Genomic DNA, 71,477 nt, shown 5'->3' on the forward strand with positions numbered 1-71,477 from the left:
CTTTTGAGTGTAACTCTGCTGAGAAAGGAGAGGGAATAAAGCCATCTCCTGGGGGGAAGGGAGGGTGTTTCTGGAATGTGAAGTATTTTAAGCTCCTTCCTAGCTCATTTCTACAGACTCCTACCTCTATCTTTGTCTGAAAATAGCTGGGAGTTTATTCCTGGATTTTGGAGGACAATTTCTACAAATTAGGTTTGACTGGGAATAGTATACCTCAGGGACTCTGCACATAGACAATAAGGGGCAGCTGAGAAGCCACACTTAGTATAGAAAAGAAAGGCCGTCTTCTGTGTTAGACAATAAAAAGCTAAAGCGTGTGCTAATTCTTGCCTCTGTTGGCAGGGAGTATTGTGGGGGGAATGAGACAGGTTGAATTATCTTAGATGTGCTGAATTTGTCTAAAGGACTCCCAGGGTTAGGATATTCCAGAATATTCACTTTAGAAGGAGAAGGGGAGGATGGGGATGGCTTTGTTGATCTAGAAGGTGATAAGAGGGACTGAGAAAGAGGTTCTTTTCTAAGGAGAAGATAACCCGTTGGCAGATGATTGATGAGTGGGTGACTGGGCAGGGGTGAACGAGAGGTGTCTAAATGTGTCAGCTAAAGTTCCGTTGGGGTGTGAGCATTTCTACTTTAAGCCCAGTGGGCAGCCCTTGTTAATGTCTTTATTTGGAACTGTTGCCAAAGAGATCAACTGTCTTAACATTACCCATTCTTCGGACCAGGAAATGTAAATATGTTCTTAAAGTCTCTAATCAGGTGAGTTATTAAATAATTACACTCTGTGCCAGGGGCCTAGGAGGTGCCTAGGAAGTGTTGGATTGCCTTTCAACTTCTGGGAAACAGTATGGTTGAGTGGTCTCCCTCACCCAACAGATCTTAGTTCCAAGTCTGGCCCTGCATTTTCCAGCTACACCTTTGCTACCACCTTGGGCAAATTACTACCTTCTCCCAGCCCCAGTTTCCTCCTCTGTAAAACAGGTATAAATAATAGCACCCACTTCATTGAGTTGTGGTGAGCAATAGTAAGTGCTCAGTAAATGATTAGCGTTATTCAAACCATTTAGCAAGGCACACCTAGAATACAGATTAGTCATATTTAAAAAGTGACAGAAGAGAGTGGTAAAATAAAGAGCCTTCCCACAAGGAGTACTTAAAGTAATCTGGAGTGCACATATTGATGCCTCAAGAGGCAATAAGTCATCAGGGAAAGAGTAGCGAGGGTTTGGGGAGACTGAGCTAGGCAGAGGAGAAAAGGCAGGCACAGACCTGAGCTTCTGTCTGGTCCGTAGCATCCCATGACCCACAGCAGGCAGGAGCTGTGAGCCTGCGATGCTGTTGCACATATGGGCCCTCCATTTGTCCTCCTGGGTACTGACTGTGGTGTCTTCAAACTGAGCAGGAGTCAATGGACTCCATTTAGCCAGTTAAACCCTCAAATGCCTATTTTGTTCAGGCAGTGACTCTCAAACTTGAGTATGTGTTAAGAATCTACCCACCCCACCTGATGCAGTAGGTCAGAGCTGGGAATCTACACTGCTGACAAATAAGCAGGAAGGCGGAATCCTGAGGTCACACTTAGAAGAATATTGGAATAAAGAGTTGGAGCCAGATCCTATGGAGATTAAAAAAAAAAAAAATTACTGGAGGTGGTATAGATGGCATAATATAATGGTTTAAAAACAGGGATTTGGATCCCTAGTACCTGTGTGATGTTGGGCAAATCACTTAATATCCCCGAGTCCTATAAGTTTCCTTCTTCTCTGAAATGTATATAATAGTGAGAGCAATGATATATGAAGCTATGGTTCCTTGTGGAAGTTTATGAGCGTGCAAACACCGTCACAAAAGAAGGCAGCGTATGGCTCAGTCAAGGGCTACAAGTCTCAGAAGGGGAAGAGAGCACTTGGGAGTCATCAAGAAAGTTCTTGTTGGAGATACGGTGACTATAACTGGAACCAGAAGTCCCAGAAGCATTTGGCTAAGTGAAGAAGAGGAAGGTGTTCTAGGCCGAGGGACTAGTGTTGGGGAAGAGGGGATTGTGGGAAGGCTGTATGGAATCTGGGGAATGGGGAACAATCTGGTCTGATGTGCTGGTTGGGTGGTCTCATTCTTACAAAACAAGAGGGGTTGCACTGGATTTCTAAGAGGTTCCTTTCAATAGCAAACATTCTCTGTGATTCTTTGAAATAGGGAAGTCAGGGAAAGAAACCGATTGTGGTTTGAGATTTGAGGTGATGGGGTCATACAAAATAGAGCACCCAACAGGAAGTTGAGGATGTGATACTAAAGCTTTAGGAAGGGGTTTGAAATGAAGGTACAGGTTTGAGACTCATCAGAATATAAAGATGATGAGGGCCCAACATGCCAAGCCTTGAGAAAGAGAGGGGGCCAGAGACATAGGCCTTGAAAGAGCCATGAGATTAGGATTGGCAAGGAGCTCTTATGGCTCTGTATCTTCTTCCTTTTTGCACTTCCCCCACTCTGATTTTGCAGCCTTCAGGGATCTGCTGTGGGTGTGCAGGCCCTCTTAGGGAGCTGAGAAGACTGGAAGTGAGCCCCCTTTGAGAACATTCTGGTATGCTCTGGAGAAAGCCCAATAACTCAACCTTAGCTGGAACATAAACTATATGACATGGTGAGCTCTACTCTCTTGTGAGGGGAACCTTAATTGTTGTGAGCAATTCTGGCCTCCCAAATTTGAATCAGCCAATTGCTAATGGAAAGAGCAACCAAAGGAAAATATTGTGATTACTCAGGTACTGTACTGGGTTGTGTTTTGTCCCTCACCAAATACATGTCTATCCAGAACCTATGAATGTGACCTGAAATAGGGTATTTGCAGATGTCATCAAGTTAAGATGATGTCATACTGGATTAAGGTGGGCTCTAATCCAATGACTGGGGTCCTAGGGAGGGAAATTTTTGGAAGAGACACACACAGAGAAGATGGCCATAGGAAGACAGAGGAAGATTGGAGTCACACTGCCACAAACCAAGGAATGCCAGCAACCACTAGAACCTACAAGAGGCAAAGAGGGATTCTTCCCTAGAGGGAAGCTTGGGAGCATGGCCCTGCTAACCCCTTGATTTTGGGCTTTTGGGGTCCAGAACTGCTAGAGAATAAATTTCTGTTGGTTTAAGCCACACGGTTTGTGGTAATTTGTTATGGCAGCCCTAGGAACCTAAAACAGGCACCAAATTTATTGTGAAATAATCCTACAGGAAATATTTTTTATTTGGGATACCTAATTAGTATGGGGGTCAGGCTGCTAGGGCTCCTTGGGTTGAATAAAAAGCTAGTGTTTGTCTTCAACTCGACTTTCTTCTCTTACCTTGGAAACAGATGCTTCAGTCCTCCCATGGCATGTTCCTCCTTCTGTCCTATCACAACATCCCTAGCTTTCCATGTTGAACATTTGAACTTTCTGGATGCTTCACTTTGAATGGCTTCACCTTTAACCATCTCCCTATGCTTCTTCTTTTTTCTAAAAAAAAATGTTTTTTTTTTTTTCAACGTTTATTTATTTTTGGGACAGAGAGAGACAGAGCATGAACGGGGGAGGGGCAGAGAGAGAGGGAGACACAGAATCCGAAACAGGCTCCAGGCTCTGAGCCATCAGCCCAGAGCCCGACGCGGGGCTCGAACTCACGGACCGCGAGATCGTGACCTGGCTGAAGTCGGACGCTTAACCGACTGCGCCACCCAGGCGCCCCAGAAAAATGTTTTTAAGAAGGTATTTTTTTGTTTATTTTCATTTATTTTGAGAGAGTGAGAGTGAGCAAGGTAGAGGCAGAGAGAGAGAGGAAGAGACAGAATCCCAAGCAGGCTTCACATTGTCAGCATGGAACTTGATGCAGGGCTTGAACTCATGAACCGGGAGATCATACCCTGAGCCGAAGTCAAGAGTCAGATGCTTAACTGACTGAGCCACCAAGAGCCCCTCTAAAAATTTTTTTTCAAATATTTAAAATATACAAAGGGCAGGAAATAATATAATGAACACTATTGGGTCATCACTCCAATATCCCCTCTACCTCTCTGCATTACTCCCTTTCTCCTTTTTTGCCATGTTCCCATGCCTATCCCACCCCATGCTCTCAATTTCCTGAAGAAGGTGAGGCAGGTGCATAGGTTGCCCAGCCTGACTGTACATCGGTCCTACAGACACCGTACAACACGCACACACTAAGGATAATAATTAGGTGACTGGTTGTGGACTTTCAGAAGGGGAAGCAAAGAATTATTATCTTCCAAGTAATTTGAGCATCCCTAGTCTTAAATTTTAGTTGTGCTTTTCTGGACCGAACCTATCCCAGAAATTTTGCCTTTTCCAGCAGAAATTCTTTACCCCCAATAATCTGTAAGCAGCGGAGTATGTTGGAAATGGGCTTCTGCCTCCTCCACCTCTAGATATACACAGAGACCTTAAATGAAAGACCCTCTTACCTCTTGGGTTATCTTTCAGAATAGATCGAACTACTTCCCATCTGGCATCACAGAAGGCAAAGAGGGGGTCAGGGCTAATACCTGGGCATGACTACAAATAGCTTTCTTGACTCTCTTTTGTACCTTTTGTGCAAAGCTTCCCATTAGAGGATTTTCTATTATTTTTGTTGTTGTTTTTGTTGTTGTTTGTTTTTAGAAATTCTTCTTAACTCTTGGTCATAGACTTCAATTTCCTAATTTTCCCTTGAACTTAAACTCTCCAATTAGGATTTCAAGTTACAGCTATCCTGAAGGAACTATTCTTAATATAATTTAGAGTTCAGAAGATCATTAGGGAGACAAATAGAGGTACAAATGGAGTAGCCTAAAGATACTTACAGAATATGTTCCTATTCTCTTTTGGTAAGACTGGTAGAATAAAAATAAATAGAAATGGTATGGTTTTTTTTCACTTCTCCTGATTTGTTTTGAATCATGGGCTCCATTCTGATTTAGGAGTCTTTCCTGCTCACCACTTCAGTGATAATTCTCCCCATGGTCTATAGGATCCCTGTTCTCTTTGTTTCTATAGCAACAGTCCCGTGTTGCTTGGCTAGAAGCAATTTTCTGCTGCTGTGGTGAAGCCTCATTTTTTCATTCCTTTCTCCCCAGTTGCCTTGGTAACCAGCCTCTCCCTCTTTGGGTCTCTCAGTGGTAAATTCCACTCCTCTCTTTTTTCTCTCTCTCATAACAGTCACCTGGTCATGACTTGGACAGTGCTTTCCCATCTGTGAGTGAGCACTCTGTCATGGTCAGATTGTCATCATGAAATTAGCCTCTCTTTTGCTTTATTTGCATCGTTTCTCCTGCCTGCCGTCTTTCTAGGGGTTGTCATGGTAACTGTACCCTCTGAAAGTCTCCAGGCAAAGGCTCTACAGTTAACAACCATCATGTGAGAGTGTCTGCCAATCTATGGCCACACATCTCGATTTTAAAACCAGCCCCAGGCAGGTACCACAAATTGGAGAGAACAGGCTTTTGATCAAAGCAGACTGGACTGAGAAAAGGAGGTATAGGGGACCCTGGATTCTGATGTTCTCCAAACAATAAATGTGGCTACAGGGTTCAGGCTGGGCCCGCAAGAGTGCCCATTATGCCAGCAGTGATCCAAGTGATTGAGAAATGTATTGGCAGTTATTCCAGGCAGGCCTATCATATAATCTAAATTTCCAAGGGTAATTCCTCTGGCCCAAGGGATCCTGGTGATATGACCTGAGAGCTAGGTGGAGCCAAGTAATCTCAGGGAAAAAAAAGTTAACCCTTAAATTGGCTAACAAGGGGTTAGTAAAATACATATTTAGGTATTTTTACACAGTACTGAAAATTTCTCTGCCCTTAGGCTTCTGCTCTTACCTCTTTAGTGAGGCAGATGGGGTGTTACCATTAAAGTAACACCAAGTGTTCAGCAAATGGTGGTTGTTATGTGTTAGAGTATTGTGGCAGACACATTTTGGATATAACTTCATTTTATCCTTATGACAATCCTGAGAGGTAGTTAATGATAAGAAGACTGAGGCTAAGGGGCGTCTGGGTGGCTCAGTTGGTTAAGCATCTGACTCTTGGATTTTGGCCCGGGTCATGATCTCACGATTCGTGAGTCTGAGCCTTATGTCAGGCTCTGTGCTGACAGTGCAAAACCTGCTTTGGGATTCTCTCTCTCTGTCCCCCCCCCCTCCCCTGCTGATGCTGTTCTCGCTCTAAAAATAAATACATAAACAAACATTAAGGGGTACGTGGGCAGCTCAGTTGGTTAAGTGTCTGATCTCACAGTTCTGTGAGTTCGAGCCCCACATCAGGCTCTGTGCTGACAGTGTGGAGCCTGCTTGGGATTCTGACTCCCTCTCTTTCTGCCCCTCCCCTGCGCTCTCTCTCTGTCTCTCAAAAATAAATAAATAAACTTAAAAAAATAAATAAACATTAAACAAAAGAAAACTGAGGCTAAGAGGTAAAGTGAGGCCATGCAGCAGCTGGTAAGTAGCAGAGTTGGGATTTGAACCCAGCTCTATCATTTCAAAGCCCTTTCTTAAAGGTTGTGGTTCTTGAATTTCGGTCTTCTGGTCTCTGCTTTTTTTTTTTTTTTTTTTTTTAATGTTTATTCATTTTTGAGAGAGAGAGAGAGAGAAAGCAGGAGAGGGGCAGAGAGTGAGGGAGACGGAGAACCCGAAGCAGGCTCCAGGCTCAGCTCCCAGCTGTCAGCACAGACTGCCCCAACATGGGGCCCGATCCAATAAACTGTGAGATCCTGACCTGAGCTGAAGTCAGACACTGAATACCCAGGTGCCCCTGGTCTTCACTTTCATCTGAGGGTTCCTACTTTATCCTTTCTGCCTTCCTTATTCTTCCTGTTCATATTTTGTGGGTTGTTTACTTGCTTTTCTCTGTTCTCAATCCATCGTTCGCATCCTTTTGCTAAAGAGATGGAAGATTTTGTCCTTCCTTCTGTGTCTGGGTTTGTTTTGTGGGATAAAAACATTAGAGCAGCTGCCCTTGCCTAAGAACTAGGCAGATCTGATTCTGGAGAACACCACACTTCTAGTTCAGTGGCTCCAGCACTAGGTAGGCAAACCGTTCTCTTCTCCATTTAACAATGCCTGTTCTGCATCAGGCACTGTGCTAGGCACTGGAGATATTAGCAATGACCTAGACCTAGGCAGAATCTGTTCCTTGCCTTTATGGAACTAACAGCCTGGGGTGGAAGTCAGACAATACACAGGAGTCAGTATATAATTTTATACTGTAATTAGTGGTATGAAGAAAAGAACTAGCTGCTGTGAAAGGAAGAAATAACAGGGATAGATTTGAGACAGGATTGCCATCCCCCATTTAAGAGAGGAGAGAGTTAAAAAAATCTTTTTAATAAATTGATTACCAGTTGTTAAAACAACAAAGAGGGGAGAGGAGAGAGTTGAGGCGCTGGCACCAGCTAGTTGAGGGCAGTCAGGTCGAGAGCCTCTCAAGCTCAGAAGCCTTGGTCGCGCCGCTGCCACTCTCCACTCATCCTGACGGAGGCCTAGGTCTGCGCAGGCGCACTGACGGTTGCCATGGGGACAGCTGCTCCTGCACAAGCGCAGATAGCTTCAAGATGGCGGCGGTAGCGGCTGCACGAGCAGTTTCTGTGGGTTCCGGGCTACGGGGTCTGCAACGGACACTGCCTCTTGTAGTGATTCTTGGGGCGACCGGCACCGGCAAATCCACCCTGGCGTTGCAGCTAGGCCAGCGGCTCGGTGGCGAAATCGTCAGCGCTGACTCCATGCAGGTATGACAGTGCGGCTGTCCACGGGCCTGTGAAACCCAGAGGCCGCGTGCGGGCCTCTGGCGGAGTGGATACCCTGTCGCATGGGTGTAGTGGGTGAACCCTGAGGCTTGTGGGACCGACTGGGCAGGTGAAGGGAACCCATAATTACTAGGTGCCCACCCACCATGTGCCAGACGTAGTGCCAGGCGATCGATTGGCTTTCCTCATCTCATTTACTTCTCACGACGTTGCTGTTGGTAGATTCTGTTCTCTCCATTTGCGCGTGAGAAAATTCACCTAGGGAGATGGAACGGCTTTCTCTGTGTCACACAGCGAATAAGGGGAGGAGATAGCATTTGAACCTACAAGGTTGACAGGAGTCCAATAAATATCTTTTGAATGAAAATTATCGCAGAGCCTTTGCTACTTAGAGTATTCAGCGACACCGGTATAAGTTGGTTACCATCTATGAGTGCCTCCTGAGGGTATGGAACAGGATGGATATTCATCGAGACCTGGATTCTAGTTCCGGATCTGCCGTGGCCACGTGAGCTTAACGTATCTGTAAAGTGGGAAAAATGCCACCTGCCCTCAGGGCTGTGGTGCTTAATAGGTGAGACCATGAGTTTTATTTTTTATTATTAAAAAAAATTTTTTTTTTAACATTTATTTATTTTTGAGACAGAGACAGAGCATGAACAGGGGAGGGGCAGAGAGAGAGGAAGACACAGAATCGGAAGCAGGCTCCAGCCTCTGAGCCATCAGCCCAGAGCCCGACGCGGGGCTCGAACTCAGGGACCGCGAGATCGTGACCTGAGCTGAAGTCGGACGCCCAACCGACTGAGCCACCCAGGCGCCCCGAAATCATGAGTTTTAGAATGAAGAGCAGGGTCCTGAAGAAGGCCAGGGCCATGCACTTGGCAAATATTTGTGTAAGCTGAGGTTAGAGGTTTTTTTTAACCTACTCTGGCTGATGGGAGTCGGGAGGCTTTGTCCTCTTCCCTGAGTTAGAGGAAAAGCCCAGAAGGAGTGTGTACTACACACAGCACCTGGGTGCATTTGGCCTCGGGTTGAGAGTGGGTGATATTTGGGGTAAATCTGTGATGGAGGAATTACACACGCTATTTATTGAGGGTAATTTACAGTTAATGAGGTTTTGGAGTAAATGAGGTGCTTGAGTGTGAAATGGCCTGGCACTGAGTCTAGCCCCTACCTGATGGGTACTCAGCAAGGAAGGGCAGTCCTTCCCACTGCACCCCGTAACCCTCGGGGCATGGTTTCATTTGGAGGGACATGACCCATCAACACACATGAAATGATTAGTATAATTCAACAAATGTTTGTTTGCAACCTCTATGATGTGTCAGCTTCAAGAGACAGACTTTACCTCAAATCCCAGCCCTGTCTTTTCTAAGGTATGTGATTTCAGCCTGAACTCTTTGCGCCTTTGTTTCTTCTGTAAAATAGGAGGAAGAATATCAGTGCAACATAATTGTGATGATTAACATAATAAAGTGTGTAAAGCACTTAATAGTACGGCACAGAGTGCTAAAAACATGACAGGTGCTATTTTCCGCAAGGCCCTTTTGGAGAGAAAAACCATAATGCCTCTCCTCAGGGAGTTTTAGTCCAGCTAAACATGAAATAAAGCAGAAGTAGTGTTTGAACTGTGATACTAATGATGCTCTGCAAGGTGGATGGGGCAGGGAGGAGAGAGACTGCAAATGTTAGATTTTATGCTAAAGCATACAGTTTCTGAGAAGGGAGAAGAAGTCAACAAAGACTGGTGTGGTTAGTCATGGAAAGCTCTCTGAAAAGGGACTTGAAAGGTGAAGTTTGGATAGATAAGAAAGAAGAAAGGCATTATGTCAAAGGAGAGAACATGAAGGAAGATTTAGAAGGTGAAATGGGCATGTGTGTATGTAGGATGGTGAAAGGAGGCTGTTCGTTAGGTTTTGCGGATGTTGTGGAATGGGGGATGAGTAATATGATGAAGGAAGGCAGTGTGTAAGAAGCATTCATCTGTGAATAGTGTGCCTGATGAATTGGATTTGGGGGTGGGTGTTAGGAATGCAGGGGAAAAGAAAGATGTCATCATGTCAAAGTGAGTTGACCACTGATCGCTGAAAGAATAATGCACACCATGTGATTCAGGATTCAGGTTTGTGGGCCTGGGAGAGTATGGTGAGCAGGGCAGGAAGTCAGGAAGGTTTGGCATGGCACAGTGGGAGTGGCAACAGGACTTCCAAGGGGAAAGTCTGTTGGGGGGTGGAGAGTGTAACAGGTATGAGCCTTTTCAGGACTCTTGCACTGACTGCCTCTGCCTGGTGGAACTTCTTCGTCTGTTTAACCACGTGGCTTGCTTTCTGTCTTCAGTCACATCTTTACTCAGATGTCACCTTATGAGGCCTTCTCTGATCCTCCTATTTAAAATAACACACCACTGCTCCCTGTTCCCATCTTCCTCAAACACCACACGTAGCCCTGTCGAGAGTGTTCTCAGTAAGTCGTCTTAATTTTACATTTATTTAAAATAATTTTTTTTTAAAATTTTTTTTTTCAACGTTTATTTATTTTTGGGACAGAGAGAGACAGAGCATGAACGGGCGAGGGGCAGAGAGAGAGGGAGACACAGAATCGGAAACAGGCTCCAGGCTCTGAGCCATCAGCCCAGAGCCCGACGCGGGGCTCGAACTCACAGACCGCAAGATCGTGACCTGGCTGAAGTCGGACGCTTAACCGACTGCGCCACCCAGGCGCCCCTAAAATAATTTTTTTTAATGTTTGTTTATTTTTGAAAGAGAGAGAGAGACAGAATGCAAGCGGGGGAAGGGCAGAGAGAGAGGGAGACACAGAATCTGAAGCAGGTTCCAGCTCTCAGCACAGAGCTGGCTGGACGCGAGGCTCAAACTCAAAAACCGTGAGATATCATGACCTGAACCAAAGTCAGACGCTTAACTGACTGAGCCACCCAGGCGCCCCTTAATTTTACATTTATTTTTAAGTAAGTTAGTGGGTTCTGGCAATGAGTGTTGTATATAGCTCTTTAATAGTTATTACCCATTTCTCAGAAATCTTTCTCTACTCATAGCTGTGTGCCGTAAGGTTGAGGTTGCTAGAGGTTTTGTTGACTGTAAAACAGGTCATGTGTATGGGACAACGAGCCTCATATAGTGCTGATGATACGGTAGACCCTTAATATTTGATGAAGTATTTGTTGACTTGCCGTATTAAAATGGCACATCTTGATCCATTCAGATTTTTTGTGTGGTTATATAAGTAACTAGAGCATGGGAATTACATTTCTTTTGTCCTAGGGACACCACAAGGATTAATTAATGTATGAAAACACTTTGAAGATTATTGAGCCTCCTGAACTGGCTATAGGTTGTGTTTAGTTTTGATTGTACTGTGGATATTTGTATCATTTCCTCTTGATTCCCATTGGAGAACTTTGACCTTTGATTTTACTTTTCAGTCCAAATAATGATATAAAGTATCTCTGTCCCATTTATGGGGTTATATGCAGTTCTTCATTCTACCTTTGCTTACCATGCCCCTGTTACGTGTTTCACTTGTTTTTTTATCCAGTGGAGGGAGATGGTGCTTTTTAGTGACTTGAGGTTGACTCAGAATTTTTATAAGTGTGTGAACAAAAATGACATTTAAAGAAAGAATTGAAGTATAGTTGATACGCAATGGCACATTAGTTTCAGGTGTACAAAAGGACGTTCTTAATGTTGGATTACCAGCTCCTTGAAAGAGCATTTTCAATTTCAAATAAGTACACAGGCAGAATGATAATAACAACTTAAATTTGCATAGCAAATTTGTTTATAAAATACTTACATATGCTTTTTATTCTACCTTACCTCGTAAGGTAAATATCATTGTCATTTCACAGGTAAGACAACAGGCCTTGCAGTAAGGTCTGGCAGTAAGTAGCAAACCTGGAGTTGAACATAGGTGTTTACTTTCCACGTCTACTGCCTTATCCACACAAAGCCATCCCCTTTAGATGAGGCAGGAGCTGTGGTGTTCAGTCATTAGAGAGTATTTCTTAACTTGTACGCCACTCTTCTTTCACAGGAGTGTGCTACATTTTGATCAGGATATAAAATGTATTTGAGGATTCATATTGTGAATCATAGTGTGAATTCATAGTGATGTCTCTCAAATGGAGTGTTGAGCCGAGTGGTGGCCACATGAGGCATTGCCTATGGGGATAAAACTTGCTGCAACTAAGAGGTATAATTTAATGTCAATAATTTAATGATACTAAAGGCAAAGAATGTTTACTGAAACAAAGGAGAAACTTGGCCTTGTGGAGAGCCTAGTCGGAGCTGTAAACTTTGTTGTACAGCCACACAGACCAAAGGATGACCAAATGGAAAGTGTGATAATTAGAAAGTTCTTTCAGGCTTCCAAGTTGATCTTTTAAAAAACAAATATTTGCTTTTTAATAATCACTTTTGGAATGATGTCCAGAATTTCATATTTCACAAGTATACTAATAATTCAAAAAGGATTGTAAAACACTGTCTTAAATCTTAACTTGTCTAGCACCTCATACTTGTTTCGTTATCCTTTTGTTCTGCCTTAACTGTAGGGTGATCCCAAGGCAACCCCTGTTGGGGCATTTCCCATCCAGGGAAAGTGATTGTTTTTTTGTGAACATTGAGTAAGTATATCGAGGTAGCTTCTTCAAGGGAAAACCACAATGGAATGTTTAGGGTAGTATATCTAGGGTGATAATATTGTCCTGGAGCCCAACAGATAATGACTTGCTTCTGTAGCCATGTAGCATGTGAAGGTCCTGCCTGGCTTCTTGCTTCCCATTCTCATGCACTTGATTTGTTGAGTGGGAAGTCAGAAACACTCTCTGAGGGATTACTTGCTTAGGGACTCCTGCTGGGCTCTACTTTGGATTTCTGCCTGGCAGGTGTGATTATAGTGAGAAACAACATTTGTGCTTAATTTCCTGAGTTTTCCAAGTGCCGGTTTCACAAATCATAGAAACATAAATATTGTTAGTCAGCAGTAAGAGTCTAAATTTAAGGAGGGTCAGGTAATACAATCCCTGCTTTCCAGGATGGAAAAACTGAGGCACAGAAGATTAAAGAACACACTAGAGATCACGCTGCAAGACACTGGTACACCTGGGAATTGGATCTGGGTCTTCTAACTCCTCTGTAGTGTCTAATATATTGCAGGAAGATGATACTGAAGGTCTTCTTTTCAGACTGAGTCTTTTTCTTGGCATGTAAATTCAAGGTACAATGCATCGCCTTCAGTGACTGGATGAAACATTGTACTGAGAAACATGAAGGCACTTGCCAAAAGATGTACAATGACTGCCTGGAAATACAGACTACCAACTATATGCCACGAGTTAAATACACAAAGTGTTCTATTTGGGTTTATAGAGAGGAAGTATCCCTAATGCCTTAGTTCTTCAAGTCCTGTGGAGAAGCAGTAGTCATACATAGGAGCACTGTTCCCTTTATGTTTGTCTAAACCTACAAGAGCAGAAGCAAATGATTTTTGGCAGTCTGACTAGTGAGCAGCCTATGTGTCATCTAATAGATGTGGAGTCTGGGTTCTTTTTGTCTGCTTCGGGACATAATTTAGGAGCAGTATTTTTTTTTTTTTTTTTTAAACCAAAGGACTGTTTGTCTGATAGTGCTCAAGGGAGATCAGGGATGCATGGGAGAGGGATATGAAAGGAGAGAAGGGAGTGTGAATCACGGTGGCTTAGTAGGACACGATATAAAAGCCACAAAAACCTGTTAACCAGGAGAGATGGGGGCTGTCTGGAGGCTGCTTGCCACAACTGAACAGAGGCGATCTTTTAAGAAAAAAAAAAAAAAAAGACTGAGGCTGGGGGTGCCTGGGTGGCTCAGTTGGTTGAGCATCCGACTCTTGATTTCAGCTCCGGCCATGATCTCACAGTCTGTGGGATCAAACCCCATGTCGTGCTCTGTGCTGAGCCTGCTTGGGATTCTCTCTCCCTCTCCCTTTGCCCCTCCCCCACTTGTACGCTCCTTCTTGCTCTCAAAATAAATAAGCATTAAAAAAAAAAACAACTGAGCATGACAAGAAGCTAAGAAGGAAGTCTCAAAAGTTTTGCCTCCTCCCAAAAATCTGTCTGCGTCTCTAGATTCCTTGATTCACCTCCACTGTGACTGAATGTAGTTTTCCTTTGGCTAAAGTATTCAGCTTGGTGGGTTGTTCATATACTGTATGTTCACCTTTTTGCAGCGATGGGAAGAACTTTGGAATCAAACCTTCGATGTTTTGTAAGGAAAGAGAAGTCACTACTGGCCAAATGAGAAATCGTGGGAGGGCACAAATGGGACTTGCAGGTTCAGATTTGTGAGGGTGAGGTGCTGCCCTGAGGCTTCAGGGCCTGGGGCAGGGTGTTGAAATAGCTCTTCTTCAAAAGGAATGTAGTATGTTCTAGGGGTAAAAGTTACTTGGGGTATGTAAGAATTCACGTATGTGATTCGTATCTACTTGTATGTGTCTTAACTAAATTGGTTTTGGTTTCTTGTGTAGTTTGAATTCTTTAGATAAACTTGAATCAGACTGGGGTCCTCTTTGCCGCCTTGCTTACCTTTGGAGCCCTGGTTCGGAGCTACAGGTTCACCACTGCTGCTTCCTCATTGTGGCATCCAGAGTTCAGGCTCATACCACTACACCATGAACAGTCATAATAATAAGAGCAGCAATGTAGTAAGCAATAATAGTCTGTATGCCAGGTACTGTTCTAAAAGTTTGACATGTATTATCTCACTTAGTCTCATCACAGCCTTATCAGGTAGGCACTATCATTATCTCACCCATCCAGAAAATTCCTTTCTTGAACTCTGTCTCTGTGCTATTCTATATTTTTCCCCCACGTCTTCTTACTTATTTGTCCATTCATCCTGCATCCCATTCTTTTCCCCTGTACCCACTGTATACATTTTATCAGACAGAGGAGGAAGACTATTCCTGACAAAAGAACAGCATGAGCAAAGTAAAGGAAGAATAAAAGTGTATGGTATGTTTTCAAGGAATGACCAGGAATTATCTGGCATGGAGGATACTTGAGGAACAGTAGTAAGAGGTAAAACTAAAAATACAGGACCCTGTGAACAAGTTGCAGAGGCCCTTGAAAGGAATGCCAGGAGGCGTGGCGTTTTAAATTCGGAAGTGATAGCGAATCTGTTACATAGGGTAACTCTGATGGAGAGTGGGTTAGAGAGTGATAAACAGCTTAGGATTTGGTTGCATTAGCCTGGGTGAGAGGGGCTGGAGTTGGTCTGTGGCTGGGGAGAAGTAACCATTTCGACATTTTAGAGACAATCAATAGGATTTGGTTTTTGAAAAAAAAATCCAAATAACAGAAAAGTACAAAGGAAGTGTCACCATAGTCTTGGCATCAAAGGTTCAACATTTTAAAATGCTGGTGCACATCCTTTCAGACATTTGTGTATTTTTGCAAATGTGCTTATGTGTTTTTTTGTTTTTATTCCCAATTTTACTGTGGTAACATACACATAAAATTTACCACCTTAACCATTTTTTTTTTTTTTTTAAACTAAAAGAACCTCTACGGCCAACATTGATTGGGCTTTTGAACTCACGACCTGGAGATTAAAAGTCACATTCTCGGCCAACTGACCCAGCCAGATACCTTCATCTTAACCATTTTTAACTGTACAGCTTAATGGTATTAAGTACGTTCATAATGCTGTGTAACCATAATCACACCATCTATCTCCATAACTTTTTGTCTTGTAAAACTGAAACTCTGTACTCGTTAAACAATACCTCTCCGTTCCTCTTTCCTCCTAGCCCTTGGTAACCACCATTTCACGTTCTATGTCTATGATTTTGACTGCTCGTACATACCTCATGTAAATGGAATCATACAGTATTTGTCTCTTTTGTGACTGGCTTGTTTCATTTAGCATAATGTCCTGAAGGTTCCATTTATGTGTGTATGTTTCTACATAAATTGACTCATACATTTGCTATTCTTCTGTGTCCTGCTCTCCCCCCACTCTTAGCAGTATGTTATGGATAACTTTATGTGTTAATGTTACACAACTGTACATCAGTGGTCTCAATATGGGATCATTTTGCCCCCCAGGGGACATTTGCGATTTCTGGAAACATTTTTGGTTGTAACAACTGGGGAGGTTGGTCCCTGACATATATTGGGTAGAGACCAGGAATGCTGCCAAACATCCTACTTTGCATAAAACAGCTCCTCATAACAAAGATTTATTTGGCCCAAAATAGTAATATATTGTACTGAGGTTAAGAAACCCTGTTTACTTTATTGGTTGTTAAATTTTGAAGTAATTATAGATTTACACAAGAGTTTCAAAGATAGTAGAGAGAGTTCTTGTATACCCTTTACCTATCTTCTCCTAAAATTAACATCTTGCATCATCATGGTACATTTGCCAACACTAAGAAATTGACATTGGTACGGTACTGTTAACTGTAGACCTTACTTGGTTCTCACTAGTTATCTACTAATGTCCTTATTCTGTTTCAGGATCCCATCTAGGGTCCCACATTGCATTTAGTTTTCGTGTCTGTTTAGGTTCCTCCAATCTGTGACAGTTTCTCAGACTCTTCCAGTCTATGACTTCAAAACTGTTGAAGGGTACTTGTCAGCTATTTTGTAGAATGTTTCTTAATTTGGGTTTCTCATGATTACACTGGCATTACAGATTTGGGGAAAGCATACCCTTCTCATTACATCATATCAGGGTATGATGTCAACATGACTTATTTCTGGTGCTGTTAACGTTAACCTTGATTGTTTGGTTTGGGTTGCATCTGCCAGATTTTGCCACTGTGAAGCCCCATTTGTTAGAAATGACTTGCTAGGTCCGGCCCACATTGAAGGGGAGGGGATTTAAGCTCTACCTCCTGAAGGGAGGAATATCCAAGAATGTGTGGATGTATGTTAAAAGCACCACAATAATTAATAAATATTTTAGAGGAGATACTTTGAGACAATTCAGATGTCCTGTTTTTCCTTAAAGTTTCACTCACTAATTTAAGGATTTGTCAATGGATCATTCCTGCTGCAGTTACTATGATAATTTACTTCATCCCTTCTACTTTTATGAATTGTAATTTTTGTGGAATGATTTGTCCTTTTTCCTCACTTATTTACACCATTTACTTGTATAGTATGGATATTTATTTTATTCTTTGGGTTGTAATCCAATACAGTGTTGTTTTGTTGCTCAGATTATTCCAACTTTGGTTATTGAGCGCTCTTTCATATTGCCTCTGTGTCCTTTGGCATGCCTCCATGTTTGTTTAGTACTTCCTTTCTGGCACTGCAAGATGCTCCCAGCCTATGTTTGTCTTGCCCCAGCCCTAGAGTCAGCCATTTTCCCAAGGAGCCCTGATTCCTTTTATTGGTGAATGTTTTTCTTTTGTTTTGTTTGTTTTTTTGTGTGAATGGTATTTAGAAACCAAAATCTGGGGCTCCTGGGTGGTTCCGTTGGTTAGGCGTCCAACTTCGGCTCAGGTCATGATCTCACGGGTTCGTGAGTTCAAGCCTCTCGGTCAGGCTCTGTGCTGACAGCTCAGAGCCTGGAGTTTGCTTCAGATCCTGTGTGTGTGTATGTGTGTCTCTCTCTCTGCCCCTCTCCCACTGTCTCTCTCTCTCTCTCTTAAAAATAAACATTAAAAATTTTTTTTAATAAAAAAAAAAAATGAAACCAAAATCTGGATGCTGGGTGTGTTTGTTGCTATTGGGGCATCATTGTTTCTTGTCTCTTTGGTGGAAAAAGCTAGGAAACATGCTTATGTACACTAATCCTTGTATACACAAATATCTATGTTTATGTCTGTATCTATCTACATATATATGAAAATAAACATGTGTTTATACAAATATCTCTGACTCTACTCTGGCACCACAGGATCCATCCCAGTGTTCTCTATTTGTGTTCTCTTTCTCAGAGAGAAAGAAATTTGGCTTCTCATTGGCTATAATATATTTATTTATTTATGCAACCTGTAAAGTAGTTTCAGTAGTTACTTATGTAAGAAACAAACTTACCAATTAAAACATTTTTTTAATGTTTATTTATTTTTGAGAGAGAGAGACACAGCACGACTGGGGGAGGGGCAGAGAGAGAGGGAGACAGAATCTGAAGCAAGCTCCATGCTCGAGCTTTCAGGACAAAGTCCCACAGGACAGAGCCCCACAGGACAGAGCCCCACGCGGGGCTCGAACTCACAAACTGTGAGATCACGACCTGAGCCAAAGTCAGATGCCCAAACCGACTGAGCCACCTAGACGCCCCAACAATTTACCAATTAGGTATAATGTTTGTGTACAGTTCTTTTTGTTCATTTTAGCCTATAGTATCTAGTCATAATGTTATACACAGTTATTTAGGTAAGCTCCTTTTTTTCCCCCTCCACTGCCCTTCAGTGAGGTAATGCTGTGCATTTGTAACACAGGTAGATTCATTTATTGCAGTCTGCATTCTATCCTGGGTTCCCCAGAAGTTGTTTTTTTGTTTTGTTTTTTTAAATTGCATACAGTAAAGTGCATTCTTTGTTGAGTACAGTTTTATGGGTTTTGACATGCAGAGTCAGGTTTCCACCATCACAGTACCGTACTAAACAGTTCCATCACTCTAAAAATTTTCTTGTATGGCCTCTTTGTAGTCAGCTCTTCTACCTACCCCACCTTTCAACAACCACTGATCTGTTTTCCATCCCCTTGTTTTTTGCTTTTTCTGGAATGTAATGTACATGGAATCATACAATATGCAGCCTTTGGGGTCTGACTTTTTCACCTAGCAAAAAGTACCTTTTAAATCTCCCAAGTCCATTACTCTTTATTGCTAAGTGTCATTCCATTGTATGGATGTACCATAGTATGCCCATTCACCTAAGAGAGGACATCTGAATTTCCAGTTTTTAGCACTTATAAAGAAAGCTGTTATAAACATTCATGTGCCGATGGTTTAACTTTATAGGAAACCCTTAAAGGATTTTCCAAAATGGCTGTGCCATTTTGCATTCCTACCAGCAGTGAATGAGAATTTCTGTTCCTCTGTATCCTCCCCAGGATTTGGTATTGTCTTTTTTTTTTTTTTTTTTAATTTTAGCAATTCTAATAGGTATGTACTGGTATCTCAGGGTGGTCAATTTACATTTCCCTAAAGGCTAATGATGTTGAGCATCTTTTCATATGCTTATTTGCCATCTGTGTGTCTTTGAAGTGTTTGTCAGATTTTTTGGTGGATGTGTTTGTCTTATTCTTGACTTTTAAGAGTTCTTTATATATCCTGGGTACAAATTCTTTATTAGATTTGTTATTTGCCAGTATTTTCTCCTGCTCTGTGGCTTATTTGTTTTTCATTTTCTTCACAGTGTCTTTGACAGAACAAAAGTTTTAAATTTTCACAAAGTCCAATTTTTTTTTTCTTTTATGGATTGTGTCTTTGGTTTCCTACCCTAAAAACTCATTGGCAACCCCAAGGTCATGCAGATTTTCTTGCCATTTTTTAAAAAAGTTTTAAATGTTTGGGGCGCCTGGGTGGCGCAGTCGGTTAAGCGTCCGACTTCAGCCAGGTCACGATCTCGCGGTCCGTGAGTTCGAGCCCCGCGTCAGGCTCTGGGCTGATGGCTCAGAGCCTGGAGCCTGCTTCCGATTCTGTGTCTCCCTCTCTCTCTGCCCCTCCCCCGTTCATGCTCTGTCTCTCTCTGTCCCAAAAATAAATAAACGTTGAAAAAAAAAATTAAAAAAAAAAGTTTTAAATGTTTTATTTATTTTTGAGAGAGCGAGAGCTAGTGAAAGAGCGTGGGGAAGGGGCAGAGAGAGAGGGATACATAGAATCTGAAGCTGACTCCAGGCTCTGAGCTGTTAGCACAGAGCCGGACGCAGGACTTGAACTCACGAACCGCAAGATCATGGCCTGAGCCAAAGTCAGAAGCTTTACCAACTGAGCCACCCAGGCGCCCCTCACCATTTATTAAGAGAAGTATTATTTAAAGAAAAATTGTATAGTTTTGCATTTTACGTGTAGGTTTGTGAGCTGTTCTGAATAAATTTTTGTATAAGGTATGATATTATGGACATCCAGTTGTGCCAGCACTGATTTTGAAAGGCTGTCCTTTCTCCATTAAATTGCCTTTGTACTTCTGTCAAAAGCCAGTTTATATTTGTGCGGGTCTATTTCTGGGCTGTGTTCTGTTCCATTCATCTATGTGTCTCTTCTTTTGCCAATATTGCATTGTCTTGATTACAGTGGCTTTATAATAAGTCTTGAAATTGGATAGCGTAAGCCTTCCAACTTTCTACTTGGTTGTTTTTAATCTCCGGGTAGTCTATTTTTTTTTTAATTTATTTTTTTTATTTTGAGAGAGAGCACAAGCACAGGAGGGGCAGAGAGAGAGGGAGAGAGAGAATCTCAAGCAGGCTTCACGCTTTCAGCATGAAGCCCAATGCGGGGCTCGATCCCATAAACCATGAGATCATGACCTGAACCGAAATCAAGAGTCAGGTGCTTAAGCGACTGAGCCACCCAGGTACCCCATCTGTGTAAGTCTGTTTTATAGATGTATCATAATTAATGAGGTTTCTACTGAAGGACATTTAAAGGGTTGTTTTTTGCTATAATAAATGATGCTGAGATGAACGTCTTCACACATACATCTTTTTGGACTGTGTGATTCCTTTTTCAGGATAATTCCTAGAATGGGAATACTGGGTAAGACGTAAACATTACCTCTTTTTTCCTCCCAATTTTCTGAGGAGGTTATATTATTTTTCTCATTGAGGTAAAATTCATATGACGTCAGCCATTTTGAATTATTTTTTGTTTTTTAAAGTTTATTTATTTTGCAGGAGAGAGCACACACATGGGAGAGGGGCAGAGAGAGTGGGAGAAAAAGAATCTCAAGTAAGCTCTGCTTTGTCAGTGCAGAGCCAGATGTGGGGCTCGATCTCATGAACCGTGAAATCATGACCTGGGCCAAAATCAAGAGTCAGACGTTTAAACATCTGAACCACATAGGTGCCCAGCATCAGCCATTTTAAAGTGAATGATTCTGGGGCATCTGGCTGGCTCAGTCAGTAGAGCATGTGACTCTTGATCTCAGGGTTGTGAGTTCAAGCCCCATGTTGGGTGTATAGATTACTTAAAAAATCAAATCTTTAAAGTGAACGATTCAGTGTCATTTGGTATATTCACAGTGGTGTACAACCATACCCTCTGTCTAGTTCCAAAATATTTCCACCACCCCAAAAGAAAACCCCATACCCATTAATCAGTTACTTGCCCATTTTCCCTTCCCGCCCAGCTCCTGGCAAATACTTGTCTGCTTTCTGTCCCTATAGATTTTACCTATTCCGGATATTTCATATAAATGCAATCATATAATCTGTTAGCATGTATTGGTAATTTGTTCCTTTTTATGGTTGAATAATTTTCCTTTGTATGTATAGATCACAATTTGTCCCATCTATTGATGGGCATTAGTACCTTAGGCTATTATGAATAGTGCTACTGTGAACTTGTATGTATATGTACATGTATTTGTTTGATTATCTGTTCTTAGTTATTTTTGGGTAATACCTAGGAGTAGAATTGCTGGGTCACGGTAATTCTATGTCTACCTTTTTGAGGAATTGCCAAACTGTTTTACACAATGGCAATATTATTTTACATTCCCACCAGCAATGTGTAAGGGTATCAATTTCTCTACCTTGTCTCCAATACTTGTTATTTTTCCTTTTAAAAAATTATTTTTAACTTTTATTATTTTTTTTTTAGTTTTGTTTATTTTGAGACAGAGAGGGCACAAGCTGGGGAGAGGCAGAGAGAGAGAATCCTAAGCAGGCTTTGCATTCCATGCTGAGCTCAACATGGGGCTTAGTCTCATGACGGTGAAATCATGACCTAGCCCAAATCAGGAGTTGGACACTCAAACGATTGAGCCATCCAGGCACCCTTTTCCTTTTTAATAAAATTTTCCTTAAAAAAAAAAAAAATTATAGCATCCTAGTGGGTGTGAAAGTGGTATCACTTTAGAGTTTTGATTTACATTTTCTTAGTGGCCATTTGTGTAATATCTTTTTTGGAAAAAATATCTATTTAGGTCTTGTGTTCATTTTTTTTTTTTTAATGTTTATTTTTGAGATGAGAGAGACAGAGTATGAGTGGGGGAGGGGCAGAGAGAGAGGGAGACACAGAATCCCAAGCAGGCTCTAGGCTCTGAGCTGTCAGCACAGAGCCAGATGTGGGGCTTGAACCCACGAACCGTGAGATCGTGAGCTGAGCTGAAGTAGGACACTCAGCTGACTGAGCCACCCACGCGCCCCTTGTGTTCATTTTTAAATTGGGTTGGTTGTCTTTTTGTTGCTGGTTGGCACACATTACATTTTGATACATATTGCCAGACTTTTGGTTTGAAGAAAGTTTGTATCAGTGGTATGTGTATTTTTGTTCACCCTTGCAATTCTGTGTATTACCTATCTTTTCATTATTATAGTTTGGCAAACAAATGAATTTCATTTTGATTTCATTTCTTTGGTTAATTGTCTTTTCAAGGGTGCATTGGTCATTTGTGTATTGCTTGTTTTAATTCCTTGCTCATACCTGTTATGCCCACTTCTATATAATGGTTTTCATTTATGTGTTTATTGCTTTGTAAGAGTTTTTTGTGTATTGTAAGTTTGAATCTTTTACGCAGTCTCATGTATTGCAAGTATTTTTTTCAGTTGGTCATTTGTCTTTTGACTTGTATGATTTTTTTGGGGTCATAATAAATGTTTTAGGTTTGTATGTTCTCATACTTCTTGTGAGTACATGTTACTTTTAACATTCTTTTAGAAAGAGAATGTTATAGGGGCATCCGGCTAGCTCAGTCAGTAGAACATGGACTCTTGCTCTCTGGGTCATGAGTTCAAGTCCCACGTTGCGCATAGAGCCTACTTTATTATTTTTTCTTAAAGATTTAAAAACTTTTTAAAATATTTATTTTTGAGAGAGAGAGAGAGAGAGAGAGAGAGGCAGAGCGTGAGCCAGGGAGGGGCAGAGAGAGAGAGACACACACACAGAATCCGAAGCAGGCTCCAGACTCTGAGCTGTCAGCACAGAGCCCAGTACAGGGCTCCAACTCATGAACAGTGAGACCATGACCTGAGCTGAAGTCAGACGCTTAACTGATTGAGCCACCCAGGTGCCCCGAGTCTACTTTAAAAAAAAATGAGAATGTTATAATAGATTTATAATGTATTGAACTGTTGGAACTTACAGATGTGAACAAAAAGTATTGTTGATGCTCTGGTGTAAATGAAGGTATACTCAGGCCTCCTTGCCTTCAGCATGCCTGTTGCTCTTTGCTTGCAGTCCCCTACATGCATAATTACAGATGGAATATGGGATTCTGTGTTGTCCAGGTGGGTACTTTTGGTTAGCTACCCCACTACCCAGTTTCCTTATTTTCCTTTTTTTTTTTTTTTTGGTTTACATCTTGCTAGTGCCTAGCATCATAACTTGTAACGGTGGTTCTCACTCCCAGGTGCACATTGTAATCACCTGGGTAGCATTAAAAAACATTGATGCTCAGGCTTACAGTATTCAGAAAGTGTGTATTGATTAGAATTAGATTTAGATGGTTTGCCTAATAGGCAAATGTTTCCTAATTTATAGTCTGTCTTTACTCTGAGGTCTTCATTTAGCTTGTTTAGCCTAGCAGGCAGTTTTATTTACTGAGAAAACTGGGTTTTAGTCTCAGCTTTGCCACTAACTCGCTGTACTTATAACCTGGGACAAGATACTGCCCTCTCTGGGCTTTAGTTTCCTCTTTGGCTATATTAGTGAGAGGGGACTGATTAGATCAGATCAGGGTTGGGCAGACTTTTTCTGTTAAGGTCCAGTTAGTAAATATTTTAGGCTTTGTGGGCCATACAGTGTCTGTCAGTGTCTATTTTATTTATTTTTTATTTGTTTTGAGAGAAAGAGTGGGCATGCTTGTGTGTGGGAGGGGCAGAGAGAGAGAGAGAGAGAGAGAGGGAGGGAGGGGGGGAGGGAGAGAATCCCAAGCAGGCTTCGCACTGTCAGCACAGACCCTGAAGCCAGGCTTGATCCCCATGAATCCCAAGATCATGACCTGAGCTGAAATAGAGTTGGACACTTAACCAGCTGAGCCACACAGGCTCCCCTGTCTGTCATGGTGTCTAAAGCTCCTTTTAGCTCTGGTATTTTGTGGTTCTCTTCTTTCAAACCCTAGCCAGGAGTCTCACCTCGAAACACCAAGAAAAATCTTGTTTAATCACCACCAATTAAATATAGATAATGCCAAGCACTTCTATAGTGCTTATTACCATTTGCCTGCCATTATTCTAAATATTTCATCTATATTAACTCTAATCTCCAGAATAACATAGTGAGGACTGTAGGTACTATTATTATTATTATTCCCATTTCATAGATTAGGATACTTGAGTCAGGGAAAACTAAGATACTTAAATATCCTGCGAAATGAAGTTGGGTAGTGGAGTCAGAATTTGAACCCATGCTTCTGGCTCCATCATACACTGTTGGCTTTCCCTAACTTAGATACAGACCTCCAAATAATATATGCTCTATCTCAGGTATCTTAAAATAAAATCTCACTGAAACCGTCAAAAGTGGGCCAATCTGGAGGCTGTAAAATTGGCCACAAGAAGAGCTTTATTATTGATTTTATTTTCTCAAAAGAGCCCTTTTGTTTCTGTCCCAGCATTATGGTCACATGGCATCGTCTTTGTTTATATTTTCAGCTTTCTATCATATTTACTCTTCAAAACCTTGAAGGGGTTCAGTGTATGGAAGCTGTCTTCTCAGTTTCTGGAATTTAATTTCACCTTAGTAGGAATTCATTACTTCAGTCAAGCAAACAGACTAGAGTCAAATGGGAATAAAAACTCCTCATGAGAGGCAGCAGAAACAGCTTGTGTTATGGGCAGAGCATCTAGGCTTTAGTCGTGTCTCTATTGCCAGCCAATTATATATGCAGGGGAGCTCCCTGAGCCTCTGTATTCTCAAGTATAAAATTTCAGGTGATCGGACCGGGTAGATGATCTCGGAATTTCCTTACATCCATCCTTTGCCAGGGCTTGCAGGTGGACTTCTAAGCAGCCACTGCAGAGGCTCTCCGTTGCAGAGTTTCTCATACTTCAACTTTAAAGTATGTTAAAAGTATGTTAACTTTAAAGTATGCCAGTTTTGCATTCTCTTTTCTGATCTGTCTGCATTTATTTATCTATTTACTTATTTAAATGTTTATTTATTTATTGAGACGGATGAGTGGGGAAGGGCAGAGAGAGAGAGAGAGAGAGAAAGAGAGAGAGAGAGAGAGAGAGAGAGAGAGAGAGAATCCCAAGCAGGCTCTGCACTGTCAGCACGGAGCCCGATGTGGGGCTTGAAGTCATGAACCACGAGATCATGACCTGAGGCAAAGAAATCAAGACTCCGATGCTCAATCTACTGAGCCACCCAGGTGCCCCTGTCTGCATTTATTTAGATGTAAAAATTCATGTTTTACGTTCTTTTTACCAATTAGGAAGATCTGGTGCTTAAGAAGAATGCATAGTGTACTTATTATGTATGTACCTCTCAGTTTGAGAAGCATGGCCTTGTATTATGATTGTAGTTCCTTTTCCCTTAAATAGAGATAGCCTTGGGAGGACCAAAAGTCTCTGTCTGCACTACAAATTCCAAACCACTCCTCTCACTAGACTGAACACATCAGGTACAGGTTCTCCCACTTTCTGAGCATCTTAATCTGTCTGATTTAGTCAGCATGTCTGCAGTTGAACTTCTACCAAGCAAAGCTAAAAGGAGTAGTTGCCTGCCCTGTTCCTGCAGCTAATTCATTCTTTCTTAATAAAGTGTACATTTTTTAAGAAGTTATCCTTTTATTAAGAAAGAAAAGTTAAATAGGGTGCCTGGGTGGCTCAGTTGGTGGTTAAGCGTCTGACTTTTGATTTCAGCTCAGGTCTTGATCTCAGGGTTGTGAGTTCAAGCCCTACATTGGGCTCCGTGCTGGGTGTGAAGCCTACTAAGAAAGAGAGAAAGAGAGAGGGAGGGAGGGAAGGAAGTTAGGCAAGAGATTTGACCTTTTCTCTACTTTCCAACATCTCTTCATTTGAATAATCAAATTCAAAATCTTTAAAAAAATTTTTTTTTAAATGTTTTCTTTATTTTTGAGACAGAAAGAGACAGAGCATGAGCAGGGGAGGGGCAGAGAGAGAGCGAGACACAGAATCTGAAGCAGGCTCCAGGCTCTGAGCGGTCAGCACAGAGCCCAACACGGGGCTCGAACTCACAAACCGAGAGATCATGACCTAAGCTGAAGTCGGATGCTCAACCGACTGAGCCACCCAGGTGCCCCAAATTCAAATTCTTTTAATCAAAAAGGAAAATCAACTTTTGGTGATAGAGGCAGGAAAGCGATTGAAGGATTTCAGGATCTAATTTGGATTGGGAAGGAAATGAAGTTAAAAGGGGGAAGATAACTTATGAGGAAGAAACCAAACAAGGAGGGCAGCTTTTCATTTTGCTTATAAACAGCTATGTTGGGGCATCATAGCCAACATGAACTCAGACAGAGCTCCACAATCTGCCCAGTGTCCAGGATCTTGCTGATTAACACACTTATTAGGGCCACCCCACAGCATAAAAACCCTAAAGGGTTGGAGCCACGTTGCCTGGATTTTAAGTCCTAGCCCCACTACTTACTAGCTATGCAACCTCTCTGTGCTTCAGATTTTTTTTTTTATGTTTATTATTTATTTTGAGAGAGACAAAGATAACACAAGGGTGGGAGGGGCAGAGAGAGATGGAGAGAGAGAATCCCAAGCAGACTCCACGCTGTCAGCACAGAGCCTGATGAGGGGCTCAAACCCATGAAACCGTGATATCCTGACCTAAACCAAAACCACCCAGGGATTTTGGGGAGTTTCTCCATGGTGAAATTTCTTTGGACCAGGGTTTCTCAACTTCAGGACTGTTGACATTTTGGGTTGGGATAATTTTTTGCTGTGTGAGCTCTTATTTCCTTGTAGTATCCAGTTAAATACCTAGAACATTAAATGTTTGGTGGTTATGATATTTAAAGAAGATGGTACAGTCACACTTTAATGTCTCTTAGAAACTTTAAATCACGTATGTCTTTATAGTACAGTTATTTGTATCTCTGTTTCTGCTAGCCTGGACTCCTTGAGGACAGGGACCCTTTCTTAATCTTCTTTGCATGCCTAACATCTTGCAGATTACCTGGCACATAATAGACTCAGTAAATGTTTGCAGAGATAAGTCAGTTATGTTGATAATTGGCTAAGTAGGTTAAACCTGGGATTTTTCAGAATATTTCAGCTATCAGACCTCACAAAGAGGCCAGAGCCTCCTTAGTATTGACAGAATCTGATTTGTGCAGAGAGAAGCATTTTATCCAGTCATTTCTGTGTACACAGATCACAGGTGTCTTCTGGGAGAGTAGGAGATGGAACGGAGTGGCATACTGCCTTTAAAAGATAACACAAACCCTTTAAACTCTTCTTAGCACCCAGGGCTGCCTGTTCTATAGGCGAAGTCACACTGAAACTATAATTGAAGCTGGAAAATAGGTGGAATGTAAAGCAATCAGCTACAAACCTGACTTACCCTGGTAGAATGTTGTTTTGTGGGCAGGTAATAAGCCCAGTTGGGGCATTTGCAATATAAATATCTGTATGGACCAAATGTGACGTTTACAAAATTGATTGGTTTCTAAATTTGTTTAGATATTTATCCTTAGTGCATATGTGTAAAATGTTGCTGTGTTTTTGCTTTTTGGCTGGGTGGTATGATTTTAATTGATAAGCAATGTATGCCCTAAAATGCATCATTCATGGGGCACCTGGCTGGCTCAGTTGGTGGAGCATGTGACTCTTTATCTCAGGATTATGCGTTCAAGCCCCCTGTTGGGTGTAGAGATTACTTAAAAGTAAAATCTTAAATGCATAATTCGTAGGTGTACAAAAAGTGAAAATACCTGTGTAGGGGTGCCTGGGTGGCTCAGTCAGTTAAGCGTCAACTCTTGGTTTCAGCTCAGGTCACGATCTCACAGTTTGTGAGTTTGCTGCCTTGCTCCCTGTTGCCCCAGCTTGCTCTCTCTTTCTCTCTCTCTCTCTCAAAAAAATGAAACATAAAAAAATTTAAAAAGTGAAAATACCTGTGTAACCACAACTCAGTTCAAGAAATAGAACGTTACCAGTCCTCTCAATAGTTTTGAAAATTGTGATTTGATCCAGCAATTCCACTTCTGGGTGTATATTTAAAAGAATTGAAAAATTCAGCAAATGTTTGAAAGTTTCATTTCATTGCAGATATTCACTGTTTTCTCATTGTGCTGAAAATCTGTCATCCAAGTCTTTCGTTGTTATTGTGGTAAAGTATACATGACATAAAATGTACCATTTTACCATGCATTAAGCACATTCACATTGTTCTGCAACCTTCACCCTCTATCTCCAGATCTTTTTCATCTTCCCAACTGAAATTCTGTACCCATTTTTTTTAAGTAAAAAAATTTTTAAAAAAACATTTATTTATTTTTGAGAGAGAGAGAGAGAGAGAGAGCATGAGTGGGGGAGGGACAGAGAGAGAGAGAGAGACAGACAGACAGACAGAATCAGAAGCAAGCTCCAGGCTCTGAGCTGTCAGCACAGAGCCCGATGCAAGGCTCGAACCCGTGAACCCTGAGACACTCAACTGAGCCACCCAGGCGCCCCTGTACCCATTTTATATGGACTCTTCATTCTTCTCTGCCCCAGCACCTGGCAACCACCATTCTACTTTTTGCCTCTGAATTTTTACTAGTTTAGTTACATCATGTAAGTAGAATCATACAATATTTGGCTTTTTGTTACTGAGTTTTTTTTACTTATAATATCTTTAAGATTCATCCATGTTATAGTATGTGTCAGAATTTCCTTCCCTTTTAGGGCTGAATAATAATGGAATAACACATTTTATTTATCCATTCATTCATGGTGGACTGTTGGGTTGCTTCTACCTTTTGGCCTCAGTGAGTGATGCTGCTATTATAGACATGGGTGTATAAATACCTGTTCAGCTCCCTGCTTTCAGTTCTTTGGGGTACATACCCAGAAGTGGAGTTGCTAGATAATATGGTAATTCTATTTTTTTATGTGTTGTTTTTAAGATTTTATTTTTAAGTAATCTACACTCACAACCTTGAGATCAAGTGTCACATGCTCTACAGACTGAGTCAGCCAGTGTCCCTCTATTTTTTATGTTTTGATGAATCACCGTAGTTTTCCATCCATAGCTATGCCATTTTACATTCCCACCAACAGTACAGAGGGGTTCTAATAGCTCTACATCTTCACCAACATTTGTTATTTTTTGTTTTTTGATAATAGCTATCTCTGTGTACGAAGTGCATCCAGATTTTTTTATAGGAACTTTTTGTTATGGAAGTTTTCCAACATATAAAAAAAATAGAATGAGTACCCGTTGAACTTCTGTGTGTCTGTCACCTAGCTTCAGTAAGTTAGGAACACTTGGCCAATCTTGTTTCATTTAGTCTATCCCTCTTCCACCATTATTGGAATGTAGATCCCAGTTGTCATATACTTTCTTTTTTTGTCCTATGGTTAAAAACAGAAAATAAAGATAAAATTTTAATGTTATGAATGTTACTGCAAATTTTACTTGCATCATTGTTCTCCCTTTCATTTAGTGATCATAATTCTTTTCTAAAGTAATCTCTACCCAATGTGGGGATCGAACTCACGACCCCGAGATCAAGAATCAGATGCTCTAATGACTGAGCCAGCCAGGCACCCCAGTGATCGTAATTCTTGTGTCATTATTAACAAATGTCTTTTCAGCGTCATTCTTGCTCTCATGCAGTGCAGCTATAGATCTACTTTACATATGCCCTTCATCTACCCTTGCCTTCTTGCTTATTAAAAATTTATTCAGGGGTAAAATGAAAAAAATACACAGTAGCTGTGATCACAAGTTGCACAGTCATTTGTAAGCTCAACTTTAACAGCACATCGCTAACTGTCAAAAGAAGTCATATTAGAATGGAAGAGTGAAGCAACATCATTATAGATATAACTTTGGATCAGCTCTCATGTCTTTAAAAAATATATATACTTCCATTCATAAGTACTTCAGTATACTGTATACCTCAAAGTTAAAGACTCATTTTTTTTTAAAGTTTATTTATTTTTTTTTTTTGAGAGAGGGAGTAAGCTGGGGAGGGGCCGAGAGACAGGAGAGGTAGAGAATCCCAAACTGGCTCTGTTCTTTCCTGATGTGGGCTCAAACCCACAAACTGCGAGATTATGATCTGAGCCAAAACGGAGAGTCGGACACTTAACCAACTGAGCCACCCAGGCACCCCAGTGACTCCTTTTTTATTTTCTCCTTTTTAACAAAACAAAACAAAACAAAACACAAAACCATAAAGCCATATGATACCTAAACATTAACAATCCTTTTATTATCAGATACCTGTTTAGTACCACCATATCTTTATGCCCAGTTTCTTTTAGTCTGATGGTATGGGAAACAAAAGTTGACAAATCACTCAAAGATGACAATTCACATTGGTAACCAAGATGTAGTACTTTTGTATGAATTACAGTTTTTAGTTTGTTAACTCTGTGAGCAACAAGTCTTTCCTTAGACCATGAGTACTTCTTTCTGATATTTGTTGGCATTTGCATATACCATAAATAGTGTAGTAGTCTACTTCCTTTAAAATAAGGTGAGCCTCATTTTGGGGTTACCTTCTGTTTGATTTATGTTGATGTGTTTATTTGTTTAAGCTTACTATTTTAAGGAGTTCTAGAAGATACACTTAAAGACGAGACTCAAAATGACAATTTACCAGGTATCTAGGTGGCTCAGTCAGTTGAGTGGCTGCCTCTTGATTTTGTCTCAGGTCACGATCCCAGGGTTGTGGGATTGAGCCCCATGTCAGGCTCTGCGCTGAGCGTGGAGCCTGCTTAAAGATTCTCTCTCCCTCTGCCCCTCTCCCCTCTTGTGCTCGGTTTCTCTTTAAAATTTAAAGAAAAGGGGGGGGGTGAAAATTTATCTACAAATTTATCTATATGTCGGATAGAACATGCTGGTAGGGATATTTACATTTTGTTTTTTTTGTAAGTTGGGGATGGTAATTTTGCATTTGCAGCGATAATTTCCTTAACATTAATCTCAGTGTTAAAAACGAGAATCCACTTACAGGGTTCAGAAATCTTCCACTGGCAAAATCAAGTTGTTGCTGTTTGAGTTCTTTCACGTTGATTGGGTCATTTGGAATGCAACAGAACCAGCTAAAGTTTGTGGGAAAAGAGGGAGAGGAACACGCAATTGTTAACTCCTTTTCTCCTGTAGTCTTCTTAATTTGTGCAGAAGACTGCGGTGTAGGGTATATCCTATAGCACTTTGTAACATCAGAAGGAAGTCTTGCTCAAGATACACAGAGAGAACACCCTGTGATCTAAGATTCCACCAGTACTCAGGTGTAAGAATGCAAGTTTGTTGTCGGGCACAGATTAAGTGAGTTAAAGGCAGAGCTGATTCTTTCCTGGTGGCTCTTTATATGTCTTATGTGCACTATTTTACTAATTAACAATTTTATTTTACCTGAAGATAGCTTCTGTCCCTGTTGGGTAAAAAACCTCAGTAGCTACCAGCAAAGAGGCTTCAGAGTGATAAATGATAACACTAAATTTATTTCCCATTATCCTTCTGTTGTGATAGTAGTTGTTGTAATACAGGTAGTAATATAATAACCCTTCATAGCATCTGCAGTGTTAGGCAAAAACTAAGTGCTTTGCATGTATTAACTCACTTAATCCATGCAACAACCCCACGAGATAGACATTATTATCCTCATTTTACTGATGAGGGATTGAGGCACAGAGAAGTTAGTAACTGACTACTCCACTGGTACAAATAGCTGGTAAGTGGCAGAGCTAGGAATTGATCTGAGGCAGCCTGGCGCCAGCGTCCTTCCTCCTAACCATTATACTGTGCTGTACTTAATCGACACCCATGTAAGTAAAGGGAAATGTGAGATAAAAAATGCTTTTAACATCTTTGTGGGCTCTATGGAACTTATTATTTGTTCATTCAATGCTCCCTGTAGAATCAGTGATTACAGAGAGAACATTTAATCTCAAAGCATTCATCCCTATTTTCAAACTAGTATTTTCAGATCTGCTCTCCGAGACCTTGCATTTAGAAAAAGTACATTTGAACTCTTTAGTTGAATTGGCAGATCAAGAGCTTACAGACAGGATATTGCCTTTGAGTATTTAGACTGTATATGCTGGCCCCCTGAAGCAGTAATTTGGTTAGATCACAATGTTTCCACTAGAGTGTAGCAGTATTAGGGGTTCTGACTTCAAAGTGTGTATGTGTGTGTTTTATATGTATCTTTGTAAATAGGCCACTTCTTCACAAATGGAGCCAATGCTATACAAATCCTGAAAATGTTTCAGAGCATTTTAATCCAAGAAATATCTAAGCATTTGAAGTAGAACTATGAGCAATGCAAAATGTTACCTTTCTGGAGACTTACGATAAGTAAAATAAATAAAACAACCTGCCCATTTTTAAATGCTTCAAGTTCAGGCCTAAAGAACTTCCAGTTAATCTTGCAGAATTAGTTCTCACTTGAGCACTGATTTACATACACTTTTTATCTTTAAGTTTAAACTAATTGCCACTATTTGATAAGAAAGCCAGTGTTTTGTTTTCTCCTGCTACCTTTGTCCTGGGTTTCTTGGGTGGGTCCCCTATGCCCTGAACACAAATGCTTAGAGCACATCTGTTCCGGTGCTTTGCATCAGTCACGTGTTTGGCTGGAGGGAGGTACGGATCACCATTCCTACCTCAAATGTGCCTTTTATGGAAGCAGGTGACTATCTCATGCTAATTTTCTTTCCCCTAGGTTTATGAAGGCTTAGACATCATCACCAACAAGGTTTCTGCCCAAGAGCAGAGAATGTGCCAGCACCACATGATCAGCTTTGTGGATCCTCTTGTGACAAATTACACAGTTGTGGACTTCAGGAACAAGGCAACTGCTCTGATATCCTTAGGAAAGACAGCAGCTAGGCTTGTGGGTGCAAGGCAGCCCAAGCCAGAAAGTTTTCTTTTCAGTGACAGTTTCTTCTAAGCAGGGGCACCCAAGACCTAACAACCCATAGGTAGCATCCCCATCTGAACTATATGGATTGAAAGATACAATGCCCTTGCTACTCAGAACCTTGTCTTCAGACTGCAACATTTAGCATCCCTTGGGCACTTATTAGAAATGCTGAATTTGGTCCTCACTCCAGACCTGTTGAATCAGAATCTGCATTTAACGAGAATCCCAGGTGATTCATAGGCATGTTAAAATTTGAGAAGCTGTTTTAGTGGCAAGAACACTGATTTAGGAACCAGAAAATCTGTGTTCTAGTCCCAGAACTACCTCTTTGGACCGAGTGGATTTTATTGGGTAGAGAGCATTTACCCCACGGAGCTTCAGTTTCCCACCCTTTAAATGAGGTTACAAAATCAGTTTATAAATATAATGGAGTTACAGTTAGAATTTAATAGGGATTGTTGGGTGAGGGAGGACTGCAAAACACCAATAAATTTTTTGTTTCTAAAAATAATTTTTTTTCTGTGATCAGTGATCTTTTACTTTTAAAATTTTAATTCCAATATAGTTAACATTAGTTAACATTAGTAACAGTGTTACATTAGTTTTAACACCAATACATTTTTGAAAAGACTAGTATAAGGGAACTGCCCTTGTATTTTAACTGTTCAGACTGCCTTTAATATTTGGACTGCCAGATGGGGCTCCTGGCAGGCTCAGCTGGTAGAGCATGAGACTCTTGATCTCGGGGGTCACAAGTTCAATCAAGCCCTATGCTGGGCATAGAGATTACTTTAAAAAATATATTTGGACTGCTAGATATTAAAACGTAATGAAAATTCATAATAATTATAACAGCATGGAACTTACACTAGACAGACTTATGGCACAGAATAGAGAAAACTCAGAATACAAATTCAAATCAATGTACATACTTAGCTTATGATCAAGGTGGTATTTTAGAACAGTGGAAAAATAAAGCAGCAGTTAATAATTATTCCCAGGACTTGGGGTGCCTAGGTGACCTAGTTGGTTAAGCGTCTGACTTTGGCTTAGGTCACGATCTCGCAGTTCTTGAGTTGGAGCCCCGCATCCGGCTCTCTGCTGTTCAGATCCTCTGTCCCCCTCTCTCTCTGCCCTTTCCCTGCTTGTGCACATGCACTCTCTCTCTCTCTCTCTCTCTCTCTCAAAAATAAACATCAAAAAAATAATTATTTCTAGGACAGCTAATTATTTTGGAAAAAAATAAAATCACAACCTCATTATATATGACATAAATTGCAGATGGATTTCAGAGTTAAATATGTGTATTCTTAATGAAACTTTAAAACAAATGGGATAATATATAATTGATTACTTATGTGATTTTAACTACACACAGTAGGGAAGGACTTTGTAGATATCTAGTCTTTAAAAAACATTTTTTTAATGGATTTTTTAAAAAGTTTATTTATTTTGAGAGAGAGAGAGTACAAGTTGGGAAGAAGGAGAAAGAGACAATCCCAAGCAGGTACTGATGGTGCAGATCCTGTTGCGGGGCTCAAAACTGTGAGATCATGACCCAAGCCGAAGTCGGCTGCTTAACCAACTGAGCCACCCAGGTGCCCCTAATGGACTTTTTAACTTAATTTTTTCCCTTGTTGTGTTAAAGTACACACAAAACTTACCACTTAGCCATTTTTTTTTAAGTTTATTTTTTGAGAGAGACAGAATCCCAAGCAGAGAGAGGGAGAGAGGATCCCCAGCAGGTTCTGCTTTGTCAGCACTGAGCCCGACACATGAGATCATGACCTGAGCCAAGAAACCAAGAGTTGGACGCTCAACTGACTGAGCCACCCAGACACCCCTATAAAGAACGCCTATGGATCAATACGAAAAATACTTAAAGGGCCTTAGTAGTAATTCACAAAGGAAGAAACATAAATAATGGTAAACATGAAAAAGGGCTTACCCTTGCTGTTAAGGCCATGCAAATCAAAATATGAAATCATATTTTTTTGCCTATCAAATAGGCAGAGATTAAAATGCAGATAATAATTCTTGCTCTACCTGCTTTACAAGGCAATTGTATCAGATGAGATAATGTATATGAAAGCCCTTGGCAAATTAAAACATATCACCAAATGTCCATTGTTGCTTTAAGACAGTTTGGTTGTTCAGAAAGAACTGATAGAAAATGGAGTTTTCATAGGGCAGCATGGGATGACTTAATCACATCACTTACAGGAATGGAGATTTCTGAGTTAAGGTAAGAACTTAGAATGTCAGAACTGAAAGTACTTTAAGAAGTATTCTTAGTTAGCTTTCTTTTTTTTTTTAATGTTTTTATTTATTTTTGAGAGAGAGAGAGAGAGAGAGAGAGAGAGAGAGAGAGACTGAGCATAAGTGGAGGGGTGGGGGCAGAGAGAGAGGGAGACACAGAATCTGAAGCAGGCTCCAGACTCTGACCTGTCGGCCCAAAGCCAGACGCAGGGCTCGAACCCACAAACCATGAGATCAGTACCTGAGCTGAAGTCAGATGCCCAATGTACTGAGCCACCCAGGTGCCCCCTTAGTTAGCTTTCTTGATTGGGCAGGTGAAGATATTAGATACTGAGGCCCAGAGAGGAGAAGGGTTTTGCCCAGAATCACAATTGTGTCATGGCTTGGGCAAACAAGTCAAACCTTTTCCCACCAAATGTCACCTATCCCATGTCCCTCCCTCTTTTCCACTCTTTTTTTGGCATCTCACCATTTTACCCTTCTCTTTTTACTTTCCTTGCTCCCTTTTCCTTTGTTAATCATGTTATATATTTGAATTGTTATTACAGTTACTATGTAATTGTGTGCTCCCTATGCTTAAAGGGGGAATATAGAATTTCTCTTTTAAAAAACAAATAGACAGTGTTTCTTCTTTATGATCCTTGATCGGTAACAGCTTTCTTCCCACCCCACCCCAGCCTCTTCGGGGTTAGTGAGCCTCTGATAGAAAAGAGGTCATCTATCTCTGTGCCCACAGACAGGCTGGCAGGGGGAAGAAGCATGTAAATGAGTCTTTGTCTAGGTTGAAAGTCTCTTTATCAATTATCCTTAGAAGCAAAGCCCTTCATAAAGCAGATAATTATCTGCTCAACAGAGATTCTAAAGAAGAATTCAAAGTAGCAGGGATATAAAAACAATAGAGGCTCAAGTAAATTCAGTACTTACTCAATTGAAAGCAAATATTTCAGGCATTGTGGTAGGGGATTTATATGCCTTGTCACATTTAATGCTCTGAAGAATTCTGGAGAATTTTACAGGTGAGAAAACTGAGTAACTTGCCAGAGAGTTGGAGCTGGTCATTGAAATCTATTTATCTTTGGAACCCATGCTTTTCAGTTTATCTGGTGGAATCTCAAGTGGCCAAAATGTGCATTACTACCACATAATGGTGGGGACTGAGTCCAAGAACCATGGCTTAGAGAAACCAGCTTGTATTTTGCCTTAGAAGGTAAAGTCACACCATGGGCGTCACCTTGGTGGCTTCCTGAGCAGCTGACACTTGGTTCTCTGAGAGCCCTTGGGCTTGTGTTCATTAAACTGATTTGGAATACCAAGCAAGCTTTGAATTTTAGCAGCAAGGCCTAAACATTTTTAGCACTGAAAGGAATTACCATCATGCATTTGTCTCTGGTTTATGCAAGACCCTCCAGAACTAATAGGAAATGCTTGTGAGAACTCATGGGAAACAGTGAAGACTGATATCCGTTCATCTTGGTTTCCACCCTTTCCCCTCTGTTCTCCAGACAAACAAATGAGTGTGGTTTCTTGCTAATACCCTCCTTCTCAGGTGAGTCAGGATGCTCTTCTTGATATTAAATATTGTGATAATCTTTCTTAACGTTCACATTGAAGATATATTTGCCCGAGACAAAATTCCTATTGTCGTGGGAGGAACGAATTATTACATTGAGGCTCTGCTCTGGAAAGTTCTTGTCAGTACTAAGGTATGTTTAGTTCACTTGTAAGTCACTGAGGAAATGGGTTCCTCTTTCTTGCCAGCTAATTTTGGTGGGAGGAAGGTTGACTTTTGCTTATTTCTTATACTCAGCAACTTACTTTTCTTACTTAATATTCTGAAGCAAGTGCAACCTCCATATGTGAAGTGTGCTCCTCCGGGGTGTGGCCTGAGGGTAAGGGCTGTGTGTGGGAAAAATGCTTCTCTGTGGATTAATTAGCATCTCCATGTAAGTTAACAGTACATCAGTCTGACTCAGCATTTCTTGGCTGTAACAATCTATATGTCAAAGAGATGTCCAACACTAACCTTTCTAATGGAGATGCTATTGCATAGGGTGGGACTTTGCAAACTGAATGTGCGGGCAATTCTGGTCCACTCTGGTCATTTGCTGAGAAGACTAGACTCATGGATATGTTAATACAGATGCGTTAGCCCTGGTTCCTGTTTATACTTCTGAGGAGGAAGCAGGGGAAGCAGGTACCTGAATACTTCCCTAGGCAGTAAGTCCTCTTTTGTTTGCTGTAGCCTCACAACACTACCACAGTGTATTGGAATTTTCTGTTATATGGTCTTTGTCTCACTATATGCCAGGACCTTCTGATTTCTCTCTATTCTGTATTCTCAACTCCCAGCAAGGTGCCTGACGCACACACTGTCTCAGTGCTTGTTGAACTGTTAAATTAAATTTACTTGTAGATCTTCTTTTAATAGCCCCGGGAGATGGACACTGAGAAAGTGACTGACCGGAAAGTAGAGCTTGAAAAGGAGGATGGCCATGCACTCCACAAACGCTTAAGCCAGGTGGACCCAGAAATGGCTGCCAAGCTGCACCCACATGACAAGCGCAAAGTGGCCCGGTAAGAAAGCCTGGGCCCACTGACTTTGAGTCCCTCTGGAGTTGGGCAGTGAGTCGTTCCTTGTGCCTGGGTAATGAGAGGGCTTTGGCAACAGCAGTTAGTGGAGATGGGTGTGTTCCAGCTCACAGTTTGTGAGGCCCCCAGTTACTGCCTCAGTTCCCCTCCCTCAATAAATAATTGCACCCAACTTTGTTGTTAATTTAAAATGTATAGTACAATAGAGTTTTCCCTAGGGCCTATGTAATCGTGCTTCATTTTCTATTTGATCTCCCCTTGTATAGCAGTTTTCATGTAAATTTTTTCTGGCATGCAATTGGTTTACATTGTGATTTGAGTTTCATAATTAATTGTGCAATGCTGAGTTTTGCCCCAGCAGCTTTCCCAGTGGGAGGTGGATTTTATAAACCATCTCCTGGACCAGCTCACCTTTACATATGGAGGCTTTCTTGAAGGAAAGAGAGGTGGTGAATGAACTCATAAGGTCATGTTTTCTTAGGTTGTTTTGAAATTGCAGCTTCATGTGTTAGGTTTATTTTTTTTGCAGTGTTGGAAATGATACCACATCTGACAGGGTAGAGGATCTAACGAAGGACCTACTATATGGATGATTGGTTATACAGATTAAATATAACAACATATGGTATGGATAGGGATTTTTTTTAAATGTTTTTTAATTAAAAAAAAAATTTTTTTTTTACATTTATTTATTTCTAAGAGACAGAGATAGAGCGTGAGTGGGAAGGGGCAGAGAGAGAGGGAGACACAGAATCTGAAGCAGGCTCCAGGCTCTGAGCTGTCAGCACAGAGCCCGATGCAGGACTCGAACTCACAAACCGCGAGATCACGACCTGAGCCGAAGTTGGACGCTTAACCGACTGAGCCACCCAGGTGCCCCAAAAATGTTTTTTAATTTAATTTGAGAGAGCGTGCCTGCGCACGTGTGCACGCACAAGCAGGGGAGTGACAGAGAGAGAGGGAGAGGGAGAGAGAGAATCCCAAGCAGGCTTTGCACTGTCAGCATAGAGCCCAACATGGGGCTTGATCTCACAAACTGAGGTCTTTACCTGAGCCGAAATCAAGAGTCAGATGCTTGACCGGCTGAGCCACCCAGGCACCCCTAGATCAGTGTTAATCCTTTTTTCATTATCTCCCACCACTCCCAACACATCCAGAGCTTTTTTAGAAATTTTTTTCTAATTGTGCCTCCCTGCCGTCCATGAAATTCAATACTAAAGAATAATATTTCTTCAGGTATGGTACCCCTTGAAGTGTCACACATCATTGTAATATCTAAGGTTTTTTTGCTCCCTTGGTAATGCACATTCTAGATAAATGAAGTTTATACTTTCAGTATCCAAACATTTTATTTTAAAGCATTTTAATAGAGGGGCGCCTGGGTGGCGCAGTCGGTTAAGCGTCCGACTTCAGCCAGGTCACGATCTCGCGGTCCGTGAGTTCGAGCCCCGCGTCGGGCTCTGGGCTGATGGCTCAGAGCCTGGAGCCTGTTTCCGATTCTGTGTCTCCCTCTCTCTCTGCCCCTCCCCCGTTCATGCTCTGTCTCTCTCTGTCGCAAAAATAAACGTTGAAAAAAAATTTTTTTTTAAAGCATTTTAATAGAAATCTTTCAAACATTTTTGGAAAACGGAAATATTATGATGAACATTCATTTTTTTTTTTTAATTTTTTTTTTCAACGTTTATTTATTTTTGGGACAGAGAGAGACAGAGCATGAACGGGGGAGGGGCAGAGAGAGAGGGAGACACAGAATCGGAAACAGGCTCCAGGCTCTGAGCCATCAGCCCAGAGCCCGACGCGGGGCTCGAACTCACGGACCGCGAGATCGTGACCTGGCTGAAGTCGGACGCTTAACCGACTGCGCCACCCAGGCGCCCCGAACATTCATTTTTATATTATTTTATGACATAATCCTAGAGGTTGGTCTTTATTATCCTCTCCTTTTATTAATCAGTTTTCTTAACACGTCTCCTCATTTTGCTACTTCTAAACTAGTAATGAGTTGAGAATTGTGTCTTAGTAGGAGTCAATAGGTTCTAATCAAGAGCTCTAGAGTCTCTTCTTTAGAGAGGACTGGAAGACTTTTCATCTTTTAGTTTGAGACTATATTCTAACCTCCAGCTAAGTGAGATTATCTGTTACTACATATTTTCCCTCATAAGTCCTCTTTGAGTGACCATGGTATGGAAAGGCAAGGGGTCTCTATTCCTGTGTTAGAATTTCACACAAGTAGAATTGGGTCAGGAAGGGAAGGATCACTTTCAAGCTAATATGTTGCAATCACCCAGAGTGGTAGAGTATAAATTTGAGAGTTAAATTACTTAGTGCTGCGTAACATAATAGATACGGACAGGCTGGATGGTAGCTTAAGAATAAGCATGTGAGTTCTTTCTTCAATGATCTTTGTGCTAGTAGAGTACTAAATTAGTTAGACGTGTTCTTCATTAACTTTAGACATATTTAAAAAGAAAGTTGACGAGCTGGATATACAACATACTTTTGTAACTGTGGGAAAGGCATCCCAGCGAGACTGGGCTTGTTGGCTTGTAACAGTCTCCCAAATAAGCTCTTTTACTGCTTACCTGAGGGTGAGTGAGTCCCATTCTATCTGTGTAGAAGAAACCTGTTGTTTCTGAACCTAACTGATTTCAGAAAAGTTAATTTAGTATGTTTAGAAGAATAGTATTATTCTTACTTTATCCTAAGTTTTCTTTAGCATTCTTTTTTTTTTAATATTTTTAATGTTTATTTTTGAGAGAGAGAGACAGAGCATGAGCGGGGGGAGGGGCAGAAAGAGGGAGACACAGAATCTGAAGCAGGCTCCAGGCTCTGAGCTGTCAGCACAGAGCCAGACTCGGGACTCAGACTCATCAACCGCAAGATCGTGACCTGAGCCGAAGTTGGACGCTTAACCGACTGAGCCACCCAGGAGTCCCAGGATTCCTGCATGGCTTTGGGAGCTTATGCAATGAAAGTGTTCTATAATAAATAGCCTCTTTCCTTGTTTCACTTGAGAATCAGTATTTTCTAATGGTTTTTATGGGTGTGCCCTCCCCCCTTTTAAATGACTTAGGAGCTTGCAAGTGTTTGAAGAAACGGGAATCTCTCATAGTGAATTTCTTCATCGTCAACACTCAGAGGAAGGTGGTGGTCCCCTTGGAGGCCCTCTGAAGTTCCCTAACCTTTGCATCCTCTGGCTTCATGCTGACCAGACAGGTAAAAGCCCTTTGATGCCTTAGAGTCCATCTGAGATAGAGCTTATTATATTACTATGTATAAAATACTTAGAACCATGAGTGGCTTGTAATAAGCACTAAACAAGTGTTAGCTATTAATTTAATTACCATTATTCATTGACTTAATGAGGTACTTTGTTCCCTTCCCCTGGGTGTCTGTCTGGAATGGAAAGAAGGATAGCGCTGGCAGTAGGCTAAGATAGCGAGGCTGGATAAGATGAGATGGTGGCATGAGTACGAGACTGCCATCCAGGGAAGGTCTGAAGAGAAAGAGAAGGAAGGCTCTGTAGTAGGAGGTCTGACTCCCTGGATTGGCTGGATAGAGGTTGTATCACTGATTATTCTAGAAGCAGCAGGCCTGAGAAATGGGTATGATAGTCAGTTAGCTAGCCTGATTGTGGGGTTTCTTTTGTTTGTTTTCTTTTCTTTTGCTAAAGATGATCATGCCCTGTGATAGTACTAGCTTCATCCAGCTAGCATTCAGTAAGCTTTCAATGAAATGTCAAGTACACTGCAGAGTACTTGGATTTCAGAGATGAATATGAGACAGTGCCTGTTTTTTAGGAGCTCCCAGTCCAGCGGGGTGCAAACAAGATAGATCCTACATTGTGATAAATGCTGGGCTAGAAAGTGCTGTGAGGCCACAGACAAGGGATGATGAGCACTCTTCTGGGGGCATCCAGGGACCCATTTTTAAAGGTAACCTATGAGCTAGGTCTAGTATATGTGAACAGTATAGTGTAGCGATTAAAAGCACAGTCTCTGAGCCAGACTGGATTCAGATCCCTGCTCCACCATCTTCCGGCTATGTGAATTTTAAGGCAAGTTAGTGTACCTTCCTGTGCCTCAGTTTTCTATTCTGTAAAGTAGAAATAATGATAATAAAATAATAGTAGTAATACATACATCTTCATTGAAGATTAGATGAAATAATAACACACAAAGTGCTCAGAATGTGCTTAACATGCGATAAGTCCTTAATAAATGCAAACTTTTTAGGAAGATAGGAAAAAAGGTTACTGTTACTGCAGGCTGAGAAGTAGCAATGGCAGATAATGTAGAGCATGATGGAAATGATGAAAATTTGTGGTTAAATTAATCTCAGGTGCAAGTTTATAGAAAAAGATAATATTTAATGGATTTTTAAAAATTAAAACATGTATTGCAGTTCAGCATAAAATAATGGAATCGGACTCATAGTGAAGCTGTCTTTGACCTCCACATCTGAATGATTATGACCCCTTACCCTTTGCTCCTTTGTCTGGCTCAGTAGTTCACAATGTACCTCAGATGGGCTTGGATTAAAGTTTTTGTTCCTATCCAAGGTGTTATCTGAAAGTTCTTAAATGTGAAATAACACCAAGTTAGAGTAACAAATATAATGGAAAAAAGTAAGAAGAGTAAACCAGGGGTCTCACAGCTGCCTCTAAAGTAAACAATGAATACACATTCCATAATAAAATATTTGTCCTTCCTAATAGCTATAATTGTATGCTTCTCTTTATATAATAAGACACGTGCTTCATTCTGGCTGTTTTATTGAAGTGCAGAGTCTTAAGTATGATAAAAATAATATGAATTATTCTATAATCTTTGGAGTGTGAACCCTTTCTTCCACTTGAACAAATGTTCTTCTTCGTGGCAGCCCGTCCATTCATCGTGTAAGTGTCTAGTGGGCACCTGTGACAGACTTGCTGGTTGATGGGCTAATTTGATTGAAGTTCTAGATGAGCGCTTGGATAAGAGAGTGGATGACATGCTTGCTGCTGGGCTCTTAGATGAACTAAGAGACTTTCACAGGCGCTATAATCAGAAGAAAGTTGCAGAAAATAGGTGAGGATTTGGCTATTACTTTGACCTACTCTCCATCCCTTGCTTATGGTCAAAAGACCATAAATGTACTGGCTTTGGATCTACTTGTTTATTATTAGCCTTTGTCCTTGGCATTGGCAAGGTTTGTTGGAAGGAGGTTTGGTGTACTTGTTAACAGTTGCACTTTCTAATCTGTCAGACATTCTCAGGAGTTAATTTTCAAGGGAATTAACCAGGGAGCTGGTGCGGGTCGGGGTGGGGTGGAGGAAGGTGGTTAGAGAGGCAGGATCTCGGTTTCTCATCTATGAGATGAAATGGCTAGATCCTCTCCAAGGCCCCTGCTAGCTCTCAGATGCAATGGCTCATCTGCTGATACTCTCCTATTCCCAGCCAGGACTATCAACATGGTATCTTCCAATCCATTGGCTTCAAGGAATTTCATGAGTACCTGGTCACTGAGGGAAAATGCACACCAGAGACCAGTAACCAGCTCCTAAAGAAAGGTGTGAATTCCTCCATTAAACCTAGCCTTGGACATCCTTGGGTGCCACAGTATCCTGCTGGTATGGTCTGAGAAAGAGCTGAGGCCAGAAGAGTCCCAAATGGCCTTCAGCTCAGAATGGAGATTCTTGTCTACCAGGTGTCTTCCAGTGTGCTGCTATGGTTAATTTTCTCTTCTTCTGGGCTGGGAGGGCTTGCCTTTCATCTGGGTGAGAACTTACAGGTTCTTAGATCTACTTTGCCTTTCAGGTATTGAGTCTCTGAAACAGGTGACCAAGAGATATGCCCGGAAGCAAAACCGATGGGTTAAAAACCGCTTTTTGAATAGTAAGTCTCATGTTTTTCCTTATCCCCTGGGTCTGTTTCCAATAGATGTCCTCACCTCGCCCAGAAAAGGAACTTTAGTTTCTGGACCTGTTCTAAGACTAGGGGACCTGATCTGGGGGAGGGTCCACTGCATAAATGACTGTCTAGGGATACTTTTTTGTAATGTCTCAGAGAACAAATTAAATCTTTCCAGTGAGGAAAGATGTGTTTCCCATGTGTTCCGCCTTACACCTGAACACATGGGTGTTGACTGCAAAACAGGCAAGAGCATAATAGCAACATCTTAGCAGAGTCAGTGCTCAGGGTAGATTTTAGCTTCACATTTTGTACCTGAACTGCAGTCAGCTTTCTATAGGAACACTCTCCTAATTAAAATGGTTCTGGGGCACCCAGCTGGCTCAGTCAGAAGAGCATATGACTCTTGATCTCAGGGTCGTGAGTTTGGGCCCCATGTTGGGTGTAGAGATTATAAGAAATAAATAAACTTTAAGAAAAAGAAAAATGGTTCTTAGGCCAGACGAGCAGTGTAGAGTCAGACTGTCACCAGCTCTCCCTGCATCGCCTTCATTTTCAGGTACGTGGTGCTTTAGAATGCTGCAGCCTTAGCTTCAGTTGAACAGCACTTTTAAGGAACAGGGAAGGAAATTCTTGTTTATTTGACCCTATTCTGTGTCCTTGATGCTAAATTTGGTGCTATACATATATTTCTGAGCCTGCGGGATAGGTGTTATTCTTTTATTTTTGCAGATAAGGAAATGGAGGCTTCGAGAAGTTAAATATCTTGCCAAAAACCTGCCAGCTGAATAAGCTGTATTGAATGCAGGCCTGACCCCCCCCACACACACACACTGTACTTCATAGCACTCTTTTTGTTTCCTGTAGCTATAACTTTAGCTAGACAGCATTGGTATTGGGCCTCAGGTAAGAAATGGTGTGGTTATGAGCCAAATGGAGATTGATTTAAAAGAGATTGAATACCAGTGAAACACCAACTCTATCTTATAGGCACTTTTTAAATATGCTTCTAAATCATCCCGTTTACCTTTTGCCATTAGACTTCTGCTTTCAGTTATAGATAAGAACAGCTGAGGCCTCCGCTGTGCTCTTTAGTGTCTCTGAACACAAGCACCTTGGTCCATGTTGTTGACCACCGATCGCTACAGTTCTTTCTCCTGCTCTTGCTCTCTGCCAGACCTCTCTAGCATAGTTCTGGCACCATCAAGCTCTATATACTTCCTTCTCCTTACCCTGTTTTCTCTGCATGTCCTTTTAGATAGGTGAATTCTTTGCTTCAGCTAAAATTGAAATTGAATCGCGTCAACGGAAACTCACTACTGCAGATTTCTAATGCAGCTTCTCTTCTCCCCAGGGCTAACAATTAATCTGTAACAAAAGATGTTTTTTTGTAATGATTTGAAACTTCCTCCTGTGGTAAAGCCACAGTAACTCCCCCATCTCTGAGTCCGGAGGGATTGATGGCCCAGAGCATCATCTGCCCATTCCTCATTCATGTGTATGTCGGCACAGTCCTGGTGCTAGAGTGAAAGGCGCAGCTGCCTTGTAAACCAGGAGCTGAGTGTGATTGGCCGGGGCTAGTCTGCGGGGATATGGTTCTGGCAAGAAGCCAGAGGGACTTCCCCGCCCCAACTTGGCCTTGGACCCAAGCCAGAAATAGCAGCTGGGAGCCGAGAACTTGTTGAAAGGTGCTTAGACAGGGCACAGAAGCCCAACAAAGGACTCAGAGGGGAAAGGAAAATATAGAGTGGCCTGAAAACAGGTGCAGAGCTTAGCCAAGGCCAGGTGTGCTGTGGATGCTGCCTGCACCCTCCTGGTCTCACCTTTCCGTGTGGTGGCAGGTGCAGCCCAGGCCATTTTATGAAGAATCTTATTTGTGGTTGGCACAGTCAAAAGGCCAGCACCTGCCAGCCGTTGGCATCCTAAGGACTTTGATGTTTTTGTCCATGGGGAGATGCTCTTTGCCTTTAGGCAAACTGACTTAACCTAGCGGTGGAAGGCAATGTAGTGTGTCTATAGATGGGGGAGGCTACCAGCGGAGACCTAACATGGTTGGCTCCAGTGGATGAAACGCCTGTAGCTGTACCCTAGGCGGTCTCCAGTCTCCTCTCCATTCAGAAGTGTTTACCAAAGGGTGTTTTCTTGAATACTCCTGTAGATCTGTTTCCTAAAAGAAAGGGGCTCAACTGGTTCAATTTCAAGGCTTTCTAGTTCTCAGATTTAGTGGCTCATTGGCTGATAATTCTTCTGTTCCCAGTCCCCGATTATCGGTATGGTGTCAATGAGTTTCATGAATGCCGTACTGCTGAGGGAATATATACAAACCCGAGACTAGTGCCTGTTCCTCAAGAAAGCTTTGAACTCTCTTGCCACAAGAGCAACATCACTGTAAGATGATAGGGAACTTAGAACAGGCATTTACTTCAAGCTGTTAGTTTATTTACTCCTGTGATGTGTTGTCTTTATATCACTAGAGCTATTACTCCATTCTGTTTTTCTGACTGATCTGGAAGGTCCTGTCTCTGGAAGTCTGGATTATACAGCTAGACTTGTTGACTACAGATCAGTGAGCCTTCTAGGTCATTTTTGAATTGCATGTAGTTGTTTGTTCATATTTCTGGTTAGAATGAATGGCATGGTCAGCATGTTTATTCCTTTGGCTCCATATATTTCTCTTGAGGATTCTGGAGTCCTGGGCGCAGAATGGATTGGGTGTCAGAGGCTGACCTGTCACGTCTTCTCTTTGTCATTATTAGGACCTGGTCCCAGTGTCCCCCCAGTCTATGGCTTAGAAGTATCTGATGTCTCGAAGTGGGAGGAATCTGTTCTTGAACCTGCTCTTGAAATCGTGCAGAGTTTCATCCAGGTGATTATTAATCACAGTACTGCCTTTTGTCTTTTCAGAGGGCTTTCCTCAGCTGGCACCTTTGTTGGTATGTCAGGGAACCAAGTTTTCTTTTCCATGGAATAGAGCAGAAGCGCTAGCTGCTTTTAGATCCCTGGAGGCTGTGTTTCTGCTTTCACATTTAGAAAGGTTGTAGCTAAAATCTGTCCATCATATCTACCTGCTCTCTGGAATGAGAAAAAGGAATCTTGGGAAAATCCCACTCCCCTTAATGTCAGAGAATAACATCCAAATCTCTTTGATTCAGTTGCTTTTCCCCCCATCTCCCCCACTCCCCCAACCCCGTTCTTTCAGGGCCACAAGCCTGTAGCTGCTCCAGTAAAGATGCCATGCAATGAAATGGAGAACAAGAGAAGTTATCACATGTGTGACCTCTGTGATCGAATCATCATTGGGGACCGTGAATGGGCAGGTAGAGTCTGGGGAAGGGCATGGAGACATCTGTTAAGGGTGGTTCACAGTGACTTCATGCAATTTAAGGTCTTTGGTAGGTTGAATGCTGGGGTCTGCTTATTAAAAAAGGGACGGGCAGATTCCTCTAAGAGCCTAAGTACTCAAATTTCATGGACACTTTCCCATATCTGTGGGAGAGTTATCTGTGTATTCTGAATTTTAAAGGAAGGTCGTATGCCCTCCAACTTCAGCTAGAGTAGATATTTTATACTGAGAGGACTGCAGTTAACTTTCCAGAGCTCCTTTGACTTTCCTGATCCTGGAGTTTCTGGGCCCTTCATGCTTAGACCTCAGTGCGGGTGAGGTAGGAGTATAAGGGAAGCCAGCCAACTCACCCAGGAGACCCAGACGCAGAGCCAGCTGTGGGGAGGTGGGAGGACGTCCTCCTCCTGAGTGCACCCTTTGCAAGCAGGGTCTCTTTGGTAACTGTTAGGGTATTGTGTTGAAGTTGTGGTGATGCTGAGACTGTGATGGAGAGTGTTGAGAGGAGTGGTGGCAGCTGCCTGTCCCATACGGATAAAGATGGTGATCGGTGATCAAAGGGTGCTGTCTTCTTTCAAGGCACTCATGACCACCCAGCAGCGGCCCTGCCCTAAAGCTCTCTTTGCCTCTTGGAGCCTGGATCCACCTCTGCCACAGATTCACACCCGCACTCCCCTGTCCGATTCCTCTGGTCCTCTGGTCAGAGCCCACAAAGGCCCGGGGCCTCCAAGCCTTCAGCTCACACTGTATTTGGAAACTGGTTTAAAGCTCACTCCTTTTGAGCACAGTAGGGCTTGTACTATACCCGGTGGCTGGAATCCTTCTGTTCCGAGTACTGCCTTGCATGGGATTCTCATAGAAATGGGGTTTTCTCCTCATTCCAACCAATAGAATGATTACTTCTATTAACTGGTAACGCTGGCAAAATGAACGCCATTGTCAGAGACTGGGGATGGCTGTGATTTGCTCAAGCAGCAGAAGAAGCCTCGATTGTCGTTGGTTTATAATGATGAAAGGGGAAGAGAAAGAGAGTGTCTGATTGTTTTTTCTAAAGGAAACTTAGTGGTTCGATTTGTCGAATGTCCTTCAGGGATAGCCTTAAAGAAGCAACATTTGTGAGCCTTTTGTGAGCTTAGCTTGTGTGAGCCCTTCTATAGTGCCATCTGTCAAGTCCTTGCTCCCATCCCCTGCTGCCGTGGAGAGCCAGGCCAGAAGCCCGCCTCCCCCCACTTTTTTTTGCCTTAGGCTCTAGCTGGAGAATAAAGCTGACTTTTTCCCCCACATAAACTTTTCTTTGACTTCTAACCTCTCCTTTACTTTTTTTTTTTTGCTCCAAAACCTTTAAAATGATGTTTTTAATATATATCAAAGAGCATTTAATCTAGTCATCTTCTTTTCAAATGCTTTCAAATAAGATTTCCTTGAAAAAGAAAAAATAAAAAGAAGGTTGTATGAGTTAGTTAGAGGGTGGGAACAGTCTTTGGGGTGAGAGGTCAGAAATTGATACCAGGAAGCAGTGGCCTTTCAGCTTTACTGCTTCTGTGGACCCTCCAAAGGGATCGTCAGAGAAGAATGCTTCCCGTTATCTCTCTGGAGCATTGTGTGCTTGGAGAATGTGAGGCTTTTGAGTTAGTCATTCGAATGGCTTATCTGACCCAGGCATGGGGATGTCAGACCAGGAGGGCAATGTGTGTGAGCAGGGAAGAAGTGGAAAAGACAGCTCTGGGTGCTCGGGGGCTGATGCAGACAAGGACTTGGATTTGGCATTTTTAGCTGAGTGAGTGGAAAGGTAATGTATCTGTAACAGGAAGCCCCATGCTGGAAAAGTGCATCTACAGCCCCGATTCTGGAAAATTGGGGCTCTTTTTGAGCTACAGATGAGCCGAAGAATTTACCTGCTGTGTGTCCTTGGACAAAGTGCAAGTCCTCTGTGAACTTCAGTTTCGTCCTGTATCAAATGAGCTGAATAATACCGTCCTGCAAGATTGCTGTGAGGATTAGTGATGTAAATAAAGCACCCAGCAGGGTATGTTTGATGCTTCCCTTAAAAATGCTAAGCAGCTATACCAGCACATGTGTTGATCCTGTTATTGTTAAAGAAAAGGGTTGTATAGTTAATTCTTATGCTTCTAGGATTGATTCTAGAAAGTTCTAAGGAGGGGCACCTGGGTGGCTCAGTTGGTTAAGCATCCAACTTCGGCTCCGGTCATGAGGTCATGATCTTGGGGTTCACAAGTTCGAGCCCCGTATTGGGCTCTGTGCTGACAGCTCAGAGCCTGGAGCCTGCTTCAGATTCTGTTGTCTCCCTCGCTCTCTGCCCCTCCCCCATGCCTGCTCTGTCTCCCAAAAATAAATAAACCTTAAAAAAAAATTTAGAAAGTTCTAATGAATTGTTTTTTTGTTGTTGTTATTGTTTTGTCTCAGCACATATAAAATCCAAATCCCACTTGCACCAGCTGAAGAAAAGAAGAAGATTGGACTCAGATGCTGTCACTGCAATAGAAAATCAGAGTATTTCTCCAGACTGTGACAAAGAGCTTAAAGAGAAAGGATCCCCAGAGCAGAATGAGAAAGAGCTGAAATCCAGTGTTTAAGAGACATGTCCCGGAGCCTTTGCGCAGGTAGGGATCCAGTTCAGGAGGGAGGGTTATGTCTGTGTCCCCGTCTGGGCTGAGGAGTGCTATGCAGAAAGCCCCCACCATTTTTTTTCTTCTGTGGTGTAGTTTTTGTTTTTTTGTTTTTTTAATTTTTTTTTTTAACGTTTATTTATTTTTGAGACAGAGAGAAACAGAGCATGAACGGGGGAGGGTCAGAGAGAGGGAGACACAGAATCTGAAACAGGCTCCAGGCTCTGAGCTGTCAGCACAGAGCCCGACGTGGGGCTCAAACTCACGGACCGCGAGATCGTGACCTGAGCCAAAGTCGTTCGCTCAACCGACTGAGCCACCCAGGCGCCCCTGTGGTGTAGTTTTAAAGTCTCATGTTCTCTGTCATGGAACAGCAGGTCTTGTTAGCTTCTTGTTTGGCTGGTGTGTCTGGTAATGATGATTTGGGGAAGGGATTTTTTTCCCCTTTTAACCTTAAAGGTTCTATTTTTAAAAGAGGTGCAGATTGTACTTTTTTATACTTGAGGATCTTTCTGGTAATGAACACTGAATTCCCTATATCCCTTTAGAAAGAAGTTTTTATGTCCCTGACTCTGGCTAAAAATATCTCCTTTCCAGATACTTTTATAGATGACGGAAGTCTTGTGAGCCACAGATCAGGAGTTCTGGATTTGAGTGAATGGGAGGAAAAGACCAGCCCCAGTGAGAAGATTAAGTGAACTCGACCAGTTCTTGGAATTCCACAGAGAAGGAGAGAAGGAGGTGGTCGTGATGTGGTGCTTGAAAACTAAAGACTTCAACATTTGTTGCACTCTTCCTGTGTGATAATTACTGTCACTACTGTCTTTCTATTGGCTTAGGAGTCTATATATTTTTTGAAAGTTAAATAAAGAAAAAGTTCCCAAGAGTCTCTTTAGTGCTTAAAAAATGTATATTCCATGTCTAGTTTATACACAGTAGGCTGTGTTATCAACATGATAGCCTTTTCTCAGTCTTGACATTCTTCATATGTTCGTGCTGTCTATTCATTATTTAGCAAATGTTTATTGAGCACTTAGTATATTCCTGGAAGACCTCTGGAGAGGGTCTTTCATTGAAGATTTGTGATTTCCAGCAACGTTGAGTATATGTATGTATTTAGTATAAAATTAAGTATTTTTGTGTTTACAGTTCAGCAACATTGATTATGTTCACAATGCTATAAAACAGTCACCCCTGTTTCTAAAACTTTTTCATCACCCCGAACAAGGCGTATCCATTAAGCAGTAACTCCACTCAAGTAATATTTTATTTGTTAAGAATCTACCATATGTGAGGCTAGAGGGAATACAGAGAAAAAATGAGACGTCATTCTTGCTTTCAGGGAGCTTTGTTCATACTGTACAAACAGCCAGTCTAGGGAAGAGAATATCTAAAGGCCATAAGAGGTGTGTAGAATTGCACTTAGGAGGGGAAGGGGTGGTGTAAGAAGGAGCATTTCTGCTGGACCTTAAAAGCAGTTCTTGGGGTGGCTGTGTGGCTCAGTCGGTTAAGTGTCCAACTCTCGATCTCAGCTCAGGTCATGATCTCATAGTTCGTGAGTTTTGAGCCCCGTGTCTGGCTCTGCACTGACAGTGTGGAGCCTGCTTGGGATTCTCTCTCTCCCTCTCTCTGCCCTTCCCTCTCTCCCCCACCGCCCCCCCCCCAACATAAATAAACTTTAAAAAAAAAAAGCAATTCTTGGTTAGCCATGCACAGGAGGAGAAGGTAAAGAACTATTGAACTTGATTGACTTTTTTAAACAGTGCTGAACTCCATAGCCTCACCTACCTTTTTCCCCCCCTTCTAACAATTTTTAAAAGTTTTAACTTTTTCACTAAATTTGTTTACGTAGTTCCAAAATTAAAATGGTATAAAAAAACATTCATTGGGAAATCTCACTCCCGTCTCTATCCCCTTCTCCCCCAATCCATAATTACTTTATTAGTTTCTTATAGCTCTCGAGTTTTTTTAATGCAAAAATGAATAAATACAAATATATATTCTTCCTCCCCTTACCCAAAAAGATAGCATTTAGCACATACTGTCTTCATGTGTCACCTTACCTGTTGGCAATATCTGGGTGTGCGTGGATTTCTCCTGCTGCTGCCGGCAGGTCTCTTGTTTGGGGCCGTAACCACCTACCCTAGAGTTCCCCAGTTAACCCCCAGCAGGGTTCACCTACCTTGTATACTGAACTTCATTCAGATGCCAGTGTTTAGGCCCAGACCAGCCTCTGAGGAATTCTTGAGGTATGGCCAGCCCATTCCTTCAGCCAGCAGGTTCTCTGGAACTTACTATGTGCTTGGTGCTTTGCTAGACTCAGAAGGTACAGGGGTGATCCAGGTCCACTGATTAAATAATTACAGAATTACAGCGGGTGTACAGAAAGGACACTTGCTGAAGAGCAAGTAATCTAATCTGAGGACCTCCCCGCCGGCCCCTGCCTTGGTGCGGGGGAGTGTGTGCCTGTGTTGGGAGAAGGCATGTGCTGAGGCACGTGGTGTGGCACAGCAGGACACTAGGGCAGGAGTCAGCCCAGGCCTGCAGATATGGTAGCACGTGACCTGGAAAAGCTGGGCTTCTCCATGTGACGTGGGCACCTTCTCTTCTCCCTCCTTGCCCACTCTGTGGGATATCCTTGGGCCCCTTGAGTTTTATTGAGCTTTACCCATTTTTAACTGCTTTGAATTTCAATAGTTTTTTATAGTCAAAGAAATTATCTTTGTATCCACCCCATGGTTTTTTTTTTTTTTTTTAATTTTAAAAAATGGTTTTGGGAGAGACAGAGTGTAAGCGGGGGAGGGGCAGAGAGAGGGAGACAGAATCCGAAGAGGCTCCAGGCTGTCAGCACAGAGCCCGAATCGGGGCTCGAACTCACAGCCTGCAAGATCATGACCTGAGCCACCCCGGCGCCCCACCCCATGTTGTTCTTTACATTAAATTAACATAGTATAATTTTCCCAATCAGTTTTTTATTAGCTACTTCAGGAGCTAACAAGGCAGGAAGCCACATGTCCCCCACTGGAAGTGGTGATGAATACTTGACTGTGGGTCAAGCAAGACCAAGATTTGTATACTTTCTCTTCTCACACAGCCCTGGGGTGGGGTGGGGTGGGGTGGGGTGGGGGATGCTATTTCTCTTCCCATTACCCGTGGGGGAAGGGGCTCAGCACAGGAGCACAGCTAGCCAGCCCCGGAGCTGGAATCCAGGTGAGGCCTTCTCAGCACTGTTAAGCTAGCTGTTTTTAGGAGGAGCCTTAGTCACTGAAATGCACTCCACTCAAGTCGCTAAATATATTTTAAAGCTTTAAAAAAGTTTCAGTGGAGAAGCAGGAAAAACTAGTTTTCATAATCCTACCTCAAAAAGCCTTTAATCCTTTCATCTGAATGAAGTACCTGGAGGAACTCATTGCTATCTCTATGGCAATCGGAAATAAGGAATTTCTTGAAAGAAAACATCCAAGTGCCTAATATTTATGAAGTACCTACGACGCTTAAGGCGCTGAGGTTGTGCCCACTGTCCCTATTCTTAGAAACTATAAATTCAGCCGGACGGAACTCCTTCCCCATCAGGAGAGAGCTTAGGGAAGAGGAACACTCCCGGGAAATCAGCCTGGTGCCCTGGTCTGAGGCACTGCACTCCTGTAGATTTCCCCTTCTCCGCCTGCTACCTTCTGAATGACTTTGCTGTTGGGTGTAGGGAAGGAAAGTAGTTCCTCCTAGTGATTGTCCTAAGTGTACAGATGAAAGGATCCTTGGCACCTTCTTGTGCACATGGGGAAACTGAGACCCCAAACATGGATGTTCCATTGTCACAGCAGGACAAACTTCAGCTTCCCTCTCCTCTCTCACTACTACCAAGTCTCATTCCAGATCTCATTTGAGAGCTGGAAGGAACCATGGAGACTAGCCCTGGGCTATTTGTTCAGCCTGGAGGGAGGATGAGGAATGACATTTTGTACCATCTGGCCTCAGCTGATCCCCAGACAAGCAGAGCCATTTAGTTCAGGTGCTCAAGAGTCCCCAGTCCACAGCAGTGCTATCTAAATGGCTTTGATAATTAATTCCAACACTCAGCAAGCTATTAGGTCCATCTACCTCTGTTGGTAAAAAGTTTTTCCCTGGTTTTATTGAGATAAAATTGACGCATAAAGTAAAAATCTTGGCAAGGATTCACACTTCTTGTAGTTTAGGCAATGCTGCTTTGAAGTGGTAGGAAATACTCTGAAAAGGGAGCTGGATTCTTAGTCTTTACAATATTTTGCTTGATGGGGCGCCTGGGTGGCTTGGTCCGTTAAGTGTCTGACTTCGGCTCAGGTCATTGATCTTGTGGTACGTGAGTTCAAGCCCCACGTCGGGCTCTGTGCTGACAGCTCGGAGCCTGGAGCCTGCTTCGGATTCTGTGTCTCCCTCTCTCTCTGCCCCTCCCTCACTCACACTCTGTCTCTCTCTCAAAAATAAACATTAAAAAAGATTTAAAATATTTTGCTCGGTTTTCAGGACTAAGCAAGGAAACAGTTCCGTCTACACGGTTTGATCCTTTGTAACCCTCAGTAACTCTTTGTATTCTTAGCCTCAGTTCCCACAAAGAGGATTTTTCCGCTTAAAACACAGTACAACATTAGAAACAAAACAAAAAACACTAGAAGGCAAGCTTTTATGAATGAGGTAACCTGTCTATATATTCCCAACATCTAAAAAGTCAAGTATTGGTTGACTTAAGTGCATGAACGGATAAAAGCTAAGTGGTTCTCTACATAAATGATCTGCTTTAATCATTAAATAGCCTTTAACCACGATGAAGAAAACTTGAGTTGGTAGCCACAGGAAAGAATTTTCATCATTTGATTATCACCTGCTTGGGCAGTTAGGGCTCTTTTCTAAAAAGATGGCTAACTGGTCACTTGTAAAACTACCGTGAATACGTACAAAGGAAGCTGCATGATTGTACTGGTTAGAATAAAAGGCTAAGCTGCTCTAACAAAGAGACTCAACAATGCGGCGGCTTAAAGAACAGAAGTTTGTTTCTTTTTCACATGAACAACTCTCGTGTAACATTTCTGAAGTGCACCATCCAGGTCAGTGGGGCAGCCGTGCTCCCAGCAGTCATTCAAGGACACGGGTTCCTTATATCGTGTTGCTTTTCCATCCTCAGGGGGGCCATTGTCATCACCTGCGTGATTGAAACTGGGTCATCACTGGTTGCAGGCAGTGAGAAGGGGAAAAAGAGCATAGAGGAGACACCCGAAACCCTAAGGCCTACACCCTGCAGTGGCACGCAGGCTTCACACTTTTCGCTGGCAAGAACTTAGTCATATGGCCGTCTACACTACCTGCAAAGGCCGCTGAGACACGTAGTCAAGCCGTGTGCCAAGAAAAAAATGGGAGAGCAGATTTGGGTGGGCAAGTTGCAGTCTCCACTAAACACATACTTGTTATCATGGAAAGAGCACCGGACTCCAGGCTGGTGTAACTAATTAGCTCTGATATCTTGCTGGGGGCAAATCTCTCTATTGCCCCATCTGTGAGATCAATGAGCTGTATGAGCTGACTGCTGAACTATTTCAAAAAAAGTAAAGCTTGACAAAAATCTTGGCTGGTGAGATTTTTAAAGACAGGTTGAAAAAAAGTGTAAGGAAAGAGACTGAGCCATGGAGGGCCAATGGCCAACACTAAAGATGGTGGGAGGAATGATAGGGTTTGGGTGGCATTGTGAAATAAGTCAACTACGGGCTGTCGCTACTTCTAGACTTCTTTTTATGTGGAAAAAAAGAAACTGCTATTTGTACCTGCAGCTGAGCTCTTTGCTATCTAATATATTGTCTCTGTGACCTTTGGAAAATGGCTCAAGCAGCCTGGGTTTCCTCATATATAAAATGGAGTTATTAGCTCCATTCCAGAAGACATCGTGAGGTTTAAATGAAGTCCTTTTGAAAACAGCATAGTTGTTGCCATTTCCTGGGCAATACAGTGTCCAGTAAATGGTAGGTATAAATTGGATTTATTTGCTTCACTGTGGAAAAATTGTGAATGCTACTCAAGTGTTGGTTCCCGGAAGTTGTCAGGTCAAGCTCTGACTTAAGACTGATTAGTTTAGTGGCCCATAATGCTAATGGCCAAAAACAGTGCCTCAGGCATTATCTGTCACCCAACCAGCGATTAGTTGTTGTTGTTTGCTTGTTTTTTTAATAAAAAAAAAAATTGTTTTAAGTACACTCTACAGCCAATGTGGGGCTCAATCTCACGACCTCGAGATCAAGAGTCAAACGCTGTGTGGACTGAGCCAGCCAGGTGCCCCTATTGTTTTTTAACGCATATGATTTCTTCATGGGTTAGCTCATTTACTTGAACTGTGTTCTTCATCTGAAATATTCTTTTCTGCTGCTTTTTACTTGCAGCTGAACACTTTCCTATCTGACATATTGTCTCTGTGATCTTGGGAAAATGAGCTCCTATACATCTTTGAAGACCCAAATAGGATATCCTCTCCTTAGACAAAGCTTCATTGGCAACTCTCAGGAGGCTTAGTTTCTCCTTCTGGGTTTTCATAGCAGGTTTGTCTTTCTTTCTTTCTTTCTTTCTTTCTTTCTTTCTTTCTTCTCTCTCTTCTTTCTTTCTTTCTTTCTTTCTCTCTCTCTTTCTTTCTTTCTTTTTTCTCTTTCTTCTTTCTTTCTTTCTCTCTCTTCTTTCTTTCTCCTTTCTTTCTTCTTTCTTTCTTTCTTTCTTTCTTTCTTTCTTTCTTTCTTTCTTTCTTTCTTTCATCTCTGGCCAATGTAAGCCTCAAACTCATGATCCCAAGGGCCAGACAGGCTTTAAGTACTTTACAAAGAACTCATTTAGCCCTCACAGCAACTCTGTGACAGAATAGGGTCACTGTTGTTATTAGCCCTATTTTGCAATTGAGGAAACTGAATGAAAGAGTTAAGTGATTTTCCTGAGGGCCAGCTGGGGTTTGAAACTAGGTGGGTGGCTCCAAAGTCTGTATTCTTACCCACCATAGTCTTTTTTAAATTTATTTTTATTTTTTAAGTTTATTTTTGAGAGAGAGAGAGAGAGAGAGAGAGAATGAGTGGGGGAGGGGTCGGGGGAGAGGGGAGAGAGAGAATCCCAAACAGGCTCCACGCTAATAGTGTGGAGCTGATGTGGGGCTGGAACCCATGAGCTGTGAGATGAAGGCCTGGGCCTAAATCAAGGGTCAGATGCTTCACTGGAGGCCACCCAGGCGCCTCTATACCCACCACATTCTTTCACCACCTTACTCTGCCACAGCACATTCCATCTCTGGCTCCGATTGGAGAGTCAATTCTGGCAAGATGTCAGTCCTATTTTGAGACAGATGTGGGACATACATTGGGTTCCCGGTGGATATTGAGGCTAGTTCCTGCAAGGTGTGACTTCGTGTCCGATCATAAACATGGCTGCTTTTCATTGAGCTCTTGCTGTGTGTCAGGCATTGTGTGTTGAGCACACGCATACCTTATCGTGAGTCCTTAAAACAAATGGACAAGCAGGGCACCTGGGTGGCTCAGTCAGCTGAGCTCCTGACACTTGACTTTGGCTCAGGTCATGATCTCATGATTCGTGGGATCGAGTCCCACGTCAGGCACTGTGCTGACAGTGCAGAGCCTGCTTGGGATTCTCTGTCTCTCTCTCTCTCCCTCTGCCCTTCCCCTGCATGTGCCCTCTCACACACACTCTCTCTCTCTCAATAAATAAATAAATAATAAACGTTAAGAAAACATTTTTTTTAATACAATTAAAGATGGACAAGGTAATTATCCCCATTTTATAAACAGGCATATATATTAATTGTGCTCACTGGTGGCTGGCACATAGTGGACACACGGTTATCTGCTGAGTTCTAGAAAGAAAGCTCTGTGAAGGCAGGGGTTTTGTCCATTGTTCACTGCCTTATCCCTGACATTTACAAGAGGGCCTGCTGCTGGCAACATTTGTTAGGCCAGGATTTGAAGCCAGTTTGGGCTGACTCCAAACCCGTGCTCTAACCACTGCGCTCCTTCTCTAAGGGCATTCCTTTAGGGCTATTTATGTTAAGATTTTATTATTATTTTTTAAATAATCTCTACACCCAACGTGGGGCTTGAACTCACAACCCCGAGATCAAGAGTCACATGCTCCCCTGACTGAGCCAGCCAGGCATCCCTAGGGCTTTCTAAATGCACAAATTATTTATATCCCAACTAGTTCTAAGAAGGAATCAAAAAAGAAAAAGCAGACAGGACTCCTGCAGAAGCAACTCTTCTGCTAAGCTGCTTATTTTAGTTAAGACTCATGGTCACAAATGAAAGCCAGACTCTAACTGAAGCAAAAAAGGTGACTCAGTGATAAATTTACTTAGGTGTCTTCTCAGATTCGAAGACAGAAAAGCCCCAGGCGTTACCAGTGCTACCTCATCTGATGCTGTGGAGACTCCTGTCTCCCTGCACACGGGCCTTCTCTACATGGCGGGAGAGAAATCAAGGTTGCCAGGAGCACTGAGCTTTACCGCTTAGGGCTTTTACATCAGAGATTGTGCCCACTCTTTCTCTGAGTTCAAAAGCGCCAGGACATCTTACACCCATTAGGATGGCTCCTAATTTATTCATTCATTTATTTATTGGGGGGGGGGCGGTGGGGCAGAGAGAGAGAGAGACAGAGAGAGAGAGAATCCTAAGCAGGCTCCTCCCTGTCAGCACAGAGCCCAACTCAGGACCCGATCTCACAAACTGTGAAATCAGGAGCTGAGCCGAAATCAAGAGTCGATCAACCAGCTGAGCCACCCAGGTGCCCCAAAAAAGGAACAAACAGTATATGATTCCACTTATCTGAGGTATCTAAAGTAGTCAAATTCACAGAAGTAGAGAGGAGAATGGTGGTTGTCAGGGCCCGGAGAGAGGAGGAAATGTGGAGTTGTTTAATGGGTACAGGGTTGCAAGTTTGTAAGATGGGAAAGTTCTAGAAATTGGTTGTGCAAGAGTGTGACATGCTCAGCACTGCTGAACTAAATGTTGGAAAATGGCTTACGATCAAGGGCGCCTGGGTGGCTCAGTCAGTTAAGTGTCCGGCCTCAGCTTAGGTCATGATCTCACAGTTTGTGAGTTTGAGCCCCTCATCAGGCTCGGCGCTGACAACACAGAGCCTGCTTCGGATTCTCTGTCTCTTTCTGTCCCTTCCCTGCTCACACTCTCTCTTTCGAGAATAAGTAAACATTAAAAAAAAAAAGAAGAAGAAAATGGTTTAAGATCATAGATTTTATGTTACCACAATTAAAAAAAGAAGGGTGCCTCAGTCGGAACTGAGCGTGCAACTCTTGATCGTGGGGTTGTGAGTTTGAGCCCGATGTTGGATGTAGAGATTACTTAAATCAATAAATACCCATTTTTTTTTTATAAATTTTTTTTTCAACGTTTATTTATTTTTGGGACAGAGAGAGACAGAGCATGAACAGGGGAGGGGCAGAGAGAGAGGGAGACACAGAATTGGAAACAGGCTCCAGGCTCTGAGCCATCAGCCCAGAGCCTGACGCGGGGCTCGAACTCACGGACCGCGAGATCGTGACCTGGCTGAAGTCGGACGCTTAACCGACTGCGCCACCCAGGCGCCCCAATAAATACCCATTTTTAAAGATATTTATTTTGACAGGGAGAGCCCATGAGGGGGAGAGTCAGAGAGAAAGAGAGAATCCTAAGCAGGCTCCCTGCTGTCAGCATAGAGCCCAATGCAGGGCTCGAACCCATGAACCATGAGATCATGACCTGAGCCAAAATCAAGAGTCAGATGCCTAGCGAACTAAGACACTCAAGCACCCCAAATAAATGTCTTTTTTTTTTTTTAAAGAGTCCCAGGAAAGGGATTCATTAGCCTAGATTGGGTCTGGTGCTTATCCTGAGGTCCATCAACTAGGCTAGGGATGCAGTTTTGAAAGAATAGGGCAGTTCCCATGGAAAACGAATGGATGGAGTGGTGGTGGAGTGATTCCAAGAAGCAGGGTGTGTGGGGTGGGAGGGGAGCGCAACTAGAGAGACAAGCAGTGAGTATCCACTACTGAGTTATTGCCTTCTAGTCTAGTCAGGCAGACACGTTTTTCCTAGCAGCAAGGGTGATTATCATCAGACATGTCCGAGTCACTTCTTACAGATTCATAGCTCAGTACGGTGTTATGTATGTTTTTTTTTTTTTAATATTTGAGAGAGAGAGAGACAGAGACAGAGCGCGAGCAGGGGAGGGGCAGAGAGACAAAGACAGAATCCGAAGCAGGTTCCAGGTTCCAAGCTGTCAGCACAGAGCCCCACATGGGGCTCAAACTCGCGAGCAGTGAGATCATGGCCTGAGCCGAAGTCAGACGCTCAGCTGACTGAGCCACCCAGGCGCCCCAGGTTTTAACAAAGTTACGTACCTCCTTAGTCCTTGCTAAAAATCTTTGAAGTAGGTTCTGCAAAGAGGTAACAGACTCATGCTATTTAAGTGACTCAATGTAGAATCAGGGTCAGTTCAGTCATAAGGGACTAAAAGCCAATTTGAATTAATTTAGATATAAAGGAAGATTTATTGGTGCATGGAAGGACAAGTCGAACAAGGAGCCCCCTTTGAAGTGCACCTCAGATACAGCCGGGCATCAGGAGCCGCTGCCGTCAGGGACCCCACACCGTCAGCCCTGACTCTACCCCTTTCTCTTCTCTGCGTGTTGACTTCATTTTTCTCTCCATGCAAACAAGTTTTCTTCAGATGGTCACTGGAAGCTGCCACATGTCGCACCTTAAAGCTTTTCCCCCCAGCAAAGAAGTGGAGCTGACAAGCTTAAAATTCCTAGGGAGAGGGCACCTGGGTGGCTCGGTCCGATTTCAGCTCAGGTCATGATCTCACAGCCTGCTTCAGATTCTGTGTCTCCCTCTCTCTCTGCCCCGCCCCCACTCTCTCTCTCTCTCTCTCTCTCTCTCTCTCTCTCTCAAAAAGAAATAAACATTAGGGGCGCCTGGGTGGCTTAGTTGGTTGAGCGTCCGACTTCGGCTCAGGTCATGATCTCGCTGTCCATGAGTTCGAGCCCCGCGTCAGGCTCTGCGCTGACAGCTCGGGAGCCTGGAGCCCGCTTCGGATTCTGTGTCTCCCTCTCTCTGTCCCTCCCCCGCTCATGCTCTGTCTGTCTGTCTCTCTCTGTCAAAAATAAATAAACATTAAAAAAAGATAAAATAAAATAAAGAAATAAACATTAAAAAAAAATTCCAAGGGAAGACTCTCAGCAGAACTGAATTCTGCTGTTCCCCCAGATTTCAGCAGGAGAGCCGGTCACCTAAGAACATGGCAACTCCCTGCAGAACGCTATGACTAGTGTGGCACCTGGCTGGTTCAGTCGGCAGAGCATGTGACTCTTGATCTCAGGGTTGTAACTTTGAGCCCCATGTTGGGTGTAGAGGTCACTTAAAATCTCGGGGCGCCTGGGGGGCTCAAGTAAGCGTCTGACTCTTGGTTTCGGCTCAGGTCGTGATCTCACAGTTTCATGAGTTCGAGCCCTGCATCGGGCTCTGTGCTGGCAGTGCGGAGCCTTGCCTGGATCCTCTCTCTCTCAAAATACATAAACAAACTTAAAAAAATGAAATAAATTCTTAAAAAAAAAAAACAAAAACAAAAAACTATGTGACTAGAAAGAATGAGGCTGCAGGAAAGACAGTTTTTAAGAAGGGGGGGTGGGAGATTGATGCCGAGTGGACCCAACAACAGGTGTCCATCACTGCGACCCAGAGCCAACAAGTGGCATATTAGGGGACACCCTGAATCTAGTATACCCCTCAGTGGCACATGCTGATGGCTGAGTACTTGCCACACAAAAGGAAGGCCCAGTCTCTGCAAGGCCCGGGGACAGTGCATTCTCGGGTGTGCGGCTGGACCAGCCCCTGAGTCACCAGACGTGGGGTGATGAGCCATCTGAAGCGAGATTTAAAGGAAATCATTTAGGCCCTATGCCTTCTGCCTGAGCTTCCTGGTTAATGTTTGGGGATTGAGGGATAAAGACCTTTGTATAACTGTTATTGGTGGCTTCGCAGATGCCTCTGTGTCCTACTCGATGTGCCTAATGAGGTAGAGCTGCATGAAAACCAGTGGTCTCCTGACAGCAGGTGGAAAGGCCAGCCCACCCTCCCCAAACTTTCACGGAATCTTCATATGAACTACCTTCTTGATAATAACACTCCTGGCTTTCTGTTGTTTTAAATGTCAGCATGTAAAGGGTGCGTGGAATTCAGGGATCATCTGGTTCTATTGTTTTCAAACCCCCCAACCAAGTAGCAACCTTACCCAATCTCCTAATACCTAACATAGATCGAAGCAGAGTGGCTTGGGGTCTTGGCGGGTCACAGGGACCTCTGGACCCTCTGACTCAAGTCTCTTCCTCTGTAGAACACACTTTTGAAAACCACTGATCTAGATTAGCCATTTGATTTCGCAGATGGGGAAATCAAGGCCCAGGGAGTTAAGCGGGTCACCCACAGGAGCACCAACAGTAGCAGAGCTGACTGGAACCCCGGTCTCTGGCTTAGGGGTCGTGCCCTTTCTCGAATCAGGCCGCTTCTAGCTGTTTTGAAGGAGCACTCCAACAAAGTAGTTGTGTTTTTCTTCACAGTAGGTGCACAATACTTTCTTCAGGCGGACGAGCTGAACTAACAGGAAGGCAAGTAAGGGTCATTGGGAGCCTCATCTAATAAATAAGAGCTTCAGAGTCAGGAACATCTGTTTGTTGATTTATTCAACAGACAACGATTGCTTGCTGTTCACCATTCTAGGTGCTAGAGATGTATCAGCAAACAAGACAGTTCCTGTCTTCAGAGAGTTCTAGTCTTCCATGCCATTTCCATGGGTGTGACAAATACTATTAGAGCAATGTTCAGGAAACACACGTGATTGTACCTGACCCCGGTCAGAGGCCTAGGAAGGCTTTCTGGGGAAATGGCATCTAAGAAAACAGCAGAAAAAGTAATGGGAGTGAGCCAGGCAGGGGAGTGTTAGGGGAAAAAGGCTGGAGAGTTCTGTAGGAACCAGGTCATAGAGGGCCCTGTAAACCCTTAACCCTGAGATAACAACATCAGATGTGTTTACTGGAGAGGTGAGTCTGGGGCCAGAGACTGAATTGGCTGGAGACAGCCAAGAGGCAGACAGATGGTAAAGTATAGCAGGTAGAATTTATGGGACTTGATGATTGGTTAAATATTGGTGGTGAGGGAGAGGTTAGGGGTCAGGAATAATGCCCGCTCGGGTTTCTCACCCAAGCAGTTGATTGATGGTGGTTCCTTTGGCCAAGATGGAGGGCACCAGAGGCAGGGCAGGATTGGGCCTCGGGGCAGAGGATGAGTTCACTTTGGGACTTGTTGAGATTGAAGTGTCTGCGGAGAAGCCTAATGGAAAGTAGTAAGGAACTGGATATTCAGGTTGAGCCCAGTGAGAATTTTGGGCTAGAGATAAAGATCTCTAAGTCATCAGCATTGATGGTATTTGAAGCTGTGGAAGATGAAGTCACTGGGTGTGTAGGGAGAAGAGAAAAGTCTAGAACAGAGTTTGTGGAACATCGACAAGCGTGGAAGAGAGCTTGTATCAGAAACAGAGGCAGAGTGAGAGCAGCGAGAAACCAGGAGGCTGGGATCACGGAGGCCGTGGAAAGAGCTTTGAGAGGGGAGGAGTCAGGAGGGAAGAATGTGTAGAGAAGCCATGTCTGATAAGGAATGAGAAGCATTCGGTGGATTTTAGTGATGAGGATGTCATCGTGTTAATGTTGGTAAGAGAGGGCTCAGCTGATGGTTGGAAAATGGAAGCCATACCTAAGTGGTTTGAGGAGTAAGAGGAGAGCGGCCATCGTGAGGGTGTTCTCCTCAAGTAATGAACGGAAGGAAGGAGACGGGGTGGCTGCTGGAGGAAGTTTAGGGTTGAATGAGGTTCTTTTCCTTTATTGCTGACAGACTTTCCCAGACTTAAATGCTACTTGGAAGGGATTAGCAGTTGCAAGTACTAGAAAATGGTTTCCTCCCTTTGTGAAAGATTTGGAGGTGGGATGCCTGACTGGCTCAGTTGGTAGAGCATGAGACTTGATCTCGAGGTGGTGAGTTTGAGCCCCATGTTGGGTCTAGAGGTTACTTACAAAGATAAGATATGAAAATAAATAAAAAAGAAAGAGTTGAAGGAATGTCTGTGCCAATACGACAGAGCAGCCTTCTTGATGCTTTCCACAGCTGGAGGTAAGGTGACCCACTCGGCCAGCTTGTTTGGGACTTTTGTGGTGTTACCACCGAAAGCCCGTGTCCTGGGAAACCCCTCACTCTGGGCAAACCAGGATGCTCCATAAGGACAAATCAGAAATATTCTGCAGTTGCAGAGAGTGTGATCTATCATTTCTCTGAAGATTTAGAGGCGCTACCTACCTTAGAAAAAGACCTACTCAAGGAACAGAAGAAAACGTAGGCATACCTGATGGATATTTGAGTAAGCTTCAAAGAGAGAGTACATCATTAACTTCGAAACAGCGAACCTGCAAACGGAGTAATCTGAGATAAGGAAGGATGAGGGAGAGATTGAAAGTGTGGCTCCAGGCGCCTGGATGGCTCAGTCGGTTAAGCGTCGGACTTGTGATTTCAGCCCAGGTCCTGATCTCAAGGTCATAGGAACGAGTCCCGCATTGAGCTCTGTGCTGACAGCAAGGAGCCAGGTGGGATTCTCTCTCTCCCTCTCTCCCTGCCCCTCCGCAGTATGTGCTTTCTCTCTTTCCCCTCTCCCTCTCTCTCTCTCTCTCTCTCTCTCAAAATAAATAAATAGACATAAAAAAAGTATGTCTCTTGAACTAAAAACTGAATGTCAGGATGAACACAGTGGGTTTACTAAATACAGAAAACAGACTTCAGATGATCTCCCAGAGCACAGGGGAAATTGAGAAAGGTATGAAAATAGAAGAGGAGATACGGAGGGGGGAGCAATGAAAGATGAGTTTTAAGAATTCAAACTAACGATTAATAATGAATAAAATAAATGAAAACGCGTCGGGTGCTTATTCTGTGGCAAGCATTCTGTAAGCCCTTTACACGTGTGAGCTCATCTACTCCTCAATACCGTGGGTGCTGTGATCCTCCCCATTTGCACACAGGGACACTGGTGCACAAGTAAGTTCAACCACTTGTGCAAGTTTATGCAGGTAGGAGGTGAGGGAGCTGGTGAACCCAGGTGGTCCGGCTTCAAGGCCTTTGCTCTGAAATGCTGAGCCGCAGGCCTCTGAGGCAGAACGTTGAAACCAAATGATTCACTTTTTTTTTGGGCATCTCTTGAGTGCCAGGGCCAGTTCTGCTGCTGGGAAAATATTAAAGAGCAAGACAGAGTAGAGCCCTGCTCACGCAGAGCTTACGTTCTACTACAGAGAGAAGAAAATGTGCCTGCCAGTAAGCAAACAACTAAGAGAGTTTCCACAAGTGTGAAGTCCTACGAAGCAAAAACGGAAAAGAAGGTAGGGAGTCACTAGTTATGTGTGTGTTGATGTAGGCGTTGCTACTCTAGGTGGGACCATTGGGGAAGACTCTCTACAGAGATGACATCACCTGAGTCTAGAATGTTGTGGAGTTAGCTTTGGAAAAATATGGGACAGAGGGAGCAACAAGTGCAAAGGTCCTGAGGTGGGAGCGAATTTGGCATATTGGAAGACTAGCAAGAAGGCCATTGTAGCTATAGCAGAGTGAACAAGGGAGACATGTGTAAAAGATAGAGAATTAGCCAGGGGTTAGATCAGGTAAGGCCTGGTAGGCCAGAATAAGGAATTGGGAGTTAAAAAAAAATTTTTTTTTAATGTTTATTTATTTTTGAGAGACACAGAAGCAGAGTGTGAACAGGGGAGGGGCAGAGAGAGGGAGACCCAGAATCTGACAGGCTCCAGGCTCCAAGCTGTCAGCCCAGAGCCCGACTTGGGGCTCGAACTCACAAGCCGTGAGATCATGACCTGAGCCAAATTCCAATGCTCAACCGACTGAGCCACCCGGGCGTCCCAAGGAATTGGGATTTTATTCTAATTGCAACTGGAAGGAATTGAAGAGGGTTTTGTGGTGGTGGTGGTGGTGGTGTTTTAGGCTTTGTGTTGTGTGTGTGTGTGTGCCTGTTTTTAGCAGGGTAAGAATATAGTGGGATCTACATGCTAAAAGAAAAGTACGGCTGCTATGCAGAGAATAGACTGTAAGGTGATAAGGATGTGGAATGAGGAAGCAGGAAAAAGTTTAAACGGATGTTCTGGCTGGAAGCAAGGCCCGGAGCTCAGAAGTTTGGGGTAGGTTAATGGTTAATGCGAGCTGTCTCTCTACACAGGGGCATCCCTTCCCCAGTTTATCTAATCACATTTGCTAATCTACATGGAGATGAAGGATCCTCTTGTGGGAAAAAAAAAGATCAGAGACTCCAACACCCTTTGTGGTAAGAAAGAGCCCAGTGGGGGGACCCGAGGCTGGGCCAATCAGACTCCTCCCGAGAATTGCAAACAACAACTCAAGTCTTTGCTGGGTACCCTTGAACACGAAAATGTAATGTTTGGGCACGTCCACAAAATAAATATTTGTCGTATGATTGGGTGCATGACCAGGAAGATGTGCATGAGAAGCAGAAAAGGTGCAGGTGCAGGAGGGAAACCCAGCCGGAGAAAGAGAAAGAATGTTCCTGCTGACTTGCAGGTTCCTGGCTTGGTTCCTGGTTTTCTGATCCTTCTGAGGCCTAAGGTGCCTGCTGGGGTTCCTGGGGATCTCCGTCGCCTTCATAACGCAGGGGTTTTATTTTTGCTTGCGTGGATTTCTTTTATGTGCAACTCAAGGACCCTCCGTTCCAGGGTGAGCGCGATGATAAAATTCCTGCCCGTCTTTTACTCTATTTGTGACTTGGGGGGCCCTCGCGTCTCACTGCCTCACCAGCTCAGGGCTTTTTTTTTTTTTTTTTTTTTGCCCGCTTCTGTTTTTTCTAGTGTGTTTTGGGCCTATAACGTTATCTTAAGGTAACTGAATTTGCTTTTATTTTATTCACTGGTAAGATCCATTTTCCTGAGATATTTCCTAAGATATTTCCTAAGATAACATTTTCCTGAGATAACTTCATACATTGTTTACAATATATGCTTCTGACTGGACTCTAGCTTTCCACTTAACTCAGTTATTCAGATACTAAACATGTATCTGGCTGTTTGTTTTGGTATACGCATTTTCCCACGTTCTTTCTTTCCTTTTGTATAGCCTGTAGAGGATAAAATCCAAAGTAACCCATTCATCAAGCATCCTCTGAGTTGCCGCTCTGGGGGCATATAAGGTAAGTACGTCAGGGTTCCCCCTGCCCTTCTCCAGTCCATTCTCTGGAAGTTGGTGCCCCTGGCCCTCCCTCTCAGGCCACAAGCCCTCCCTGAATGATCTCACCTGCTCAGAGGCCTTAGCTCACGCCTGTTCTGCAGGATGAACAGGATTTTTTTTTTTTTTTAACGGATATGTGATTTCTACCCCGTGTACTTTGTGCTCAGGGTTTGCATGTTTAGTTTGACCCATGGGAAACGCCACTGAGATATTTCTGTCACTGTCAGAAACACATTGGTGCTGTCCACAGGTGTACCTCGAGTGAAACTGGCTGAGACACTACACTGCATCTTCAAATGGACAGTGGGACGGGGGTGGGGGGCCCATCAGGAGCCAACAGAACTCACCCAGAAGCAACTCAGGGCACGTCAGGCACTCCCTGGAAGAGTCGATTTGGCTTCTCCCATCTGGAGTAAGTCTGCCACCCAGTCCAAATTGGGGTGTGAGGAGGATGTGAGGACAGGAGCAGGAAGGACTTTCATCCCCCCCTCCCCCCTCCCCCACAGACGATGAACTGGGAAAATAAGCCCAGACCAGACCAGAGCGTGTGCACACAGATGGCTCTCCGCTCTGTCCGAGGCTCTGGGCCTTCCCCCTGCACATCGCACCAGGGTGTCCCACGGGCACTTTAAAACTCAGCACGTGCGAGGCTGAACTAGCCTTCTTCCTTCTTCCTTGTCCCGCCACTCCCCAAACTGCCCTTCCCTCTCTGTTCTCGGTGCTGATTGTAACGGTCTCGCCACCAGCCCCATTCCCCAAGCCAAGATCCTGGCCAACATCCTCCACCCTTTCTGTGACCCTTCCCTTTCCTTCTTTTCAAACTGTAGAGCGAGGCAAAAGGACCCACAGCCACCAGGCTGAATGCAAAGAGTCTCATTAAGTGGTCTGACTAGAAATAGCCATAGGCCCTAACTAACCAGTTATAACGAGGCACAATTCCTAAGATTACCGGAAAAAGAGAAAATCCCATAGTGCTTCACTCGGCCCTATAACTGTGGCCCTTCAACACCACCTCATTGTAGACCGTCTTTCCTTTGGTGTCCTGCCTGCTGCTTCCTTGTGGTGTATTCACTAAACTTTTATCTCTTTTGTTCTGTCTTGGGTGAATTCTTTTTTTTTTTTTTTTAATGTTTATTATTTTCTTTTTTTTTTTTTTAATTTTTTTTTTTTTTCAACGTTTATCCACCCTTGGGACAGAGAGAGACAGAGCATGAACGGGGGAGGGGCAGAGAGAGAGGGAGACACAGAATCGGAAACAGGCTCCAGGCTCTGAGCCATCAGCCCAGAGCCCGACGCGGGGCTCGAACTCACAGACCGCGAGATCGTGACCTGGCTGAAGTCGGATGCTTAACCGACTGCGCCACCCAGGCGCCCCAAATGTTTATTATTTTCGAGAGAGAGAGAAAGCACAAGCAGAGAGAGAGAGAGACACAGAGTCCGAAGCAAGCTCTGGGCTTGGAGCTGTCGGCACAGAGCCCTATGCAGGGCTCGAACTCACGAGCCCTGAGATCATGACCTGAGCTGAAGTCAGACGCTTAACTGACTGCGCTACCCAAGGCCCCCTTGCCTTGGGTGAATTCTTAAAGCATGTAGGCCCTGGCCTCCACCCGATCAGGGTGCCCCACATTTGGTGGCCTCCCCATCCGATTGGGACACCTCTCAGTAATCACCTGGTCACCAGGTTTTATCATCTGTATTTATTTCCTACTGCTGATATAATAAATAACTACACATTTAGTGGCTTAAAACAACACACATTTATCATCTGACAATTGTGGAGGTCGGAAGTTTGAAATGAGTTTTTTTCTTTAAAGTTTATTTATTTATTTTGAGAGGGAGGGGGAAAGAGGGGGAGGGAAAGAGAAAATCCCAAGCAGGCTCTGTGCCGTCAGGGCAGAACCCAACGTGGGGCTCAAACTCAAAACCCTGAGATCATGACCTGACCGAAACCAAGAGTCAAATGCTTAATGTAGACTGAACCACCCGGGCACCCTGAGTTTTGTGAGGCTAAAATCAAGATGTCAGCAGGGCTGGTTCCTTCTGGAAGTTCTAAGGGAAAATCTGTCCCATCTCAGCCTCCAGAGGCCGATCTCATTCCTCGGTGCATAGCTGCACCATTTCGGTGTACAACGCTTTCCTCTCACCTTGCTTTCCTCCTGTGACCTTGATCTACCCTCCTCTAAAAAGGACCCTTGTGATCTACATAGGGCCTGCCCAGATAACCCAAGATCGTCCAAATAAGGTGACATTCACAGACTCCAGTCATTAGCGTGTGGATGTCTTACACACACCATCCTAAGCACCCAACATTCCTGGGACCCAACTGTTCTAATTGCCGCTCTTCAGATCACTTTGTGTCTCAGCCAAGGGGGCTGTTAAAATGACCTCTGAGTTGATTTGCTCTTGGTGCATGACCCAGATTGGGGGCAGTGGGTTCTCTGCCTCTGGTCCTGCCCCCTTCCAATCCATTATGCTTCTAATTGCATCTTCTTTGTCCCTTCCTGGTTAAAAGTTTCTACAGACTCCCCTGTTACTCTCAGGATAAAGTCTCAGCTCCTGAGATGGATACAAGGTCTTCTGTGGTCTTTCTTCTGCCCACGCTTTCAGCCAAATCTCCCATGAGCCATGACAAAGCAACTGTGAATTTCTCAAGACAGAACGACGTGAGTTATAGACCTTCTGAAGCCATACTTCTCAGCCTTGAATCCCAGCCCTACCCATTGCCAAATATGGATTCTTGGGCCAGTAACTTAACCATTCTGTGCCTCAGTTTTATCTTTTTTTTTAAACTTTGGCCCTCAAAGGGGCACCTGGAGGACTCAGTCAGTTAAGCGTCCGACTTCAGCTCAGGTCATGATCTCATGGTTCTTGAGTTGGAGCCCCGCATCAGGCTGTCTACTGTCAGCACAGAGCCCGGATCCTCTGTCCCCCTCTCTCCGCCCCTCCCCCTCCCTTCCCTCTCAAAAATAAATAAAAACATTAAAAAAAAAAAAAACCCAAAACTTTGGCCCTCAAAGATTGTTGTGATGATCGCATTGATTAAATTAATTAAAGTACTTAAAGTACTTACTAGAGAGCACCTGACTGGTTCAGTCAGTAGAGCATGCGACTCTTGATCTTGGGGTCATGAGTTCGAGCCCCATGTTGGGTGTAGAGATTGGTTAAGGACAAAATGTTTAAAAATAGATAAATAAAGGGGCGCCTGGGTGGCTTGGTCGGTTAAGCGTCTGACTTCGGCTCAGGTCATGATCTCACGGTCCGTGAGTTCGAGCCCCGCGTCGGACTCTGTGCTGACAGCTCGGAGCCTGGAGCCTGTTTCAGATTCTGTGTCTCCCTCTCTCTCTGCCCCTCCCCTGTTCATGCTCTGTCTCTTTCTGTCTCAAAAATAAATAAATGTCAAAAAAAAATTAAAAAAAATAGATAAATAAAGTACTTATTAGAACAGTGCTTGGCACAAAGCGAGTCCCCCACCACTCTATGTTCTCAGTCCTATCGATGCTGTGTGGAACACTCCCCCACAACACTGTTTCCCTGGAACTTCTTCCCCATCTCTTCAAGGTTCACTTCAGTATCACCTCCTGTGCACAGGCCTCCCTGCTGTCTCCTCCCACCTCATGCTGGGATTCTGGGAACTCTGTGACCTGAACAAGAGGCCCTATCACATATTTACAATCATTTCATGATGTGTGTAGGAGGAAACATCCTGAAATACTAATATTTATGTTTTTCTTTTCCACACTCCCTTGTATGTGACCCTCCCCCTAGTCAGGCAGAGGCATTCACATCGCCTTAAGTATTAGTCCTTATAGGGGCGCCTGGTGGCTCAGTCAGTTAAGCAGCTGACTCGATTTCAGCTCAGGTCATGATCTCATGGTGCGTGAGTTCGAGCCCCACATCGGGCTCTGCGCCGACAGTGCAGAGCCTGCTTGGGGTTCTTTGTCTCCCTCTCTCTCTGCTTCCCTCCCTTTCAAAAGTAAATAAATAAACATAAAAAAAAAAAAGGATTAGTCCTTATAACATGAATGCAAGGAGAAAGGAAAAGACTATGTTTCATTTTTCAACTTCCAAAGTAGGCTTCAATGTGGATACCCACATGAGTAGTTTTTTTATGTATTTTTAAAAAATATTTATTTATTTATTTTTGAGAGAGAGAGAATGAGTGGAGGAGGGGCAGAGAGAGAGAGAGGGAGACAAGATCCCAAGCAGGCTTCTTGCTCTCAGTGAAGAGCCCAGTGAGGGGCTCAAACTCACGAACCGTGAGATCATGACCTGAGCTGAAATCAAGAGCCCTATGCTTCACTGACTGAGCCACCCAGGTGCCCCGCACATGAATAGTTGTGAAAGCCGAGCATTGGGCTTGATGGAGAGAAGCGAGTTTGAGAAGCCCATAGAGGTGGTCCTAAAGGAAGCAGGTATAAAATGCATGCCTTGGCAGTGGACTAAAAGAGTGAAGAGGGGTGTCTGGCCCGTCCAGCTCATGGGAAGGCTGGTTAGGGGTTGCC

General features: G+C 43.1%; 1 protein-coding gene across 7 annotated transcripts; it reads left to right on the forward strand.

Annotated features, from left to right (window-relative positions):
* Positions 1-7,571: 7,571 nt before the first annotated feature.
* On the forward strand, positions 7,572-50,528 carry TRIT1 (tRNA isopentenyltransferase 1). Of its 7 annotated transcripts, XM_047084562.1 has the most exons (13): positions 7,572-7,745; positions 32,736-32,876; positions 36,800-36,898; positions 37,624-37,769; positions 40,858-41,000; positions 41,585-41,719; positions 42,742-42,853; positions 43,223-43,335; positions 43,583-43,660; positions 46,432-46,541; positions 46,875-46,992; positions 49,440-49,636; positions 50,240-50,528. In XM_047084562.1, the coding sequence occupies exons 1-12, from the start codon at positions 7,572-7,574 to the stop codon at positions 49,607-49,609; spliced, it is 1,539 nt and encodes a 512-aa protein (XP_046940518.1). In that variant the 3' UTR covers positions 49,610-49,636; positions 50,240-50,528. The 7 variants fall into 7 exon arrangements, 5 of the variants coding, with proteins under 5 accessions (XP_046940518.1, XP_046940520.1, XP_046940521.1 ...); XM_047084564.1 differs by lacking the exon at positions 41,585-41,719; XR_006962846.1 differs by lacking the exons at positions 41,585-41,719; positions 50,240-50,528 and having other exon boundaries at positions 46,875-49,041; positions 49,440-49,495.
* The last annotated feature ends 20,949 nt before the right edge of the window (positions 50,529-71,477 follow it).

Source organism: Lynx rufus, unplaced genomic scaffold (genome assembly GCF_022079265.1).
Source record: "Lynx rufus isolate CCGP_SWC_20201006 ecotype Redwood Valley unplaced genomic scaffold, mLynRuf1.p SCAF_2, whole genome shotgun sequence".
Lineage (NCBI taxonomy): Eukaryota > Metazoa > Chordata > Mammalia > Carnivora > Felidae > Lynx > Lynx rufus.

Bases quoted from the DNA above. Each gene is read 5' to 3' on its own strand.
- TRIT1 (XM_047084562.1), top strand. From the start codon at position 7,572: ATGGCGGCGGTAGCGGCTGCACGAGCAGTTTCTGTGGGTTCCGGGCTA. The intron at 32,877-36,799 runs ATATCCTTAGGA...CTTAACGTTCAC, and splicing joins GGAACAAGGCAACTGCTCTG to ATTGAAGATATATTTGCCCG. The intron at 46,542-46,874 runs GTGATTATTAAT...CCGTTCTTTCAG, and splicing joins TCGTGCAGAGTTTCATCCAG to GGCCACAAGCCTGTAGCTGC.